Here is a 72,089-nt window from a genome sequence, read left to right as displayed (position 1 = left end):
GGCCTTTTGGCAATATGTTTCTACTAGCTCAACAAGACTTTCACTTGGTTGGTTGAATTTCATTTTTAAAGTGTTTGAAGCGAGTTCATATTCAAAACATATTTTTAATTTTTTTTAAGTCTTTCTCCCTAGCACTTATTAGGTACTAGTATACTCGAAACTTTTTTAAGAAAAAAACGTGAATAATAATAATAATAATAATAGAAATAATAATAATAACAATAATAATAATAATAATAATAATAATAATAATAATAATAATAATATCTTCAAGTGTTGTTCCCTAAAACTCGTCAGGAATTAGAGTACAAAGTACCCGAAGAAGTAGTACAAGAAAGAAATCTCAATGTAGTGATAAGACAATTAATTTGAAGTAGATGTTTAGCAATCCCCGGCAGCGGCGCCAAAAATTTGACGAGGCCAAAGTGCATAGGAAAATTCGCTCGTACTCTATCAAATTCTAGTATAGTTAAAGATATCGTCCCATAGAAATTAAAACCACCTGGGCTACAGATGCGTATTGTCTTGGGTACTATTTTTGAGAATCAAAATGATGAAAGGAGAGGTTTTAAAATTATAAATTTCTTAAATTAAAACAGAAAACTTATTAGAAAATTTAAAATGAAAAGAGTTGGGAGTCATTGAATCCACTTAGTACAATTATAATAAAATCACATTCTATTAAATTTAACAAAAGAATAGAAAAATTTATCTGACTTGATTTGTGTTATGAGGAATAAAGACCTCTTGCGATTACCCCTTAAAATCACTAAACTTATTTGAAACAATCCCTCCGCGAGAATTAAAACTGAAAGAAATAAGATAGAGACCCCTCAAATCATTAAACTTATTTGAGTCAATCCCTCCGTGAGAATTAGGACCGAAAGAAATAAGATAACAATTTTAAACCAACAAAGTTATTTGAATTAATCCCTCCGTGAGAATTAGGACTAAAAGAAATAATATTGAGATTTTTTAATCGATAAAGTAGCTTGAATTAATCCCTCCGTGAGAATTAGGACTAAAACTAGCAAGATCAAATATTTGAATATCATGACATGAAAAAATTAAAGTAAAGCTAATATTATAACATCATACCAAGCTTCTTCAGCTATCCCAACAAAAAGAAACTACTCCATTAAGGACTATGTAAGAAAGAAATTAAAAATAAAATGCTACTCTTACAAATAAAAAATAAAAAGAAGAGAAATAGAGAAAAGACTATTTCTTATGTCTTTCTCAAGATTGGATTCTATAATTTCTAAGCAAAGTGATGCCTCTATTTATAGGAAAATGTAGTGTCTCCCCCTATGGATGCATTCCTTGAAGTAGTGCTCACATCCGTGACCTTACTTGATGGGTATGAGTATCAAAGTGGCGGTCACACCTGTGGATTTCAACACTTGACAGGTGTGAGTATGAAAGTGGTGGTCGCACCCGTGGATTATACAACTTCTTTCTTGATGCCAACACTTGACGGGTCTGAATATGAAAGGGGCGGTCACACCCATGGATTTCAACACTTGACGGGTGTGAATATGAAAGTGGCGGTCACACCCGTGGAATTCGCAACTTCTCCCAATGTTGTCTTTATGTAATTTCCACATGTGAAATTTCCCGTTGTGAACATGGACTTGTGGTTGCACCCATGAAATATTTTCCTATATCTTTAGAATTTGCTTATTTTTCATTCTTCCGAGATATTCTCTTTCCTGCAAGATTCTGTCAGAAAATATGGGAGAATAAGATATAATTATTCATGTTTTATTTTAAAACTTATTTTTTTATGTATAAAATTACATGAATAATTTACACCCATCACCAACCCAAAACTGGTACCTCCCGTGTTTAATACTTACTGGCTCTGTAATTCCTTGTAAGTTCTTTCCCAGACCTTTCCCGGGTTCAAACCCATTCCTCATCATAGCTGTAGCAACTATCTTGTAGATCGGCGGCATAGGGATGTCTTCATTATCTCCCTTACAACCTATCATGGCTAGCTCAACAGTATGAAAATCAGCGCCTGCTAGTGATCTCTCTATGACTGGTATAGAGTTTTCTGGATAATTGTAGACACTTCCTTTGCCATGAATTACGACTTCCTGATCATCCCATATGAACTTGAAAGATTGGTGTAACGAAGATGCTACAACTCCAGCGGCGTGCAGCCAAGGTCGGCACAACAATAAGATATAACTTGTTTTGACGTCCATATTGACAAACTCCACTATGGACTCCGCGGGGCCTATTTGTATGTGTAAATCTATTTCCCGAATCGGGTCACTGGTTGCACCGTCATAAGCCTTTACGTTGGTCCGACTGTGGCCGATTTTACCAATATCGTATCTAAGCTGTTTCAGAGTCGTCACAGGGCACACATTCATCCCATCTCCCCCATCAATCAGTACTTGTGGAATAATTTTGTCACGGCATTTGACTGTTATGTGCACGGATTTATTGTAGGACTTCTCTTCCTTTGCTAATTCATCGTCAGAGAATGATATCCTATGGGCCCGCACAACATACCCCACAATTTCAGCTAATGTTTCGCTTATGGTGCCAGCAGGTACTTGTACTTCATCCAAGGCTTTCATCAAGGCCAAAAGATGTTGGGATGAACTGAGCAATAATGACATCACTAATATCCTTTCAAGAGTTTTATGAAGGTTTTCAACAATCGAGTAATCGTTGACCGACATTTACCTCCAGAAATTCTCAGAATCACCCTCAGTTATGGGTTTCTTCTAAGGGTTTTCATGACGAGGTGGTTCGAGCACAGTTCTTCTGGGGTATAACACCTTCCTGACCTGGTCATACCCTGAACCACAACAGCTATTTCTTTTTCTTTGTTGATCATCATTTGGTGCGGCAGTTTGATCACAAAGGGCTCATTCTCAATTGATCCTGATGTTCTGAGTATGATGGGCTCGTTGTGAATTCAAGTGACAGTCGAGGGGTATTTGAGCAGAAAAGGCTCTTTTTCGGCTAAGGCAGATATCTCAGATCCTTTCGTCAAAGATCTATTGCTTCTTCCTGCTCTTGCAGGGACAATGAGGAAATAGTTCTCTCTAACCCTTCAACATCTGGATGAATCATCGCCGGGCTCTCTTCCCATGCATCAGCTCTCTCTATCATGTGAATTTGGTTCTCTCTATGTTTTGGGATCAGATTTTTTCCACATTTGGTGGTGTTGGCTCCATGATGAGCTCGCGATTATCAATCATGTTTTGTAACTTGTGTCTCAGGTTTATGCAATATTCAGTGGCATGGCCAGCTTGGTTGGAGTGATAGGCGCAAGTGAGATCAGGCCTATACCATCGATCAGTGGGGTTAGCAGGTTTTTGTGGGATGACACATATTTGCCCGGTATCCCTTAGTTTGGCAAATAGGCTTGTCCTTGATTCTGGCAGAGGAGTGAATTCTCTCGTAGGTTTCCTTTGAGGAGCCTCATAATTTGCCCGTAGAGGCCGGTTGGAAGGTTTGTTTTTGTGGAGCATGGTTCTTAGGTGCTGGCATTCGATAATTTGGTCATGGAGTTCGGTTGCTTGGTGCTGGTATTTAATAGTTTTGTTATGGAGTTGAGTAGCCAGGTTGTGCGCAGCACACAGTCATTGGGATATATTGTGGTAGGGTGATTGTGTAAGTTGCTGGTGGAGGTGATTGATTGATATCTGGAATCTTGTGGATTATCTCTTTTCCTTGGTTTTTTGGACTAGCAGTTTTAGAAACACAGGCTATGTCTTCTTATTTATTTTTGTCGCTCACGGTGCCCGACGCACCTGTTCTATTTTGCCCACTAACAATCCTGCCAGTTTTAAGGCCGTCTACGATATCTTCCCCCACAGTAACTATAGCTGCGAAGGAACACCCTTTCATGGTTATCATTTTATCAAAGCAATCGGCTTCTTGGTATCGTATGAATGCGGCTACCAGCTTATCTTCAGTCATGGGAGGTTGTACACGTGCCGCTTCATCTCTCCAGCGTCTAGCATATTCTCAGTAAGTTTAAATTGATTTCTGATGAATTTTCTCCAACGAGAAGTAATCAGGTACGTTTTCCACATTGAAGTGGAATCTTTCCATGAACAAACTCGCCATCTCCTCCCATGTTTTCCACCGGCTATAAACTTGAGAGATGAACCATTCCATAGCCATCCCTGATAGACTTCGACTACACAACCGCATAAGCAAGGCTTCATCTTCGCCACTTACGACCAGCTGATCGCAGCAAGCCCTTAGGTAGGCTCTAGGGTTGCCCGACCCATTGAAGTGATAAAATTTGGGAATCTTAAAGCCTTCCGGCAGACCCAAGTCCGGGTGATGCACAGGTCAGAGTACCTCAATCCTTCTTTTTTCTTGGAGCCATGCTCCAGCTCGGCATTCTTCTTGCCCATCTCTTTCTCTATTTTCCAATTCCAGCGAAGAGTCAATATGGGTGACATGCTCTTGAAAGATGACATTTGGTTGTGTGGGATGAATCACTGGAACTCCTGCTGCCCGAGGGGCTTGATAAGAATTTGAATTTATTGCGTGAGCTGGTGTTTGAAAAGCCGGAGTATGGTGGGAGGAACTCACTATATGGGTGGTATTTCGGCGTATGGAATCTGGAAGGGAGCCCTAGTCTTGGTTTAAGGAAAGTGATCAGGAATTGGTAAATCCAAATTTAGGAAAGTGGGTGGCCTCCTAGCCTCAATATTAATGGTATTTTCTATTTCGGCCCTTAGGCGGTCCGCCCCTACTCTAGCCTTAGCCAATTGTCTCATCAGTAGACTAATAACCTCTTCCATAGCAATTCCAGCTATGTCTGCAGTTGGGGTACCTTCTACTAAAGCATTCATGTTTGGTGGTGGAGTTTCAAGCATGTTTTCTTCTGGAGGGTTTAAGGACGCCGCGGCAGCTTTTGATCAAATAACTGGTGTTAACGGATCGACCCCTTTCTATAAGAGAAAAAAAACTCAAAAGCTTTTAAGTTATCATTAGGCTTAAGCACAAAACACAAAATATCACGTTGTTTGCAGTTTATAGCACACAGACTCATATATTTTGTTTCAACTCCTTGATTGATTCACATTCCAGGGTATTTTGGTCTTGTCTGTGGTAAAAGGTTTGTATGGTTGATTTGCTTCTACCGCTCCTGTACTAAGGGGGATTGAAATTTTTATTATAAAAGGACCTAATCTTAAATAGACTGCCTACGTATCCCACCAAAGGAAAATTAGGTTCATCCGTAGTTTAGGCATACAGAGAAAGATTTTTCCTGTGCTACCCGAAACTTAATTTTTTACCCTGACCAGGACTTATATAGGCTTCCCACGTATCCCCAATGGGACCTCAAGTCAGCGTGGTTCCATTTACATAAAAAGGAAAAAGGATACTTTATCTTATTGAAAGCAGTAAAGGGATATTTATGTTTTTTACCCGACCATACTAAGAAAGTATTCATTTCTTCTTCTACCTTCATCTTCTATCCTTGTCTTCCTGCAACAATCCAAACATGGCCTTCATTCACGAGATGTTCTAGTTCGAGCTAGAACTCCACATGCTCTTCAATGTCGTGTCCGGGGCGGCCATGGTGATATGTGCAAATTCATTCTTTCGAGGATCTTGGGTGACCCTGGTAGGTTTTGGGCACTGCCCTTATATTTTTCACGCTGCATAGTAAAGAGTGAATCCTGGCATATGATTCTTCAAATTTGGAAAAATCACTTCTCCAGAACCTGACCTTTGATATCCTTTCTGGGTGATTTCTTCTTTGGTCATTAGTCAGGAAAGAGTGAGGCCCCCACAGTTGACTGATCCTCCCTTGATCGATCCATTGGATAAGATTTCTTTCTAATGCTACGCACTCATTGGCGGTATGGCCTGATTGACCTCGGTGGTAGAGGCATTTTCTGTAACCCATAGAAGGGGAGCGCATGGTGGCAGCAGATTTGGGCTTTGTGCGTACACCCCAATGTTTCCCAAAGTTTTTAAAAGTTGTTGTTTTGAAAGTTCTACTGGCGCACCCCAATTGTGCGATCTTGTGCCTTTAAGAACAATTTTGCAGGAGACAGGAGGCTCCTCGAATTAGGAGTCACGTGGGTTTCTATAAGTCTTCAGGTTGGAGATAAGTATCTCATCTTCCCTATAAGGTATAGGGTCAAGTCTTTCTTATTGGTTGAGCGGGACGTAACTCCCAAGTGGTGCTTCAGGTCCCTTCCCCCATTTCACCTGATTGGCGGGGTGTTGTTTTGTTAGTTCCTCAACATAAGCTAGGAGGGTTTCTGGTTCTTCATTTTCTCACTGGCCGCCTTAGTAGTTTGCACTACTTTTTTCATCCTGGCAGTGGCTAAGGCCATTCCTTCATCCCATTGTCGGTTTTTGTCACTTGCTTCTTCTATGCCCTCGTCATCACTGATTAGGTTGACATAGGGCGAAGTTGCACTCGTTCTGTCTGGAGTCTCCATTTCTTATTAGCTAATCAACCTTTTAAATGTGGATCTAAATTTGTTTTGATGGTTATTTCTTTAATTTTTCTTTGGGTAGTGGCCGGAATGTGGACCAATCAAGAATTTTGACAATGTATATGTTTTTCTCAAAGAAAAGGTATGTCAAATAAGCATTTAGGCCATATATAACTCGTTTTCCTATACTTCGTTGCTCCGAGGTTAATAGCGTATGAAGCAAAATTGTGCCATATGTAAAACAAATGTATTGTTCCCAAAAATAAAATCCTCGTGCTTTTCATTAATGATATTTTCCCAAGTGGGATTAGAAGGCTTTTTAAAGAAAGTGCAGTAATCAAGAAAAGTCCACTTCACGGACAGAAATCTGCTCTCTATTATCTCGCGCCTTCTTGGCCCTCCGAAGGGCAGTCTGAATGGCTACATGTGCCGGCATCAATGCTGTCCCGATCCATTGACCCTTCTCATCATCTGGAAATGACGACCCCGTATCCATGGCTTTCTTAACGAAAGTGTCAAGCCGTTCCAAGCATTTCAATGAAGTATCTGCCTCGTTCGTCAAACTCTCTATTATCTTCTGATCATATTCTATATGTGCTTGATGATCCATTTCTCTTCCTTCTAATCGTCGTTTCATTCTCCTAACTTGGATTGCGTTCGCGTCTTCCCTATCCTTGGGAAATTTGTACAGATATGGTCTTGGAGTGGTAGCGTCAGCTAACTTAGCCCTAAGCCCCTCGTAGTAATTTTTATCATGACTTAGGTTGTTTGGATCCTTGTCCAATTCATGTTCTCTTATCACATTCTTCCAATCTTTTTGAGCAACTTTTATACCTTGGATATGACCGTCCTCATAATCTCATGCAAATTCTCCCATATCACCCACACTTGGAATGACCTGTCTCATGCCAAACTATCTGAATACTCTCAATGGTGCGTAAGGTCTGATTCCCCTAATGCCCATAAGTGGTAGATATGGACGCCTACGACTTTTAATACAAACAGTCTTGGAATGAAAATCAAGAATCCTCCATCTGATGTGTTCTTCTCTCAATCTAGTAAAGACGTGAGCCCATCCGTTTTTTTCTTGAACCCCGCAAGGCATAGCAGTGTGTCCCAAATCATCATCTCTTAGGGCCAGATCTCGGCGAGTAGGTAAGCGATTCCTATCCAAATGTTTAAGTATCCACCATTGGACTAGGAGGTTGCACCCTTGGAAATAGTAGTAATGGTCACGACATTTTCCCAAAGCGGGTGATGTCAAAACATTTGGTAACCCCATTCGTTGTGACTTCCCTAAGAACAGCATGGGCCACAAAGACAACCGGGTGTTAATAGCTACAGAGGTATTTTGTGGAAATACCATGGTCCCTAATGGGCAAGTGATAAATGCTAGTGTTTGGTTGGGTTCCCAGGATTGAGGTATTGAAAACTCAAGGATATAGTCCTTGTACCCCTGTTTGGATGAATGCCTCCCATATAACTCTCTGAAGGCTATAGTGGGTCCCTGCACCCAATCGGCTTTGTTGACAGCAAACATGTCTTTGATTTCTTTTGGGGTTGGTTTGTGAAGGATAAGGATATTTTGTGTCGGTTTCTTTTATGGATCTGTTTGCACTTCCTGGACTCTCCAGAACATCTCTAATCTCTTCTAAAGTGGGAGTCATCTCTATTTCTCCAAATCTGAATACCATTCTGTCATTGCCCCAATACTCGGTAATGATCTCTAGCAGACCCGGATCCCCAATCATATTCATTAATGAAGGCAGATGCCCTACACAACTCTTAATTTCTTTCTTCTGATCATTAGTCAAACCCTTCAACCATATCACTAAACCTAGTGGTGGCTCCACAACCATGCCAAACTACACATCGTGAGACATCTACAAGATAAAACACTGTTAGTTCCCTGCCCCCAGGAACAACGATTCATTTCACATTTGGCATAATAATGCTTCCAAATAGTAAATAGTGGGATGCAGTGCCTTCCGGTTATACACGGTCGAACACAGTAAGGTGTCTTTCCTGTCCGATTTAGGTAGTCTGAGATACCCAAACCGGTCCATGGTTAGTATGCGCTATATCAGTAAGGATTTGGCTTCGCTCTACACTAATTATTCTAGAGTGGTTTTCAAACGAATGACACAGGTTACCCAAACGGACAAGCTGGGGGTGGGTTCTCTAAGGCTGTGGGATAACCGCATACCCACTCGACCTTAGAGACCTCCAAAGAATATATTAAAGGTTTTTTAGTGAAGGTATGACCGCAACTCATCCCGCGTCGTTTTCCTGTGGAACAAAATGTAAAATAAATGCTAGGAGTAGCGGAGTATACATGCATGAATGACAGTTATATTTTGCAAAAATTTAAGCACATAAATAATTTATATCATGTAAGGCAAACAATATTGGAACCCTTATGATTAGAACCTTAGAGTGTTCCCAGAAGAGTCGCCATCTATTGCGGGCGTTGGGAATTTCTAAGTTTAACCGGCTCGCACATACCTCATAAAAGGAGGGAGGTGTCTCGGGGAAGTACACTTGTGAATCCTGCCGGGAAAGTCGGAAAAACTCGCCAACCACTTAATGGTGCTCTAAAGGATAAGTTTTAGAGTCGCCACCTAATTTTTAGGAAATCAGAAAAATCAGTTCGAAAAGGGTTCATTTAAAATTATTTAAAAGAAATCTACCAAAGTCTGGCTAAGGGTTCTAATGATCCCCCGGGGAAGGTGTTAGGCACCCCGGTATTAAAGATCCGCTTAGTTGCGGTTTACCTACGGGTTCTAATTGTTTACCTTATGATTATAAATTATTTTGGACAAAAATTGCTTAAGTCTAGACTTCCGCACTAAAAGGGTGTCATTTACATGCAAGAAATTCATTTTTTAAGAAATCATCGAAATATAATTCTGCTCAAAACTGAGCGTGGGTGTCGGACTTGAACACCTAAGCTAGTACCCGAAGGCTCTTAGCCTAGGTAGGACTCCACGTAAGTCCACCCAAAAAGATTTTTGAAAAAAAGTATTTTAAGTTTTGAAAATAGCTTTATGAAAACTAGTTTTAACATACTATCATACTATATATACCGTAATTTATTATACTATGTTATTTATTTTTAATCTATCAATCATATTTTTTATTTAGCCAAATTTTAATCCATTTTTATGCATATTTACTCAAGTTTCGAACGTCCAAAATCAGTGCATAAGTTTTAAAACGGTCCTAGGTTGTTCAGTCCCCCAAAGTTTCAATAGTGTCAATTCAGTCTAGTAATTTTCCCATGTCCAGCGTTCCATGTCCAAAATAGTCTCTCGATCCGTTTTTTTTTTTTATTTCTACAGAAGTTTGAATTTAGTAAAAGGAATCAGTTTTAGCGACTCTAAATTGTATGACAATCATATAAGGGTTCCAACATATTGAATTTAAAGGCACAAATACGAATTTAAATTGCATAAAGTAAAGAGTATGCTCCATTTTTGCTCTGAATTTGTCAATTCGATCTAGATACGTTAGTGGGCCCCGTGGGAGCACACCAACGTGTTTGGGTGGAGAAGGATACAAACAGATATACACAATAATAGTATATTACTCAACATAGCTAAGAGCTAAATAAATTACAAAGCCAAAAGATTAACTACATTGACTTTGGTCAAGCCCATATTTATTAATGACCAAAAACTATAAACATCATCATAAAAGAAAGGCCCAACACTGAGCCCAAAGGCTAAGTGCAGGAACACGTAAGGAGGCATAAAGGACAAAAAGAAATGGAGCCCAAGTTTCAAAAGTGCGGATAACATGCCCAACAACAAACCCAATCTATTTTCTTCTCAAATTTTTCTAAGTGTCAAGCTACGGTATACCTAGTATACCACTGATATACTTAATATGATAGAGGACAAAAAAAATGAAAGGCATGCCCTCTATACATCTCAATATACACTATATATAGCCAACACATCTAAATCCTCCAATACCAACTCAGATCACATAGGGGATTTCAATTCTACCCATCAAATCGCATAATTCCCAAACTTAGGCATTTAGCTACTAATTAAGGCTTAAACAAACAACTAAAGCTACCTATAACAAGCATTTTCAAGACTCAAAACATGAATGTCACAAAATAATTCAACTAGCATAGAAAGAAAACCAAGTAGTTTCAAACCAAACAAGTTATACAGGATCCAAGTTTAAAGCAATCTTTAATCAAGGACAATGACATAGAGGTAAATTATCACCTGGGATTATGACTAGCAAAGGGAAGATTCAGGCAAAAGTAAGGCAAACAGGTTTGGCCTCAGTATACCTTTTGAGTTTTTTTCAAATTTTTCCAAGTTACACTCAACAGGTTTTGAAGGTTCACTTAGGCAGTTAACAAGTTAAACTAGTGGTAGGAACCATTTCAATTCCATTCTTGTAAAAAACAAGGCGTCACAGAAGCAAGATAATGGTCTAAAGCTGCTTTCTAGGTCAATTTTAACTCAACAAGTCCAAGTATCAAGCAACATAGGTCACAGGTCTACAAATGTTCCCCAGGTTCTCAAACTCTAATTTATGTTCAATCATTGGTCATAAAAGTATCAACTAAGCACAAGCATTATCTTAGCATATGAACAGTCTCATAGAAGACATTGACAGGACCTGCTAGCTTAAACTTAGTCTTATTCTCAAAACTTAAACAAATAGGTTCAATACATTTATAGGATCAAACAGGGTCCATTAGAACATAAAGGGTAATCAAGGCATAATCTACAAGAAGATAGGAGGGAGCATGGTAACTATCCTAGGTGTAAACATGAGTTAAATATGGCCATAACAAGTCATAAATGATATGACAACTAATATGGAAGCAATTACAGATCCCAAAAAGGGCCTAAACAATGAATAGGTACATCACACTTTCCTAAGCTCAACACTTCTCATCAGGCATGTCTTGGCTCGAATAAAACAAGCAGGGGTGGTAATCATATAAGCAAACAGTGCATAGACAGTCTATAGTAAGCACACAACTAAGGATAATACACATAAATGGTCAAGAGCCCATATGAAAAACAGCGAAAGTACATGCTACCCTTTTTTAGTTTAATCTTAGTTTGTCAAAGCATTGAATAGCTCAGGCGGTAAGCAGGGGACAAAGAAAACAAGTTTCAAAAACCAGACACCTAGAATGAAAGGGAAAGAAAGTCTTGAGCTATAATTATATTTAGTTTTAGACTCCATGTAATTAGTCAATTAGATGATAATGTTAGGCAAAGAGGATCAAGAAAACAGGAGCAATACCACTGTGAATGCAAATCACAAACCTCTTAACAAATTGTTTTCAGGAAAAAGCAGGATCAACAATGTTCAGACTTCTGGGTTCCCTAAAAAACCTAACAAGGCAAGTCACAAGTCTTTAAGGCCCTTATTGTAAAAAAGTATCCAACTTATCAGTCTCATAATTCAACTAGGCAAGTTCAAAAAAAGCAATTTTTAGATTTCAAATAACTAACAGGATTTAAAAATGTAATTCACTATACAAGAGAAACAAGTAGTAACCACAATATAATAACTCCTCTCCTAGATCTTTTAAAGTCTCGGAGTAAAGAGCAAGGATGTCAAAATCCCCTTTAAAAATTCTCAGGACTACCAAAGTTCACATACCAACATCCAAAGTCCAAGCAAACAGTTTTTAGGAAAAGAAAAAAAGTCTTCAACATACCAGTGTTTTTTTTAAGTTTGAAAACCATTTTTTATGTTCATATGACAAATATTGAAAACAACAACATCAGATTATGAAGATGGATTCAAAATAAACTTCACAAGAAGGGGTTTGGATCACTTTTGTTATATACCATATTTTCATACATTGGGACGTTTTAAACTAAACGCGACAAGTTAAAGACAAGATTATTTAAGGTACAAAGTAGAGACTTTAACCTCTGGTTTCGTTTCAAGTCTCAAGTTACCTATAAATTTCGTTTGGTATAGAAGCATTAATGGATAATTGGGATTAAATTAACCATGATTAGATTATTAAGTGGGATTGGAAAACTAAATCAGTCCATTAAAAATAGCCATAGTTGGTCGTGTAGTTTAGTGGGATGGTCAAAGATAATTGACCCAAAATTTTAGTGGGACACATGTCCAAATCTTGTAATGCATATATATAACACAAATGCTGATTCACTATCAACTAACTACATCATTTTCATCTTTACAAAGTCAAGAACACATAGTGATAGAGAGGGAAGCTCTCGGCTACAAGCTGGCCGAGAGTGAGGTGTTCCAAGTTGATCCAAAAAAATCAGTTTTCAAGCAATTCAACTCCCTTATAGGTGCATAATAATGTGTAGCATTCATTGGGGTAGCAAGAACAAGTGTTAAAATTCAAGAAGTGAAAGTGAAGGGCTAGCCGATTGAAGTGTTTAGTTACAAGGTAAGAATGATCATTTTTCTTGTGTTGTATGATGATTTGAATGTATAATTCGTGCATGTTGTTGTTGTTTTGTTGTTGTGGTTGAAGTTGAGGTGAGCCGTGAGCTTGGGTGAATCCATGTTGGTCTCATTTTGCATGTATTGTTGATTGGTTGAACGTGTGTCAACATATGTAAATGAACAAAGATTGTAGAAGTATGTTTATGATGTTGCATGTTGGTATTGGACTGTTTTTCTTGAAGTTGAAGTGGGCCGTGTGTTGTAGACTTAAATGGAATCATGCTTAATCTTCTTGTACATGTATTGGGAATGAATTGAATGTGCTGTAGTGTGGATAAATGGATGAAAATCATGAAGTTGTTGTAGTTGTGTTGAAGCCGTGTAGGGGGCTGTTTTAGAGAAAATTATGGATTGTTTTGTGTCATGTTTTGATTGTTGTAGTTATGGACATTGTGGTGTATTGTATGCATTATGAATATGTGAATTGAGGTGTTAAAGAAATGAATCATGTTGAAGGGGGGAAAACAGTCCAAACCGTGGATTGTTTTAATGTTAGGAGTGAATTAGTGTATGTTGAATGTTGGTTATTTTTATGAACGTATAGTGAAAGTGAAGTTTAATGATTCAAGTTGAAATTGAAATGGTTTGTGAGCTGTTGTAAGAGTTAATATGATGCTAAAACAGTTCCAATAATCGTATAAGTAATGTTGTAAACGTGTTGTTGTCGTTGTAGTTGAAGTTGTAAAATTGCGAAGCGAAAATGGTAATGTTGTGTGTGCTGTTTGGCCATGGATAAGGGCCTATTTTAAATGATGTACGGACTGTCCAAAGTTCCCTTAAGTCATGTTTAAACAAGTTCGGATTGATACATGAAAGAATGACTAACAATATTAGCTTGTTGTACTAGTTGGTTTGAATGCTAACGAAACGTCGTCTAAATGTTGGAAACGGATTGTTAATGTTAAAATACATATTGAAGTCCCTCGTAGACTAATTGTAGCTCTTGATATCTTGATATAGGATAAGTACTATTGGGCAGCAAGTACAAGTTATAATACGACTAAACGCTAAAGGTATGTAAAGCCTATTCCATCTTTCTTTTGGCATGTCCTAGACGTAAGTAAGAAATGATATGAACCTTGGGGTAAATTCTACTCTCTAGTTCCAAGCATGACTTATGATTCTATTCATTCCGTAATGTTATGGTCACGTGCCTACTATATGATTGACTAATGAATGATGTATAGAAGTTCCTACTCTTAAAGAATTGCATAATTAGAGGGATACTTGACTATCAAAAGTTACACCATGTCAAATTGATACATGTACATGAAATCTGAAACGTTCCTTGCTATAACTTGTAATGAGATTTAAAAAGAACTGAATATGATTATTATCCTGACACTTTAGAGCTGGTTAGTTACTTATCTATTGAGTCTCAAAAGATGAATTGCATATATGTGGTTGCTTATTATTCTGCTCGTGCTTACCGCTATATCCTTCACTGAGTCCCGGGCCAGGACACGTTTTCGTGCGCATATTTACTATATTACACACCGAGCCCCTCACTAGAGGGTCGGGACACGTTATATATATGTGATGATATGATGATATGATGATATGATGATATGGAGATGGCGGCCAGGAGGGCATATATTCCTTATTACCGAGTCCCTCACTAGAGGGCCGGGACACGTATATGTTTATGTTATGATGCTATGATTATAATTACCGAGTCCCTCACTAAAGGGCCGGGACACGTTATATATTTTATATACAGAATGTTTATTCAGCCTTGGTTACAAAACTCTATATTGATATTGATATGAGAACGATACAGATGAAATATGTTCAAAGGCAAGTTTTATGAAATTCTGTTTGTTGCATTGGGTCCTACACACCTTGCCTCAGTATGAGTCTATTACTATATTTCATGCTTTACATGCTCAGCACATATTCCGTACTGACCCCCTTTTCCTCGGGGGGCTACGTTCATGCCCACAGGTACAGACGCTCGTTTCGGAGATCCGCCAGCCTAGGATATCTATTCAGCTACTTTGGAGTGCTCCTTTGTTCCGGAGCCTAGCTTGTGGTATAACTTCCTTTTGTTGTATATATATGTGTTTATTCGGGGTACGGAGGAGCCCTGTCCCGTCATATGATACTGTCATTACTCTTAGAGGTCTGTGGACACATGTGTGGGTCTGTATATAGTTGTTGTTGGGTTGTATGAATATGACTTATGTTTGGGGCGTACCCATTCGTAATGGCAGCCTTATCGGCTTGCATATATATATATATATATATATATATATATATATATATATATATATATATATATATATATATGTTTGGGATGTTGCGTGTAGTGGCAGCCTTGTCGGCTTGCGTAGATATATATATGTTGTTGTTGAAGATCGTAACTCCTCAGGAGACAGGTGCCTACGACATACAGAATTGTGACAGCTTTAGAATAATGTCCTGTTTTTTTTATACAAATAAGTTCATAATATGCTGGTTATAAAAGATTATAGTTAACAGGTGATATGAGTGTCCAATTCGGACACTAGTCACGGCCTACGGGGTTGGGTCGTCACAACTTTGTAGTTCAAAAATGGACAAGGTAGCACAGAATCACACAGGACATTACCTCCAGGTTTTAGGATCATTTTCAAGTTTACAACAACCTCTAAACGGCACTTCAAGATCAAACACACGTCAAGTTCCCAACCTTGGTTTCAAAGCCAACAAGAGGCTTACAGAAATACACAAACAGACCCAGGCATATACTACCTGCATTTTTAAAATTATTTTAATCCAGTTGCTCCCTAAAGACTCTTAAATTTTCTCAAAACATCTTATGCCATTTTTTAAGCCTAACTTCAGCCATCAACAACAAGCAAAGAGAATTAGTCCAGTTTAGTTCCAACAAAGTTTTTAGACCAGGGTGATTATTCTTCACCTACCAAGAACTTTGAACAAAAGCTAAAAGACCAACGAAACAGCAGCAGAATCTAGGAAAAACAACACTCCAAAACCTTCAACACAACACAGAACCTCTCAAGTCATACGTCATATTCATACCTTAAATTTCAATATAACAGTAATCACAAACTAAAACAGGCCCTTCCTCACAACTTTTGACCCTTTAAAATATCAAACTTCTTTTAGTCAACACTAGAAACTATCAATCATAATAGCATTATAACATGGGTAGCTTACGTAATAGCTCACAACCATGTTGTAATCTATGGAATAAATAATGTGACATACGACATACCCTTCCCTATATTATTTAATCATTTAAGGTGACAACATCATATAATCAGCACTGGAATTCTCTGAATCCCCCTAATATCAACACCATCACATCATAATCAACTTTAATATTTATGAAAAACAGTAATCAAAACAGACTGAACACAACCATAAATACTCGTCAAATACATGTAAGTAAGGTAGAATAGGATATAAATAGGATAAAATAGAGATACTATCTTTTTAGAGGGCAATTAAAGATCAAAATGGGGATTGGAATCAAAACTTCAAACATCAACAGTTAAAACCTTGATGACAAGCCGCTCTCTTTTCAAAAATTCATGTATTCTCCATATATAAAAGATAGTAGTACATATTACGGTTTTTGATGAGAAGTATATATAGTATATCAATGTTATACTTATGTATATGTATTGTATTTTTGTAGGGTAGGATACTTAGTATTGTTTTCAACTTAGGAATTTTCGGAAAAGAAAAGAAGGATCCTCTCCAGCAGCCATATAACCTGCTATTTATAGTAAGCCCCCAGGGTTTAGGGGCAAAATGGGGGTATAAAATCCTTTTCCACAGATTCCATCTCAAATTCGAAACCTTAAAAGTTCAAACAATTCGAATTTTTCCAAAGGACAACAGAATTCTTCAACAAATTACCACAATTAGTACCATGACCAATCGGAAATGGTACACATCACACAATACAACAAAATACAGCTAATTGTACTCAAAATATTTAAGCAAAAATCTGGTAAAATTCAATATCAACAGAGTAGTACACATAGTCATCAAATAGGACAAATAACAACAAATTTTAACAATAAAATCGTACAAAGGTAGGATAGAAACCCTTAAACTGTACCCAAATCGGAAAGTTCCCCCATTTGTGTTTGCTTCTATGTGATAGAGTGCACAAGATGGCTAAGGACTCGATGTCCCGCCCATGGCAACTCTATCACAGCAAAACCCGGGTAGCATCCCCAAAAAATTAGGCAATCAAGCAAGTAATGTAATATTCAAAGGAAAATAAACATGTAAATCACGAGTACTCTTGAGTTAGGACAAAACGCCTCAAACATTCGGCGAGAATGGCCATGGAATCATCTATGGAGGCGGAACCCTAGAGGTTCCTTTACATCGTCTGAAAAGGAGACGTGGGATCGGGCTTGGCTGAAAATAAGAAATGGTTGGTGAAAGTTTGTATTTTACAAACTTTCATTCCCCCCCCCCCCCCCCTTTAAACAAATCCCCCTCAAACATTTAAAAGTTAAATTTTAAAACTCCCCCCCCCCCCCCCCACCCTTTAATTTAGATAAATTAATAACCAAATAATACAAACAACGTATAACCAACTAAATAGTTATTTTAGGATAATTAAAAATTTAAAAACTCGTGAATTTAGAAATTAGCTTTAAAACGAGTCTAATATTGATATAGTTCCGGAGAACATTTAAAAGTGTGAAAATGAGATCAAAATGAGCAGTAATTCATACGTTATCTTAATTAACAATTTTTTCGAGCTTGACGGAGCAGGATGCGTATCTTCTTTTTAAACCAAATTTGTAAAAGTAAATAAGTCGTAATTTCTTGTAATTGTTACTTTTATTGAAATAATAATTAAACGTCAATTTTTGCAATATTGCGGGATTTTAAAATTTTAAAATTTTTAAGGGCATCCTTACTTCCTCTTGGACTCGGGAAATATGAAAATTAAAATATACGTTCTACGCGGTGAAAATTAGGTGTCAACACCAAGAAGGTTCCATAAGGATTGGAGATCAAACGAATCGAAAAGATAGCATTTTCGCGAAACCGGGAGAAAGTGGGCAGTGTGCGGTCGCACACTCAATGTGCTGACCCGCACACTGGGCGCCAACTTGCCAAAATGGCTGGCCTTTCTGCCCAAGATACTCCCCAAGCCAAGAGTGGAGTGTGCGTCCGCACACTCAGTGTGCTAGGCCGCAAACTCTTCGCCAAGTGCGTTGGGGGTGTGATTTGGCCACCTTTTTAAAACCCAAACGACTCCAAATTCATTTCAAACCTTCCACACTTATTTCCCTACCATTCTAGAGACTTCTTGAGAACTTTTGAAGGTTTCCTAACCTTCCTCACCTTTATATCGTGTTCATGTTGATATCTATACCGAACACAAGAACCTCCAATACATCCTTGAGCAAAAAGACTTAAACTTACATCAAAGGTGATGGCTAGAGTTGCTAAAGAATTATGAAGTTGATATTCTATACCATCCTGGGAAGGCCAACGTAGTAGCCGACGCACTTAGTCAGAAGTCTATGGGTAGCCTATCCTAATTGCAGCCGGAGAAGAGGGAGCTAGCCCGTGATGTTTGTCAGTTACCCAGTTTGGGAGTCCGGTTGATAGACTCAGGTGATACAAGAGTTACAGTTCAGGATACAGTGATGTCATCTTTGGTAGTGGAGATAAAGAAGCATCAGTACGAGGATCTTGTTTTAGTTCATTACCGAGATACAGCTCCTCAGAAAGAAAAGACATTCTTCATTATTACAGGAGATGTAGTACTCAGATATCGAGGTAGATTGTGTGTTCCTAGTGTTGCAGGACTCCGTCAGTATGTTATGGGGGAAACCCATTATTGTCGCTATTGTATCCATCCGAGCACAACAAAGATGTATCATAATCTCAAGGAAGTGTATTGGCGGGATGGTATGAAGAAAGATATAGCGGAGTTTGTCACTTAATGTCCAAATTGTCAGCAAGTTAAGATAGAGCATCAGAAGCCCGGAGGTTTATTACAGGCTATGGAGATTCTGACATGGAAATGGGAGGTAATTAATATGGATTTCATCACAGGTTTTCCCAGTACGCAATGGAAGTATGATTCAATATGGGTCATAGTTAATAGGCTTACAAAGTCCGCTCATTTCTTACATGTCAGAACTACTTATGCAGCGGAAGATTATGTGAAACTTTATCTTAAGGAGATTGTACGACTTCGCGGTGTTCCTACAACCATTATTTTAGATAGAGGAGCATAGTTCATAGCTAACTTCTGGAAATCTTTTCAGAAAGGATTGGAGACTCAGGTGAGTCTTAGTACTGCATTTCACCTGCAGGCAGATGGATAAGCGGAGTATACTATACAGACACTTGAGGATATGTTGAGAGCTTGTGTACTTGATATTCAAGGCAGTTGGGATGATCATTTACCTCTTATCATGTTTTTCTACAATAATAGTTATCATTCCAATATCCAGAGGGCTCCTTATGAGGCTTTGTATGGAAGGAGATGCAGATTCCCTATAGGGTAGTTTGATATTGGAGAAAACCAGTTTGTTGCACCCAATTTAATTCAGCAAGCAGTTGATAAGGTGAAAATGATTCAGGAAAGATTGCTAGCAGCACAGAGTCGAAAGAAATCCTGTGCGAATAATCGACGACGCAAGTTAGAGTTTGAGGTAGGCGATTGGGTTTTCCTAAAAGTTTCTCCTATGAAAGGAGTAATGAGATTTGGAAAGAAAGGAAAATTGAGCCCTCGATACATAGGACCATATAGAATTGAGCCCTCGATAGATAGGACCATATATAATTATTCATAAGGTGGGCAAGGTTTCATATGAGTTGGAGCTAGCTTCTTAATTGAAGTATGTACATCGGTATTTCATGTGTCCATGCTCCGTAAGTGTATGGGAGATCCTTCGAGAGTCGTACTAGTAGATGATATCCAGGTGACCGAGCAGTTATCCTATGAGAAAGTCCCTACAGCCATATTGGATAGACAAGTTCGTCGATTGCGGACTAAGGATGTAGCTTTTGTTTAAGTGCTTTGGAGGAACAATAATGTTGAAGAGATGACATGCGAAGCTAAAGAGGAGATGAAGACAAAGGACCCGTAGTTGTTTCCATCATTCCAGGAGACTCATTGTGAAGCATCATCATCCCCAGGTATTGTTTTATTTATAGTTGTTGTGATTGGTCGTGTGAGGCCATAGTATTGATTTATGGTTGTTGTGATTGGTCGTGTGAGGCCATGGTGTTGTATATTTTAGTATGTGGACCTATGAGGCATTATTTTGGGTTTCTGTATATAGGATGGATTGGTACATTTACGGGGGAAACTCTGACGAAATGTTTATAGAATCCTTGAGATTTTAACATTCGGGGACGAATGTTCTTAAGGGGGGGGGGGGGGGGGGGGAGAATGTTACGGCTTGGAATTTCATGTCACTCACATTATGAACATTCCAATGTAAATCTAAATAGGACATGAAGACCTTGTAAGGTTAATAATGATGCTTGATGATTCTAATTAAGATTCCAAAGGCATTTGAGGCAAAAGAAGTAAGTTTGTCGGAGAAATTTTGGGTTGAGCCATATTTTGGGAAATATCGTATCGTTTGAGCTATGATTTACCTAGAAGAACCTTGAGAGAGACATATAAGGCCCATTATATGGTTTATGAAGTTTTATACAAGTGCCAAGAAGGTTCCATAAGGATTGGAGATCAAACGAATCGAAAAGATCTCATTTTCGCGAAATCGGGAAAAAGTGGGCAGTGTGCAGTCGCACACTCAATGCGCTGACCCGCACACTGGGTGCCAACTTACCAAAATGGCTGGAATTTCCCACCAAGATATTACCTAAGCCAAGGGTGGAGTGTGCGGCCGCACATTCAGTGTGCTACGCCGCATACTATGCGTCGGGGTGTGATTTGGCCACCTTTTTAAAACCCAAACGACACCCCAAATTCATTTCCACCCTTCAACGATTATTTCCCTACCTTTCTAGAGTTTTTTGAGATATTTTGAAGGTTCCCTAACCCTCTTCACCTTTCCATATCATCAAGAGAGAAGATCAACATCAAGAGCTTAAGGTGATCAAAGGGAGGTGATTGTTCTTGTTTTTTTTCAAAGTGGTGGTGAACTTGAGCTTGGAGGAAGTTAAGTGAAGTGAATTTCTTTGATTATAAGGTATTTTATTAATCTTGTCCTTATGGTTTAGTTGATATAAAGGTTTAATACACCTTAGAAAGGAAAAAAAATGAAAGTGGAGAAGCCATGGATGGTGTAATGAAGAAGATGACTATGAGTGAACTTATAAAAAGGGATTTTGGTTAGACTTGGGATTTAATTGAATATAACTTCTTGATTGGGATATTATGGATGTTGTTATTGTTGTTTTATAGTTTTTTTTTTCATATGGAGGAAGTTGATAAAATAGGGAAAGTGCTACCCAAATTTCGTTAACTCGTTAATTATGCTAGTTTGAGCTTAAGAGTGTCTCTTCAAGATTTAACCTTAGTGTAATTCCTCTTGAAGATATAATCTGTGAACTTGGACGGAGAACGTTAAGTGATTAAGAAGATGATAAGGTATGTTAAGGCTATTTCTTTTTCATTTTGGCTATTCCTATACCCCGTATGACTGTTCTTTCTGTTCATGTTTCTTGAGATTACTTATGTTGATGATGTTAGCTCTAAGGTTGTCCAACGGAGGTAAAATGACCTTATGTCACTCCGAGAGTCTATGTATACATTTTAGTTATGCATTGCATTCATATACATATGCACATCGACCCATGACCCTAAAGCGTTATATACGCGTATATTATTTGTGCATGGGGTATGGGGAAATGGATAGTAGTTATATGCGTATTACCACCTGATCAGCTGGTGCACTATTATATATGGATCGGGTCGTACGTTCCTCGGCACTATTATATATGGATCGGGCCGTATGTTCCTCGGCACTATTATATGGAATATGGATTGGGCTGAACGTTCCTCAGCACTATGACCTATATTTATATGCATGAGCGTGATTATCGTTGAGAGCATGCATACTATGCGCCCATAGAGGCATTGTCAATTATACAACTTTATGCACATAATTACAAATACTGGTTCATACAAATCTATGTGGACAGTTAGTGACATTTTAGTTCCTGATTACATTCATGATTCTTATGCTTATGCTTATGTTACCCTTATGCCTTACATACTCAGTACATTATCCGTACTGACTCCCCTATTGCTCGGGGACCTACGTTCTTGCTCGCAGGTGCAGGTAGACCGACAGGTCGTCTAGTTCAATAGGACCTCTATATCCAGTAGTGGTCAGCGCACTCCATTTGATCCGGAGCTGCAGCCTATTTTGGTATGTCATTCTTTTGAGATGTATACGCACATGGGTATGACAGGGCCCTGTCCCGTCATTTCTACCGCTTGACACTCCCGTAGAGGTCTATAGACAGTTGTATGTATATGTTAGATGATGTAACCTTGTCAGCTCCTATTCTTTTATGTACAGTATATGTAGCGGCCTAGTTGACCCGCACTGTTCTTTCAACATGTATGTATATATACACAGGTTGTACAGAGTTCATATGTCACCCCTTTCATGAGGCACTATGAGATCAGTTTGAGTTGCTTATGGGCTCTTGATGTTCATTATTGTCCAGATACAAGTACAGGGGTGTTTGGTCACTAGAGGTTAGACGCTCATCACGGCTCATCGGTTTGGGTCGTGATAGTTATAACCCGTACTTCGGGGTCAAACTAAGAGTGCTTAATATACTAAGGAGGTCATGTTTTAAGGTACTTGAATCATATAACATTCGTATCTTAATTTTTGAAGTCAAGTAAGTTGTAAAATAAAAGTTGGCGAAAAGTATCGCTTACATTCATAAATTTTGCTGAAATTTAGGTCTAATGTCACAGAGTTGTTCTCCAAATATACTTGGAGTTACGGGGTTATCAACCTATTAAATTGAAGGTCTACAAGTCCAGGTTCCATCGCATTAAACCATTCATCCATATGACATCGGAACAGAGAGATATTTGCGTTTTTGCGAAACTGCGCAGTCATCCTCGCAAGAACCCACTTGAGGCGGTGGAAACATTTTGATATATATAAAATGGCTACAACTCATTTTAATTTGTATTTTTCACTCCTTCCAGAGCCAAAACACCCCCAAAACCGTTCTCTTCATAATCCTAAGGTTTCGTCGAAAACAATCAAGTGGAAACAACCAAATCTTCTATCAAGAAAGTTGGAAACTACAACAGTAGCAACCCTATTATATTGTATAGTGATTGAGGGTGAAGTTGAACCAATTCAGCCATGGTTCTTAGGTTGTATGCACTGCTTAAGGAATGCGTAACACCTCTTTGGTCATGTGTTAACTTAATTTGATGTTGGTAAAGTTGTTTGAGGCAAAACACCGCAAGGCTACATCAAAATAAGTTACGTTAAGCCACTGTTTTGTAGGGTTTTTTTTGAATGTTTAAATATGACTTCTAATGGTTATAAGTTGTGGATTATAACCTGAATATATTGTCACTACGGTTATTGGTATTATTCATGTGTTAGTTGGAAAAAATGGAGAACAAAATATATGAAATATACGAATAGAAAGTTAAGGATGAGCGTACGAGTATGGATTGTTTTGGAATACATTTAAAGATATTTTGAGCAAAATATGATATGGTAAATATATGCATATTGTTATGAAGGGTGTGGACTGAAATATGAAAGGAGAGTTGGGTTTGAATGACGCTTTGTTATTCGTTAAACGAGCTTGCCGCTCCATATGATTCTTAAAGTAATTGAAGAGGTTTATATTGGACTATGTTGTAGTTGTTGCTATTGTTGATTGTTGTTGTTGTTGGGATGTTGACTAACCTTGGTGTCCTTTGGGATGTAGTATAAACAGGGGAGGTGCTGCTCGATTTTTCATAGGTTATAAGATTAGCAAAGTATGATAGTTGCGACATCGTTTGTTGATGACAACATCACTTATCTTATTGTAGACGCGAGGATATTCTGCAGGCGTAATTATAGACTAAGGAGGACATCATATAGGCATGTTAAGGCTATCCTTTTTTTCATATTGGCATGACCCTTATGATATGAACGAACGAACAAATGAATGAGCTTCCATATTACTCCACTCTTAGAAGCAATAGGAGTACTCTAGTCTTTGATGTTCCTGTAACCCTTTTTATGATTATTCCTTCTGTCCATGGGTCTTGAGATTACGTATATTGATGATATTAGTTCAAAAGATGTCTATCGGAGGTAGTACGACATTATGTCACTCCGAGAGCTCCATTTATTCAATTTACTTATGCATTGCATTCATTTATACATATGCACATTGACCCATGACTAGAAGGCGTTATATACGCGTATATTATATGTATGTGGGGTATGGGGAAAGGGATAGGTGTTATATACGCATTACCACATGATCAATTGGTACACAATGATTATAATGCTGATGATGCCCACAGAGGGGCCAATATGATATATGGATCGGACTGCGCGTTCCGCAGTATTAACATTATGGATCGGGCTGTATGTTCCACAGCACTAATAGTTATACTATGACCCATGTATATGATTTTTGTAAGAAAGCATGCATGTCCTATGGCCTCATAGGAACTTCCAGTTATACAGAGTTATACAGACATTTTTGGATATCCAATAACACAGATACATTGCGATATGCAGATTAACTCATATACCTTAGATGTTTTTCATGATTCTTACGTATATGCTATTTTCATGCCTTACAGACTCGGTACGTTATTCGTACTGACTCCTTATTGCTTGGGGGGAGGGGGCTGCGTTTCTTGCCCGCAGGTTCTGAGATATAGGTTGGTGATCTATCTATTAGGATGTCAGCTCAGCGGATAGGTTTGATGCACTCCATTCGTTTCGGAGATGCCAGGAGTCAACATGGTCGTATGTATATATATATATATATATATCTATATATGCACATGTGTATGGGTATGGCGGGTCCCTGTCCCGGCCACGTTGTGTTGTGTTTTCCAGTAGAGGCTTGTAGACAGTTATGTATTGTCAGATGATTTCCAGTATAGTTAGATGATGTACAGTCAGATCAGTCTTTCAAAATAGATTGATACATGCATGCTCCTTGTGAGTTTATTGAGAGTCGTATGATGGACCTATCGGCTCACCTATGTTTATGTTGATACTACAGATATATGTCAGGTGGTGCTTGACTAGTATAGTCAGGTGCCTGTCGTGGCCCTCCAGTTTGGGTCGTGACAAAAGTGGTATCAGAGCAGTTCGTCCTAGGGTTGTCTACAAGCCGTGTCTAGTAGAGTTTTGTTTAGAGGTGTGTTGCGTGCCACATTTATAAACAGGAGGCTGTAGGATATTTAGGATGGTCCCCTTATTTTCTTACTCTAGATTGTGCTATAGAGCCAAGTCATTGTATATGAAATTCCTAATTCTAACCTTGATCGTTTTGTAGTTGATGGATGACTTCTATAAGGAAGAATGTTAATGGTTCAAGGAATATGAGGGTGAGTTATTCTATTGAGACAGATCCCTTTGAAGACATGCCCTCTGTTGTGATAGACCCATCTAAAAATTTGCCTTCTATTGAGACAGACCCGTTAGAGATTCAACAAGAATTTGCAGGGTAGGTAAGGAACAAGCAGATCATGGGAGCTGACTTCAGGACTCCGCACTATGATAGACTATTCGATGAGGTAGTCCCTTCTGTGAGGCCAAAGAGTTTGCAGATGGGAAATTCGAGTAGACCAAGCATGATGAGGTCTGTGGAACTTGGTTCAAATGAAAATGGTGGCCAATCTGGAAGGATAAGTAGTTAGTACATTTGTAGAAAATACAGGTGTCACTGAGCATCTTTTAGAAGGACAAGGGGAGGGAAATCTTCCCCAACTACCTTTGGATCGATTCGTGCCAGACCAAGGTTTCGGAGTAGGATCACAGTAAGAACTTGAATTATCGGAATACTAAGATTAAAATGATGAATAAAAGAAGGTAAGGTTTTTTAATTTAATGGATGTTAGAGTGTTATAGGTAAATTTTTGAAACGTCGATGTTAGTAGAATCAGTTGAAGGAAATAAGGAAATTTGATTAACAAAAAGTTTAGAAGGGAAATTTGAAATTTGGAAAAAAAAAAAAGGGGTGATCAGATATGATATGTGATATGAGTTTTATTACCTTGTAACTTGTTATGCTGATACCCCTATGTTGCTAAGTTGTATGTCATATGTTCATTTATATATTTAGCCCTGGAAGGCATTGGATGTATTTTCTAGACTGTGTGCAGGTTTGGATAGTAATGATTATAGAGGAAACTCTGCCAAAATTTCTCGAAACTTAAGGATAACTACTGGGTGTGTGTTTACACTACAGGTGAGATTGTTATGACAAATAAATGGAGCAAGTAGTTAGAGGTGAAACGGGAACCATTTTTGGTATAGACTTTACCAAATGACCTTAGGTCGGGAGAGCGAATAGTAAGGTAGTGTGACAAGTAAAGGAGAATAGGAGATAAGGGCACAAAGAGGAAGTAATATGTTTCTTCTGACCAGAAAGTTGAGAAAGAGGTGAATGCTTATACAATGAGGAAGTCAAAGAGACCAGTCGCTCCGAATATATCAAGAAGTTTACTAATCCTTATGTACTTTCCTAAGACTAAGATATGAGACGAACATATATATATATATAGTACGGATACAGGTTGGCAAGTCAGAGCTTGGCCCATGATTGTGGATAAAAGCATATCTGTTTGTACAGACCAGCCCTACGGACCCTTAGCAATGCCACAGGGCAATAGATTGAGAAAAGGGTTTCATGGAATTTAGAATTTACTAAGGATGGTTACATGACAACGGGTAATTACTATCGATAGGAAAGGAAGGATAAGTAAGGAAAGAAAGAGACAGAATAATATGATAGTTGGAAGCATGATAAGAAGAAACAACAAGGTAAATGGGATGACGAAAAGAGAGTATCAAATATACGAACCGTATGTGACTAAAAGAAAGGAAACATGTTATGAACAGAGGAAGAGAGGTTTGAGGAAATAGGTGAATAACAAAATATCTACCCGTTATGACGACTTCGATAAGTAGAGTATGAAGGAAATGCAACCCTTATGAGTACTTCGGTGTTAAGTAAGAATTTTAGTGGGTACTTTAAGACAATTGAGATTCTGAAGGAAACACAAAGATATGTGATAAGTGATCATTTCAATCGAGACAAGAGACGATAAAATTATTAAGTACCTCATTTCTTCATATATATGCTAAGGAAAACTCTAAACCTATTCTAAGTTCCCCCAATGATTCCGCCGAACTTCTAAGAGATCCCCAAAAGGACTACACTTCGCCACATCAATGGTACACCGGAATAGCGAAGAAATATACGTCAACAGTATTATGAGTTGATTGAGGGAAATTGCAAAATGACCCAACCCTGAGTTTTAAAATAATTTGTTGCCAAAGGTAAGTTTAAGGTATTCATGATTATGCCTAAGGTCATCTTACTGTGGATTGTGTTATTTAAGTAAAAGAAGACAAAGGAAAACATGGAAATGAACGAGATATTGTTCTAGTGTTCGTTGGACCCTTTTAAGTATTTATTGAGGCAGTTATAAATGGAAATCATAGTTAAGGATGCAAGTAAGATGTTCCTAATGTTGTGATGCCTTGCGAGTAGATCACTAAAGGGAAAAAAATGAGTAGATACCCGAATACGAGTACGGTAGCTAAGACGGCATGGTTACGGATTATGTTGGGAAGGAATTTTGGGATAAATATGGGCTGTTTCGGATAAAATGACTTATGCGAGAAATGATTTATATATTTCAAGCCCTCGAGATCTGAAATCGTAGCGAGAAATATTATGACAAGAGGAATCTACTATATTGTTTAGTAATCGTTATAGTGCAGATGATAATGCAGAGATTAACCCCCAACATCATAAACAACATTCACGTATTGAGATATGATAATGAAATGTCAGAATGTGCAAATTGGAGGACGAAAGAAGGACGTGAAAATCCCTAAATGGCAACAAGGTAGAACCAGTTATAAGACATAGTTAAGGGATAGATATGAGGTATTAATATCGGCGTAAGAAAAGATATTGTGCAGAGAGTTATTTATACAGTGAATGTTGATCTGATATGGTAAGAAGGTATATCTATAAGTGCTTCCTAACTATACGACAAGAGACTCGCGTGAATAATTTAGTAAATGAATGGAAGGATGATGACTACATAAGAAAGGATAAACGGTGAAGAACGTCCATAATAACCCAGCGTGGAAAATGATCGACACGTTACTATATCAAGCAGAGTAAGGGTAAGCAAATAGCTACCGATTCATCCTTTATGTTATTGAGTAAATACTCAAAGGACATCAAGAAGAGACTAGTAGAAAAAAAATTAATGAATTAAGATTACGATGAATCCCAGTAGGCGACAAATCGCAGACCCATGTTTTAAAATATTACGAGCTATAAACGATGCTTTATGAGGGGGAACATGTTACCAAGCATGACTTATGAGAACTTTTGGATAATTTGATTTGGGCGAGTTACGAAGAGACAAACATTGAATAACCAGTTCAGAAGGATCGTAAGTCATGTGGACATGAATATGACCTATGCGAAGTCAAAAGAGAATGAGAAGTATCCAAAACTAAGTAAAGGTTTAGGCTGGACAAGAAAGTAAAGACAGCAACGTCGAATCGTTAGTAAGAAAGACAAAATTTTAGAGTATATTGTCATATAGAGAAGTCGACATAATTGATCATAAATAAGGAACGAAGGACGAAGTGAACAATTTCAAAAGGACTGCAGGCCGCAGGAAGATGACCGAGTTCGATGCTGGAATTAGAAGCAAGAGGAACTATAAGGACTAAGGATGTGATGTTGAATAATGAAGTATCAGATAGTAGGTTGAACTAAGGTGGGAAACATTCGGTTACGACTTGCATATGAAAATGACACCTCCCAAATGAAGCGTTAGTAACATCCAAGAAAGGTTATCAATTTTAAATAGTGAGCTGGTAAGCGAATAGCTTCAAGGAAGGTGCAAGTTCTGTGGGAAATGTTATATAAAGAAATAAAGTACAGGGAAATTCCAACATAGTGATCTATGAAGGAAGCGAAATGAAATAAGCTAATAGAGGAAATGAAAGGAAATGACCAAGTTAACAGCAAGGGCTATAGTAAGAAATGAGAGAAGAATTACAAGACGAATGCGACGAAGGAAAATGGAGGAGCTACTGCTAAAATCTACTGGAAATCGCGATAAATAAAGATTGAGACACACAACATCCAAACCTCCTAAGTATAAAAAGTCTAAGATGTGAAGATCAATGCTGCAAGTTAAGAGATATTTTATAAATTTATGCACATATGGAATAACATTGATTTTCAAGACAATAATTACACTAAGTTAACAATCTAAGACGAATGTTCCAAAGGGCAGAAGGATGTTACACCCCGTACTTTTATACGTTGAGTTTCGTCATGAGTTAATCGACGTAGATTGAGAAAGCAAAATTTTCGTCGAGGTCATAAGAGATTCGAAATATCATCCTATGTATATCGTAGTTTATAATCATGTTTGGTAAGTATTGAGAAGGTTGGACACCAAATGAATTGGAAAGAATAAGTTTTGTCGAAAGTCGGCAAGTTTGAGAATGTTATAACCTGTACTTCGGGGTCAAACTAAGAGTGCTTAATATACTAAGGAGTTCTTGTTTTAAGGTACTTGAATCATATAACATTCGTATCTTAAGTTTTGAAGTCAAGAAAGTTGTAAAATAAAAGTTGGCGAAAAGTATCGCTTACGTTCATAAATTTTGCTGAAATTTGGGTCTAATGTCACAGAGCTTTTCTCCCAATATACTTGGATTTACGGGGTGATCCACCTATCAAATTGAATTTCTATGAGTCTAGTTTCGAACGCATTAAACCGTTCATCCATAAAACATTAGAACAGGGAGAGATTCATATTTTTGCGAGACTGCACAGGAATTCTCGCTAGGACCCACTTGAGGTGGTGGAAACATTTTGATATATATGAAAGGCCTACAGTTCATTCTAATTCATATTTCTCACTCCTTACAGACCCCAAACACCCCCAAAACCCGTCTCTTCATAATCCTAAGGTTCCAACGCAAAAATCAAGTGTAAACAACCAAATCTTCCTTCAAGAAAGTTGGAAACTACAAGAATAGCAAGCCTATGATATTTTATAATGATTAAGGGTGAATTTGAACTGATTCAGTCATGGTTCTTGGGTTGCATGCACTTGTTAACGTATGCAAAACACCCTTTTGGTCGCGCGTTAGCTTAATTTGATGTTGGTAAAGTTGTTTGAGGCCAAACACCACAAGTCCACAACAAAATAAGTTAAGTTAAGCCATTGTTTTGTAGGGGCTGTTTTGAATGGTTAAGTATGACTTCTAATTGTTTTAAGTTGTGAATGATAGCCTGAATATATTGCCACTACGGTTATTGGGATTATTCATTTGTTAGTTGGAAAACATAGATAAGAAAATATATGAAATCTACGAATAGAAAGTAAAGGATTAAGCGCAGGAGTATGGATTAGTTTGGAATACATTTAAGGATATTTTGAGCTAAATATGATAGAGTAAATATATGCATATTGTTATAAAGGGAGAGTTGGACTGACTTAAAGGAGGGTTGGGTCTGAATGACGCTTTGTTATTCATTAAATGAGCTTACCGCTCAATACGATTCTTAAAGTAATTGAAGAGGTTTATATTGGATTATATTGTAGTTGTTGCTACATTTGATTGTTGTTGTTGTTGGGATGTTGATGACCCTTGGTGTCCTTTAAGATGTAGTATAAACAGGAGAGGTGCTTCCCGATTTTTCATAGGTTATAAGATTAGCAAAGTATGATAGTTGAGACACTGTTTGTTGATGATGATATCATTTATCTTGTTGTAGACACGAGGAGATTCTGCGAGCTTAATTATAGACTAAGGAGGAGGTCATACAGGTATGTTAAGGCTATCTTTTCTTTCATTTTGGCATGACCCTTATGATATGAACGAACGAATGAATGAACGAGCTTCCATATTACTCTATTCTTAGAAGCAACAGGAATACTATAGCCTTTGATGTTCCTGTACCCCTTTTTATGATGATCCCTTCTGTCCATGTGTCTTGAGATTACGTATATTAATGATATTAGCTCAAAAGATGTCTATCAGAGGTGGTACGACTTTATGTCACTCCGAGAGTTCTATTTATTCATTTTACTTATGCATTGCATTCATTTATATATATGCACATTGACCCATGACCAGAAGGTGTTATATACGTGTATATTATATGTATGTGGGGTATGGGGAAAGGGATAGGCGTTATATACACTTTACCACCTGATCAGTTGGTACACGATGATGATAATGATGATGATGCCCATAGAGGGGCCGATATGATATATGGATCGGACTGCACGTTCCGCAGCACTAACATTATGGATCGTGTTGTACATTCCATAGCACTAACACTTATACTATGACTCATGTATATGATTTTTGAAAGAAAGCATGCATGTCCTACGCCCTTAGAGGCGCTTCCAGATATACAGAGTTATATAGACATTACTAGATATACAGTCACACAGATACATTCAGATATACAGATTAACTCGTATATCTCAGATGCTTTTCATGATTCTTACGTATATGCTATTTTCATGCCTTACATACTCGGTACTTTATTCGTAGTAACTCCCCTATTGCTTAGGGGGCTGCGTTTCATGCCAGCAGATTCTGAGATATAGGTTGGTGATCCATCTATTAGGATGTCAGCTCAGCGGATGAGGTTGATGCACTGCATTTGTTTCGTAGATGGCAGGAGTTAACATGGTTGTGTGTGTGTATATATATGTATATATATACGTATGTGTGCACATGTGTATGGGTATGGCGGGGCCCAGTCCCAGCCACGTTGTGTTGTGTTTTCCAGTTGAAACTTGTAGATAGCTATGTACAGTCAGATGGATCTTTCAAAACAGATTGATACATGCATGTTCTTTGTGAGTTTATTGAGTGTCATATGATAGCCCTGTTGGCTCACCTATGTTGATGTTGATATTATAGATGTATGTCAGGTGGTGCTTGACTAGTATGGTCAGGTGACCGTCATGGCCCTCCAGTTTAGGTCGTGGCAGTAACTTCAAGTATGAGTTCACTACTTGAAAATAGCTTGCTAGTCATAGTTTGGGTTGCAAGGCTGAGGTAGGAATTAAGTTGCAGAGTTTGTATCTTAATTTGCAGTTGGTTCAATGTTGTAGTGGAGTTTGGGAAAAATCCTACAGGTCTCTAGGTCATGGTTTTTATCACCCTTGTGAGTCGGGTGGTTTGCACGTAAAAATACTGTGCCGTTTAACTTATTTTTTTTTCGTAAACACGTTCATATAACAGGTTAGGTAATGTATTCTGTCCATTGGAAACAAGTAGGTCATCATTGGGAAAGACCCTAGGTTATGAACTGCTAACAAATAGTATCAGAGCAGGTTCTTCTCAAAGGCTTATCACTTTAGAGAAGATCATGATAAACACTGCACCACATATTAGGTAAAGTCAAGGGTAATCAACCTTGTTTGATAGTAAATATTATGCACGGTGGAAACCTAGAAGGGAAGACCATCTACAAGCTGAATATTACGAACCATGGGAGAGAATAATTTATGGACCCAAGCATCCCACTAAGAAGGCATGGCCTATAAGGCGTTGAGAGGTATATGGACCTCACGAGTCCCCTATGGGTCATGACTATAAGGCATGGCCTACAACATGTGTTTACCAGGTATAAGATTGTCCAGTGCATTGCATTCATTTGATCCATTGCACTGTTACATGATTACATAATTACTCATGAAATTTGGTGAAGCATGACAAAAGGGTAAAGATTGAGAATTGTGGGCTTTATTGTTCCTTAAGTCTATTTTCAATCTTTGTATACTTTATGCGTGATTCCTTCGTTGTTGGCCTATGCTGCCTACAGAGTACTAGCGGTTTGTACTTATACTACACTTGCTACACTTTTTGGGTGCAGATATAGACTCGTGCTCCAGTTTCGAGGATGGTGGTTGATCTCGACGTAATCCTACTCCAGATTTTAGGGTGAGCTACAGTTGGACGCGTAGCCCTAGATCTTTCTATTTATGTTATACTATCTATCTTTATTTCGAGACACCTTTCCATTTATGTATTATTTAAGACTTGTAAAATTTAGTTAGAATCTCTTGTATGAGTCAGACAGGTGTTGGTACTTGTAAGACTAAGATATTCTTTTGCATTTTCACATATCTAAATTAATACTGTTAGATAATGTTTCATGTGTATTTAACTTTTCTGCTTTATTCTATAAATTACTTGACTATTTTGGGATTGTTTGCTTACCGTGGGATAGTCTAGATTCCATCACAACCCGTGAATTTAGTCGTGACAAATATGGGTGTCTACGAACTCGTATGCTAATGTAGAATCTGTAATTGAATAAATTGTGATCATTTCGAGGCTCTTCGAAAGGGCAAGGCTTTTTTGTGAACATCGAACTTATAAAAAGGGGGTAATGGGGAATAAAATGGATTCCCATACTTGTGAGATGGTGAGCACTTGTATTTTGTATCGATGCCATGTTATGGAAATTTGTGAAGTATCAAGTCATGTAGTCTGGCATGAATGCCATACCTTGGGTATTAGCTGATATCTTAGATTTCTTTACATGAATTTTGATTGACACATGAGATTTCTTCGTTGATGCTTCTATGCTTTATACCTATCTTACTTGTGTTTTCATCACTCCTTATGTAACGACCCGTTATGTCCTTTTGATGTTTTTTGCTATTTTGCCTATTTTACCCCAGTGGACCTTCACCCTAGATCCTCTAGAGTGTTTTGGCTTGTGGGGATGGGTGTCGCGACTCCCTTGGCGTTCGGATGTATTTTGAGTGAGAAAATGGAATTTTTGAGAATTCTTAATTATTGGGTTGACTAAAGTCAACATCGGGGGTAGATGAGACCTTTTGGGGATTTTGTCCATTCCATTAGGTCTGTAATGTAGATTATAACTTGGTAGAGTAGTTGGTAATATTGTCGAGGGGCTCAGGCATATTTCGGTCTTTTGATTGGAAAGTTGATTTTTCGGCGTTTGGGATTCACCGAGTCAAGATGACCGCTTTTGGAAACTTCAAGGATACGGATGAGTTCGTAGCATGATTCTAGAGTGGTTTGCATACACGGTGTGTATCTGGGAGGTTCCGGATGAGTCTCGGGATTTCGGGGTGAATGGGTGAGAACACTAGATTTTTATGGGGTCTGATGCGTCGCATCTCCGACACTTGTTCTGCAGATGTGTGCTCGCTTCTGTGGCGTTTGGTCTGCATCTACGGACCTAAGGGATTTAATGAGGTTCCGCATATGCGAGAGAAAGGGCGCAGGTGCGGGGCCGCATCTGCGAGATCACTGGCAGAAATTAGATAATTATTCCTAACTTCGAACCTTAGGCTTTTCATTCACATATTTGAAGTTGGGAGCTTAGCTAAGGGCGATTTTCGAGGGTTTAGCAAGGATTATCAAGTGGGCAAGTTTCTAACCTTCACCTTATGCTTATATCAATGATTATTAAGGAATCTAAGGGTATAAATCATGACCTAAGATAGAATTGGGGGTTCATGAACTGTCACGCCCAAAACCCACCCTAGACGTGACCGACATCCGACGTCATGAAAAAACATCGGAAGAACCTAAAAGATGAAATAACAACACTTGAACCCGCCAGGTTCAATATTCACCTCCAACAGTTTATAAGATAAATACAATCACATCATGATATATGAATTAAATTAGCGGAAGTCTTTAATATGATGAAACTTAATCAAAATGTAACATATGCCTAAGATTTAAACTACTTGACAACTACCCATAAGAATGTAAACTATGGAGCTTCTAAGATAAGGAATGATTGTCTAACACATCGGGACACAACCCGCTAAAAAGCTAAAATAATGAATAAATATAATGAGGGTGTCCCACGAATGAACATGTGGGCTCACCAAGTCAGCAACAACAACAAGTCCTTCCTAAGCGCCTGAAGTATCAAGGACCTGCTCTTCTCCATTACCTAACATGCCATCAAAAACAACAATGGTATTCCTGAGTACTTCGTACTCAATGAGTGCCTAGTGGACAACAAGTAATACGAAAACAGAGCACAATAATACTTAAAGAAATCAGTTCTGAAAACAATGTGAAATCAATGTAAAAACAGTTATTCAACTTGTGTATCTCGGTAAGCATTATCAAAACCGATTAAGAAGCCTTTTTTCAAGTTACAACTTTCTAATACGCCTTTTAAATTGATCATGACTGTCAACAACAATTCTATGAAAGAACAATAATATCACACATGCCAATACAGGCACAAGAATCAATCACATCGAAGGGATGACCGTACAGGTTACTTACTCACAGCACACCACACCGGAATATGTAATTCACGGTGGCTATCCTTTCTCCCGAATAGCTAGGCATAAACTGTACTCTGGGTAGCGAACCCGGTAGTGGCCACTCTCCCTCCCGAATGGCTAGGCAATTACCACACTAGGATCCATAGTGACTGCCGTCCTCCCGACTAGCTAGGCCAAAGACAACAATAAAGTTCATAGCATAAAAGCCGATTAACAATTTGTCTCAAGGTAGTCACATCATCAATTAGCTTTAAAGTTCATTATGCGATATATGGTAAAGATAACTCATTTCAAAGAATATCTTGAAAACATTTATACTCCCTTAAACAAGATTTCAATATCACAATTCAACATGAAAATATTACTATCAATTCTTAGTCATTGTTATTGATCATCTCTTATAGAGGAAAAACGTGTATAAAATTATAGGTGTACTTAGAGAATGATACAAACTAAGTTTAATATGGGCTTGTACCCTCATGCACATTTACCATAATTAAAGCAAGAAATAGAGTTTCAGTTCCTAAGAAGTTCACCTTTTTATTCAATGAATAACCTTTTAAAAGAGACATACTTTCAAAACCAGTTTTCAAAAGAGAGACATACCTTAATTACGTTATACAAAGTTTAACAGATTACTTTCCTAGAGGAGAATCACCCAAACCCTAGCTTGAATTCTGTTGAAATAGATTATCTTGCTACTCCCTTGAAATAGGAGGTTTTGAGAAGTAATTTTCATACCTAGGGTTTTTGAACAGGTGAAGGGTGATAAAATTAACTGAACCCATGTTTATATAGTTTCTGATGGATGCGAGAAAAGTACATCTAAGAAGGACGGGATGTACTTTTAAGTACGGGCCATTCTTTCAGGTCGTACTTCCAAGAACTTTATAGAGGCAATTGTTGAGACATGGGGAAAGGACAACAGAAAGGACGTCCCGTTCTTTGAAGTAGGGGCCGCACTTTCCCTAAAATTTCCAGAATTTTCAGATTTGCAAAGCCAAAGAATACCCACAGAAGTGGGGGCCGCACTTTTCCTAAAATTTCCAGAACGTTCAGATTTGCAAAGCCAAAGAATACCCACAGAGTACGGGCCGTACATCGAAGCACGGGCCGTACATTGAAGCACGGGCCATACTTTCATCGTAGAATTCATCAATTACTGTTGAAAATGGGATTTTCATTCCAACACTCCCTGTTTTGGTTTCTACGTCCCGAATTGTGAACATAACCTAACTTATAAGGTTCAAAAAGACTTATAAAATGCTTTCACATTCCATATGGATTTATGGGATGTTACATGTACCCTAAGCTAAAAAATAAGAATTTTCTTCAATTGATCATGAAATTGATATGGGATTGGGTTGATTTTTGGTATCTAGGCTCTGTAGATCATGGTAGACCAATTTTGGTTAAATTTTCTAATTTACCCTTTTGACTCGGAATCCAATTTTGGGTTCCATTTTGGGTCCGGATTATATCTATGTCAATATGGGTACCGATAGACTTGTGTTCAAATGTGCAGTCCATATTTGACCAGATTGGGGCCATTCAGTGGTCGTATGAAAAGTCTAGCAGAATTTGTGATTCAAACACCTAACTTCAGGCAGGTTGAGACTTTGTACTTTATATAGAGTGTCGTGACTGGTCTAAATGAACCTAATTAAGAGGGATAATGGGGTTACTAAGGGGATCCCGATACTAGAGAGGTGACGAACATTTGTATGGAGTACCTGTGCCATGATATGGGTAATTGTGTACTTAAATTGCATAGTTGGTCTAAATGCCATTCTTTGGGCATTAGCTTGTAGATGTTACTATCCTATGGATATGTGATTTGGTTCTGAAGTCGGTACCTTCTGGAGCATTAGGTCGGTTAACAGTATGGAAGCCTTTACAACACTCATTCAAATGCAAAATAAGTATCACTTTAGTTTTGTGGGATTATTGGAGCCTTTTCAGGTAGCAGAAAAAATTGAAGACTATAGGAGGAGAATAGGAATGCAGCATGCTTTGGTGAACTGCTTTTGTAGATGGCCTTTTTGAGGTTAATGTGTTGATGGATCATGTTCAGCAGCTCAACCTCAATTTAAGAGTTGTGGGTACAAATGAGGTAATGGTGATCACCTTGGTGTATGCAAAATGTACTCAAAGAGAGAGAACGAAATTGTGGGAAAATCTGGCTAATAATATTCAACATCCTTGGTTGGTAGGTGGGGATTTCAACTCTATTGTGGCTGATTCTGAGAAATATGGGGGTCTGCTACTTACTTTAAATGAAATTCAAGACTTCAGGGCTTGTATTCAGAACTGTAATATTGAGGACTTGGGTTTTAAAGGCAGCAATTATACATGGTGGAATGGACATAGTGGAGAGGATTTTATTTTTAAGAGACTTGATAGATGCTTGGGTAACAAAGTTTGCTAGATAAGTTTCCTGGCACTGAAGTGACTGATCTGATAAGAATAGGGTCTAATCATGCTCCATTGTTAATATCTTACTCAGGAGATAATGAACCAATTCAGAAACCTTTTAGAATTTTGAATCTTTGGGTGAAGCATGAATCCTTTTTAGATAAAGTAAAGGGATTTTTGTCTGTGGATTTTGTGGCAAACCCTTTTACTCTTTTTCATCACAAATTGAAAACGGTAAAGGCATGTTTGACTCAGTGGAGTAAAGAGACTTATGGGAATATATATAAAGATATTGAGACTCTAGAAGATATTATTAAAGTACATGAACAACAGTTTGAAATGCAACCAACTTCAATTAACAGGGGGAGTTTTCACAGAGTTCAGGCAAAGTTAACAAAAATTTTGCACTTAGAGGAGGAATTGTGGAAGCAAAAAGCTGGGACGCAGTGGTTCCAAGATGGGGATAGGAATACTAAATTCTTTCATGCTTATGTAAAAGGAAGAAGAAAGAGGCTGCAAGTGAATAGGACTCAAGATCAACAAGGAAACTGGCTGGACGAAAAAGAGGAGATAGTAGAGAACGCTTTAAGATTCTAGAGAGATCAATTTACTAAAGAGGAAGATCCTTCTGATTTTGAAATTTTAGATCACCTTTCTAGGATCATTGATGAGGATATAAAAACAGAAACGGTGGGCATGCCTATTGAGGAAGAAGTTAAGAAAGTGTTTTTTAGCCTAAATGAGGAGAGTGCAGGTGGTCCAGAGTTTTACAGGTTTGTTCTATCAGACTTGTTAAGAAATAATCAAGGAAGATATTGTGCAGATGGAGATTGCTTACTTTTGTGGTGCAGAGCTACTAAGATTCATTAGACATACTAATTTGGTACTCTTGCCTAAAAAGGATGTTATATCAACATTTTCAGACATGAGACCAATTAGTTTGAGCAACTTTTTGAACAAAATTTTCTCAAGACTACTTCATGAAAGGTTAGTGGAGAAACTGGATGATATTGTCTCACTGAATCAGGCTAGTGTTGTTAAAGGAAGGAGTATTGTTGAAAATAGTTTGCTTACTCAGGAGATTGTGGCAGATATTAGATTAAGGACCAAGCATGAAAATGTGGTGATGATGTTGGACATGGCTAAGGCATATGACAGGGTATCTTGGCTATTCCTAACAACATTTCTAAGGAAATTAGGATTTTATGAGAGATTGATAGATATGGTATTCAGAGGAGGTAAATAGGGAGATCCTTTATCTCCAACATTTTTTATACTTACCTCTAAAGTGCTTACAAGGAACTTAAATGCTTTACACCATATTTCAAAATTTAAGGGATTTGGGATGCCTAAAAGGGGTCCAAAGATCAATCATTTGGCATAAGTAGATGACATCATTATTTTCTCATCAGCTGGTGTGTTATCAATAGAGTTGATCATGGTAATTTTCAAGAAGTATGAGAAGGTGTCTGGGCAGAAGATTAACATGGCAAAGAGTTCTTTGTATATGCATCAGAATGTGCCTGCTGATATAAGTATTACTGTTGAAATTGCTACAGTAATTGAAATGAAGGATTTTCCTTTCATGTATCTTGGCTTTCCAATTTTTCATAGTAGGAGAAGAAAGGATTTCTTTAATGTAATCATGATCAAGATCATGAACAGATTACAAGGTTGGAAGGGTAAATTGCTATCCTTTGGGGGGGGGGGGGGAGCTATTTTGATCAAGCATGTACTGCAGAGCATGCCCATACATCTGTTGTCAGCAGTCAACCCACCAGACTGTGTGATTAATCAAATGCATGGGATCTTTGCTCAATTTTTTTGGAGTAATACAACTGGAGGAAAGAGTATACACTAGGTAGCTTGGAACAAGATGTGTCTACCTATCAAGGAAGGAGGTTTGGGCTTCAGATCACTACATGATGTGTCCATGGCTTTATATTGTAAGGTTTGGTGGAATTTTAGAACAAAACCTTCCTTATGGCATGCTTTTATAAGTAATAAATACTGAAAGAGGGAGAATATAGTAGTTGTACAGTGGAGATATGGCACACAAACATGGAAAACAATGTTAGAGGCTAGGTGTCACGACTCGATTAAGGGGCCGCGACGAGCACCCGGTGCTATTTCACCCGGGCACCCCTTGACATATTTTCACATAACACCTAGGTGAGCCACATAGTATAACATACATTTCTATCCATCGATCATACTAGACCATTCGGAAAACAACCCCTTTATATCATCATAGGCATCTATGCCACATCAATGTACGTGGGCCGACGAGGCCAACAAAATGGTATAAAAAATATAGGCCGACAAGGCCGAGCACATCTAACCGCATACACATGTCTACGAGCCTCTAAGAAGAGTATAACATATCACATAAGCGGGACAGGACCCCGCTATGCCCATAATTATGTACACAAAAGAATAAGTACCCAAAAGCTATGGCTCCGAAGGAAATGGATCTTTGCTGTGTAGTCTCTGAGAATGTAGCTATGGGTCAAGCCTGTCTCCCACAAACAAAAGGACGTCAGTACGAAGAATGTACTGAGTATGTAAAGCATAGTCAATATCAACATAGAAGCATAGATAGCAATATAAGAAATAACATAGGATGGGAGATGGCAATATCATCATCATATGCACTTACTTGCCTTTCATAGGAACTTTCCCTTGCTAATACGTATTTGTGTACATACATCACTATCCGTATTCCACCATAATACCCGTACCATATTTGTGCTCGTATTCGTATACATGCCCTTATTCACATTCATATACATAGTCATATCATATTCGTATTCATATCATATACTTAATCATGTCATAGACATAGCATACCCGACCACGTAGGATCGGTGTTTCATACATATCCTTATGTAACATACCCGACCACGTAGGATCGGTGTTTCACGTACCCGATCATATATAGGCTCGGTGATCATACATACCTGGCCAACCAAGGCTCAGTGTTACACGTACCTGGCCCTACCAACGCTCAGTGTTACACGTACCTGGCCCTACCAACGCTCAGTGTTACACGTACCTGGCCCTACCAAGGCTCAGTGTTGTCCATATCCAACTACAGTGGTGTGCGCGCGTTACGTAAATATACATACATATACATCTATACATATACTACCCGGCCATATAAGCTCGGTGTTCCATAATAGTCATACATATACACAATAGCTCATAAGCATCTTTACTTTTAACCCCATTATCATAATCGTCATCATTCATTTCATCCACCTTAGTAGGCCTACTCGTCATGCGAGGAACTTAGTACAATCGTAGCGTATCAAGGATCATGAGCTTACAAGCTCTGAAGATCAAATCATTTGAAAGACAACATACTCGTATAGAGGATTTATATGTTTGGCCAAAGAACCATGCCTTATGAAAGAAGGGTTAGCCTTACATACCTTTCCGTTCGACTATTTATCGCTTGTACGTTCCCCTTCAACGATCGCGTTTCTACCTTCATTAAAGTCATACTATTATTAGAATCGATAGCTAGCATCTATGACTAACACTAGAGAAAATCAGATAGCATCTCCTCCATAACGTATCTCAACTCCCAAACGTCAATAATAAATTCACGATGCCATAACAATAGCCATTACTCATTCACATTATCCATATTTCTAGACTTACATTCAATTCATCCATAACCATAGCCATAACACACACGACTTCCATTTACATACATTGTTCATCTCATGTTCTCAACATCATTTATATCGTATTTACATCACAATACATCAAGACCCATAGCTCAATTCATACTATTTCTCAAAATGACACTATTCCATATTCATGACTCATTTTTCTATACTCTTCTACAATCCAAGTGTTTCAACTATTAACTACCTTGAACAACATATAAATATCATGAATCTTACCTTAAATGTTGTAGGAACAAGCTTTAGTTGATAATACTCCACTTTGACCAAAACGCTAGTTTATCTCCATTTGGATTTCCTTACCTTGGATGATCTTGATGGTTTTCTTACACTTGATTCCCTTGATTTATGTTGTTGATCACCAAATATCCTTGAATTCTTGTGGAATATATGTAGAGAAATGTTCTAGAGAGAAGGGGTGTGATGTAGAAGTGAAATGAAATAAGTCTTGGTCCCCTTATTTAATGACTTAAAAATCTTATTTGACGTGCACAGTGGTCGTAAAATTGGTTTACGGTCCGTATTTCAGTTTACGGACCGTCCTTCGTGGTCGTATTTAATCATATCAGAACCAGAAACTCAAACTGGGATGTGGTGATTTACGGACGCAGTTTAAGGGCCCGTAAACCACTTTACGGTCCGTATTTTGGGTCATTTTTAACCATTTGCTCATTTGGCAGAAAGTTGAAGTTTTGGAAGCCAAAATATGACATGGCAGTTTACGGACCGTATACCACTTTACGGTCCGTATTTCACTTTACGACCAACTGGCCAGAATTCAAACTTGCAATTTTTCACATTTCCAAAACCTATAATTATTCATTACGGAGCATAACCTCTCTCTTATTGCGTTTGCCTTTGGAATCTCATTCAGGGTTGTAAAATGTTATTTCTTACTCGTGGAAACATCGTACACTCGTACTCATCACTAGTTCATTCACTTGCGTACCAACGGAAGATTTTTCCGAGGTGTAACATTCTTCCCCCCCTTAAGAATATTCGTCCTTGAATGTTAAAGTCTCCGGGGATTCTATAAAAATTTCGCCAGAGTTTCCCCTATAATATAGCACTACTATCCTATCACAACAACCCATAATATCGATGCCTCATAGGGCCACAACACAATAGCATACAAGTTTTTCCACGCACGACCCAAAAAGCATAAAAAGGAAACATACATACCTTAAAATCTTGACGTCTGATCTTGGACTTCTTCCAAGGGCTGAAATAAATGAGGGTATTTGGATCGCGTACTTTCTTCCGCTTCCCATGTCATTTATTCTCGTTTACTGCTTCTCCATAAAACCTTAACTAACGCCACTTCTTTGTTTCTAAGCCTCCGTACTTGCCTATCTATTATGGCAATGGGTATCTCTTCATAAGATAACTTTTCTGTCACATGTACATCACTTGTTGGCGCGATCTTAGTAGGATCTCCTACATACTTCCGAAGCATCGAGACATGGAAAACCGGATGGACTAACTTCAAATCCGGAGGTAGATCTAATTCATAAACTACCTTGCCCACTTTTCGTACAATCTCATAAGGCCCAATGTATCGGGGACTAAGCTTCCCCTTTTTGCCAAACCTCATCACACCCTTCATAGGCGACACTTTCAAGAATACCCAGTCTTTCACTTTGAACTCCAAGTCTCTTTGACGATTATCCGCATAGGACTTTTGGCGACTTTGGGCTGCTAACAACCGATCTTGTATGAGCTTAAATTTCTCTACAGCTTGCTGGACCAAATATGGCCCTATCAATTTAGCCTCTCCTGTTTCAAACCACCCGATTGGGGATCTACACTTTCGCCCATATAAAGCTTCATACGGTGCCATTTTAATGCTAGAATGATAACTGTTATTGTAAGCAAATTCAATGAGTGGCAAATGATCATCCCAATTTCCTCCAAAATCTAGCATACATGCTCGTAACATATCTTCAAGAGTCTGAATAGTACGTTCAGCTTGTCCATCGGTCTGTGGATGAAATGCCGTGCTAAGGCTCACTTGGGTCCCTAAACCCTCTTGGAACAATGTCCAGAAATTACCTGTAAACTGAGTCCCTCTATCGGAGATAATAGATACTGGAACACCATGGAGTCTCACTATCTCCTTAACAAATAGCTTTGCATAATCTTCTGCCACATACGTCGTTCTGACGGGTAAGAAATGAGCTGACTTTGTGAGTCTATCCACAATCACCCATATGGAATCATACATACGTCGAGAACGGGGTAAGCCTGAAATGAAGTCCATGTTAATCACTTCCCATTTCCAAGTTGGGATTTTTATAAATTGCAACAATCCACCCGGCTTTTGGTGCTCGATTTTCACTTGCTGGCAATTTGGACATTGAGCTACAAATTCCGCTATATCTTCATTCCATTCCACCAATATATAGACTTAAGGTCATGATACATTTTTGTCGCTCCGGGGTGGATAGAGTAGTGGGAACAATGGGCTTCCCTCATTATTTGGTGGCGTAAGTCTGCCACATCGGGAACACATAACCTGCCTCGATAGCGGAGAACTCTGTCTCCTGAAATATCAAATGATGACTCCTCTTTCTGGGGGAGTGTATCTCTGTACTGCATTAGCATGGAATCTTCGTATTGTCGCTCTTTCACATCTGCTACTAACGACGAGACTGCTGAATTCTTAATAGTAGCTCCCCTGCTACCTGAGTCCACCACTCGAACTCCTAGGCTAGCTAACTGCTGGAGCTCACGGGTCATTCCCCTCTTCTCCGGTCATACATCACATAAACTTCCCATCGATCTGCGGCTAAGAGCATCAGCTACAACATTTGCCTTTCCAGGGTGATACCAAATATCGATATCATAATCCTTTAGCAGTTCCAACCATCGTCTTTGCCGCAAATTCAACTCTTTCTGCTTGAAGATGTACTGGAGACTCTTATGATCTGTGTAGATATCCACATGGACACCATATAAATAATGTCTCCATATCTTTAATGCATGAACCACCACAGCCAATTCTAAATCATGGGTCGGATAATTCTGCTCATGTTTCCGCAATTTCCTTGAAGAATACGCAACCACTTTACCATGTTGCATCAATACACAGCCTAGCCCAACACCTGAACCATCACAATAAACATCATATCCTTCGAATCCCTCTAGGAGTGTCAAGACTGGGGCAGAAGTCAATCTATCCTTCAACTCTTGGAAACTACGTTCGCAAGCATCTGTCCATTGAAACTTAGCTGATTTCTGGGTCAACTTTGTGAGAGGTGCAGAAATAGAAGAAAAGCCTTCAACAAACCTCCTATAATAACCTGCTAAGCCCAGAAAGCTACGAACCTCCGTAGGAGTTGTGGGCCTTGGCCAAGTCTTCACGGCCTCAATCTTTCGAATATCCACTCGAATACCATCGGCTGCAACAATATGCCCCAGAACTGCAACTGAGCTCAACCAAAACTCGCATTTGGAAAACTTTGCAAACAACTCTCGAGTTCGAAGAACTCCAATGAAAGTACGTAAATGATCCGCATGTTCTGCCTCAGATCTAGAATACACCAAGATATCATCAATAAATATGATCACGAATAAATCCAAGAAGGGCCTAAACACATTGTTCATCAAGTCCATAAATACTGCCGGTGCTTTAGTTAGCCCAAATGACATCACCCGGAACTCAAAATGACTATATCTGGTTCTGAAGGCTGTCTTAGGGTTATCTTTATTCCTAACTCTCACTTGATGATACCCAGACCTCAAATCAATCTTTGAAAACCATTTGGCGCCTTGCAATTGATCAAGTAAATCATCAATCCTCGGAAGAGGATATTTATTCTTAATCATGACCTTATTCAATTGCCGATAATCAATGCACATTCTCAAGGAGCCGTCTTTCTTTCGAACGAACAATACGGGCACTCCACACGGGGATGAACTAGGCCTAATAAAGCCTTTATCAAGCAAATCTTTCAATTGCTCCTTCAACTCCTTCAATTCTGCAGGTCCCATTCTATAAGGAGGAATGGATATAGGCTTAGTGTCTGGCAACACATCAATAGCAAAGTCAATCTCCCGCTCGGGAGGAAGGCCTGGAAGCTCTTCCGAGAACACATCCGAAAATTCATTTACTATGGGAACTGACTAAAGGGTTGGCGATTCAGCTTCCGTATATTGAACTCGCACTAGGTGATAAAAACATCCCTTTGTGACCATCTTCCTTGCCTTTAGATTGGAAATAAACCTACCTTTTGGTGAAGCCGTATTCCCTTTCCATTCTAAAACTGGTTCTCCCGGAAACTGGAAACGAACCATCTTCATTCTACAATCAACATTGGCATAACAAGAAGCCAACCAATCCATGCCCATAATGACATCAAAATATACCATCTTTAGTTGATGCAAGTCAACTATAGTACGGCGGTCACATATCACAACTAGATAATCTCTATATACTCGGCTAGCTATTGCCGATTCACCCACGGGTGTAGACACCTCAAAAGGTTTGATCGACTCCGGCTTGATTTTAAATCGATCCGCAATATATGGAGTAACATAGGACAATGTGGAGCTCGGGTCAAATCAAGCATATACATCATGAGAGAATACTGATAATATACCTGTGACCATTCATGAGAAGACTAAAGATCATGGCGTCCAGCCAAAGCATAAATACGGTGTTGAGGACCGCTAGAAGTGGGAGCTCTCCCTCTTCCTCTACCATGACCAACTAACGCATGTGAACCTGGCCCCATAGGGCGCATAGAAGATAAAGATCCGGCTACTGACCCTGTGGGCTGGGTCCTACCCCTACCATGAACCGAGGGGCAATCACGCAGGATATGGCCTGGCCGACCACATAAATAGCAACCATCTGAACTCGATCGACATTGACCCCAATGCAACATCCCACACTGGGAACATCGCGGCACGGGCGGCCTTGCCTGACCCGAATTACCTCTAAACTGGGACCCTGAAGAACTCGGACTCGGCCCCGCACGAGCAGATATATCAAATCTCTAGCCTGAAAACCGTGCAGGTGCACTGGTTATAGAGTAGCCTGAATGCCCGGAAGACTGCTGCCTGTGCCCGCCTCTAATCTCACTCATCGGACCCGAAGATCTGGCCCTCTTGCTACGACCCCTATCTTGCTTACATCCCCTTCTTTGCTATTGCAGGCTTTCTTTATAGTTTTGAGCATGGGCCTGAATGCGAGCAATATCCATACCGTCCTGAAGGGACGCAGTCAAGCATCTATCCATCAAGTGTGGCCCTAGGCTTTTTACAAACCGATGCACTCGGTCGCCCATATCCGCTACCATGGCCGAAGCATACCTAGCCAAGGAATTGAAGTGGAGACTGTACTCTAGAGCACTCATGCAACCTTGCCTCAAATTTAAGAACTTATCGGCTCTAGCTCGCCGAACTTCTGGAGGCATGTAATGTCGGAGAAAAGCATCAACAAACTCTTGCCATACCGGGAGAGGTGCATTGGCTCCCCGTGAATCCATCCAGACTGTATACCATTGGATCGAGACATCTCTCAATCTATATGACGCTAACTCCACCGATTCGGTGTCCGAAGCATGTATCAATCGAAGCGTCCTCAACATACCATCAATGAAATCCTGAGGGTCCTCTTCCGACTTTGACCCAAAGAATTCCGGAGGGTTTAAAGTTGTCACGACCCAACCCCGTGGGCCGTGACCGGTGCCCTAGGTGGGCACCTATACGTACCCGATACCCAGATTAGCAAATTAACAGAATAATAATATAATAACATTAGTGAATACTACAGAAATTAACAGAAAGGTAGGCTTGGCACACATAGGCCGAGAAGGCCGTCATAGAACAAAATACCCCAAACGTATGTACAGAACCCACACAGATATATCCACAGACCTCTACAGAACATAACACAGTCATAAGACGGGACAGGGCCCCGTCATACCCAGAATACTGTACACATCCAGATAGTGGTGTCAGACTGTACCAAAATATGGGCTCTGAAGAAGAGAGCGCCCCAAAATAGCAGTAATAGGATCCTAGACGTGTGGATCGGCAAACCTGTCGTCTGTACCTGCGCGGCATAAAAACGCAGCCCCCGAAGAAAGGGGGTCAGTACGAAATATGTACTGAATATGTAAAGCAGAATTACAGAAGCATAAACCATAACAGATTCAGAAAACTGAGTAGAAAATCCTGAGTGTCATATGCATATTTTCAAAACAGACAGAGTATGTACAAAATCATATGTCATATCATATCCGGCCCCAGCCATGGGGCTCGGCAGACAGAACGTGGTCACCCTCCCGACATCGGTGCCACAACAGATAGGAATCAGAAAAAGGGGGCGTGGCCCCGTATCATAAAATGTCATATCAGAATGGCCATAACAGATCAGATCAGAACCGGCGGACATGGCACATCATACTCCACAGACCCATGTACGCGTATACCTGCCCCCTCACCTCGGGGCGCGGCGAACAATGCAGAAGATTACGCTTGACAACATATCCTGGCCCGGGCTCAGTGTGGGAAACGTTGGGACATCCACGAATAGAGTAGTGAGAAACTAATGCAATTTTTAAAACGTCATAATTATCTTCAAAGACTCGACGAAGCGTATCGAAGACGAATAAATCAAATGGAATAAAACGGGATCAGAATAACACATTTCGTATGTCAAAATAAATTACGGAAGTATAGCTTTCCCGAAGTCATACCGGGTATCAAAATAATTCATTAGGCTTGATAGAATATTTAAACCACATTCTTTAGATAATTTAAAGGTAGTCAACACATTTTCTTTCAAAAATTTGCTTAAAAAGGAAGCCTTGACTCATAAGGGTAAAATCGTAATTAGCGGGCCCGCCTCGGGACAAACAAGGCGGCGGGCTCAAATAGTGTTCTTTAACCATATGGAGTCACCTAAAAAGGTTCTACGGACATTCGGCGACGTTTCGAGTAGTTTGAAGCAAAGGTGCCTTATTTCAAGCAAAGGGCACCAAAGATGTTCAATTCCATTGAAGGAAAAACGGAAAATTTTCTTTGCGGATTCCGAGGGCCACGAGGTCCTTCGAGGCCCGGATCCGACCCTAACTCACTAAAGGCATGCCAAGGGAAGTAATAGGGTTGCTTTACATTCCTTTCACGCTCCTAACGCCTTCCAAAAGTCGCTTCCCGTTTCGTCGAAAAACTGCAAATGGTCAAGTTTACCATTTGTAAGCCATAATTACCAAAGTCTCAATTTAATGCAAATTTGGCTACCGAAATTTCGGCAGCACTTCCCCTATACATATAGCACCCCGAGAATTCAACTCGGCTATAATTCATCAACAACAACCCAAACAACAACATTAATGCCAACAATGAACATTAAAGGCACAATTATCCTTCAACTAGCAATTTTTCTCACAAGTTAACTTAATTATCAATCCAACCCAAATTTTCGAATTAACATTATAATCTCACATCCATTATCATTTAAGATCATCACCACATAACTTTAGAGGCAAATCATACCATTTCTCTTAGGATATACACTTGATATACAAGATATACACTTTTCCGCCAAAAGTATAACTTATGCAAAACATCAAATCTTTGGCATATGATTTCATAACAAGTTTCCAACTTCCAAATACCTCAATGAACATCATAATTCACAACCAAACACTTCATTTCCTTAACGTCGGAAAATCATACTAAAACGACATAAGTTCCTACCTTCCAATTCAATACAAACTTATATCATACTAACGTCGTTCACATTACAAACATCACAATACCAACACTCTAAAACATTAAACAAACTTAATCCATTTTATTCTCAAACCACATACACCACACGGCCAAGTGCTATTGTTAGCCATTCAATCAAATTTATTCCACTTTCATTCTCAACATGAATTCCATCACATTCATAACTAGAATACAACATAATTTCAACACATTTGTGGCTATACATCATATATATACATACGGCTACACACTCACACACACACCCACTTTGCAAACTTCCATTTCTTCATACAATAAGCACATTTCCACATACTACAACACAAATAAGGCTCAACAACACAATAACAAGGTAGAAATTCTTACCTTTTCTTCAAGTCTCCTTCACTTGAATATATGATCACCTTGGAGATTCTAGTGCTCCCCACTCCAATCCAACTATACCAAGATGCAAAGGAACCTTGAATTAGTAGGAATTTAACAAGAAATGAATTTTTGAAGCAAGATTTTGGATGGCTAAATTTGGAGGGCAAACCCGAAACCCTCCTCTCTCTCTCTTATTTTTTTTGCTCTTACTTGTTCTTGCTTCTAATGGATTAATATGAAGACTTGGTCTTCTCTTATAATTAGTGGTCACATGTCTTGCACATGACCACATTAATTGGGCTTGGGCCAAGGCCTACCATGGCCGGCCACTTCAATGGATTGGGCTCCAATTCACTTAAAATTTTTTGAGCCCAATAACTTATGGATCACATTTTGTAATTCCCGAAACTAATTTCCAAAATTCCAAAATTACCCTTAGCCTTGTCCCACACTTTCATGATTCTATTCTTTCATGCATAACTCCTATGTTCAACGGAACATCAAATTTGACCTCATATCTCAAAAATCCAACATAATTCAAGTCTTTCCAAACGTGTGAAAACACGGGATATAACATCCTCCCCCCCCTTTAGAACATTCGTCCTCGAATGTAAAATTAATCTTATAGGGTTTGAGAACACTTTGGGGGAGTTCATGCTTACAGACAACATATAATTTCATACGATTTATTTTGAAATGAAATTGAGCAGGGATTTGAGGTTACCTGTGGCCATAGGGAACAGATGAGGGTATTTCTTCTTCATTTCTTCTTCCGACTCCCAGGTCATCTCCTCCCGGTTATCATTCCGCCACAGTACCTTAACGGAGGCCACATCTTTATTTCGGAGCCTCCTTACCTGGCGATCCAAAATAGATACGGGCTGCTCCTCGTACGATAACTGCTCCGTCACCTGAATATCATCGGCAGGGAATACTCTGGAAGGGTCTCCGATGCATTTACGAAGCATAGAGACGTGGAACACCGGATGCACCGCTTCCAAATCAGATGGAAGATCTAACTCATAGGCGACATTCCCAGCTTTCCGAACAATCTGATAAGGCCCAATATAACGCGGACTGAGCTTACCCTTCCTGCCGAACCGTATCACGCCTTTCATAGGCGATACCTTCAGAAATACCCAATCGCCTACCTGAAACTCTAACGGTCGACGCCTTCTATCCGCGTATGACTTCTGTCGACTCTGGGCTGCCAACAGTCGCTCTCGAATAAGTTTCACCTTATCCACAGCCTGCTGGACCATATCTGGGCCGATTAACTCTGTCTCGCCAATATCAAACCAGCCAACCGGCGATCTGCACTTCCTGCCATATAAAGCCTCGTACGGAGCCATTTGGATGTTGGAATGGTAACTATTATTATATGCAAACTCGATCAACGGCAAGTGATCATCCCAGCTGCCTCTGAAATCAATAACGCAGGCCCGCAACATATCCTCCAGCGTCTGTATAGTGCGCTCGGCCTGACCGTCGCTCTGAGGATGAAACGCTGTGCTCAAGCTCACCTGAGTCCCTAGACCCTCTTGAAAAGATCTCCAGAAATGCGCCGTAAACTGGGCGCCTCTGTCAGAGATAATAGATAGAGGAACTCCGTGAAGCTTCACAATCTCCTTAATATAGAGCCTGGCATAATCCTCGGCGGAATAAGTAGTCCTGACGGGAAGAAAATGGGCTGATTTCGTCAGCCTATCCACGACGACCCAAATGGAGTCATACTTCCGTGGAGTGCGAGGCAAACCCGTAATGAAGTCCATATTAATAGCCTCCCAGTTCCATGTCGGAATCTCCATCTCCTGTAGCAGTCCTCCCGGCTTCTGGTGCTCAATCTTGACCTGCTGACAATTAGGACACTGAGCGACGAACTCTGCAATGTCCCGCTTCATACCGTCCCACCAGTAAAAACATCGAAGGTCATGATACATCTTCGTAGACACCGGATGGACTGAATAGCGAGCATAATGTGCCTCGCTCATAACCTGCTGCCGAAGGCCTGCAATGTCAGGTACACACAACCTGCCCCTGTATAATAAAGTGTCGTCCGGCGAAAACTCGAACGGGGTCCTCTCCTTATCATAAGTTGTGTCCCTGTACCGAGCTAAGACAGGATCCTCGAACTGATGCCGCCTAATATCGTCCCTGATGGAGGACTCCGAAACCCCTCGAACAGAAATCCGGGTGTCTCCAGAATCGGCCAGACGAATCCCAAGACTGGCCAACTGCTGAATATCACGGGCTATCTCTCTCCTGTCTGGCTGTAAGTCTGCCAAACTGCCCATGGACTTCCGACTGAGCGCATCCGCAACAACATTAGCCTTACCCGGATGATACAAAATATCCACGTCATAATCCTTCAGAAGCTCCAACCACCTCCGCTGCCGCAAATTAAGCTCTCTCTGTCTGAAAATATACTGGAGACTCTTATGGTCAGTATAAATATCCACATGAACGCCATATAAGTAGTGTCTCCATATCTTCAGAGCATGAATCACCGCTGCGAGCTCCAGATCGTGAGTAGGATAATTCTTCTCATGCTTCTTGAGCTGCCGGGAAGCATACGCTATAACTCTGCCGTGCTGCATCAATACACAGCCTAACCCGATGCCAGAAGCGTCACAATAGATGACATACCCATCCGGTCCCTCGGGAAGAGTCAGAACTGGGGCTGTAGTCAGCTTCTCCTTCAGCGACTGGAAGCTTCGTTCACAAGCATCAGACCACTGGAACTTAGCTCCCTTCTGAGTCAGCCTTGTCAAAGGCGCTGAAATCGAAGCAAACTTCTCCACGAATCTCCTGTAATAACCTGCCAAGCCTAAGAAACTGCGTACCTCTGTAGGCGTCGTGGGTCTGGGCCAATTATTCACAGCCTCGATCTTCTGTGTGTCCACCCGGACACCATCAGCTGCAATAACATGGCCCAAGAAAGCCACTGAAGATAGCCAGAATTCACACTTAGAAAATTTCGCATACAGCTTCTGATGTCGGAGTACCCCTAATACCGATCTGAGATGATCCGCGTGCTCCGCCTCAGACCGAGAATAAACCAGGATATCGTCAATAAATACAATCACAAACATGTCCAAAAACGGCCTGAATACCCGGTTCATCAAATCCATAAATACCGCGGGGTCATTAGTAAGCCCAAAAGACATGACCCTGAACTCATAATGCCCGTATCGGGTCCGGAAGGCTGTCTTAGGAATATCAGCCTCGCGAACTCGTACCTGGTGATAACCGGACCGAAGATCTATCTTCGAGAAGCACTTAGCACCCTGCAGCTGATCAAACAAATCATCAATCCTGGGGAGGGGGTATTTATTCTTTATAGTTACCTTATTCAGCTGCCGATAGTCAATACACATACGCAGCGACCCGTCTTTCTTACGCACAAATAATACCGGAGCTCCCCAAGGCGAAGTACTGGGCCTGATGAAGCCCTTATCTAGCAAATCCTTCAACTGCTCTTTCAACTCCTTCAGTTCTGCCGGCGCCATCCTATACGGAGGAATAGAGATAGGCTGAGTACCTGGGAGTAAATCAATAGAGAAATCTATCTCCCGCTCTGGCGGAAGACCTGGAAGCTCGTCGGGAAAAACATCTGGAAACTCATTAACCACGGGGACTGACTGAAGTGTCGGCGTCTCTGCTGTCAAGTCTTGTACCCGTACCAGATGATAAATATAGCCCTTTCTGATCATTTTCTTTGCCTTAAGGTATGAAATAAACTTACCTTTCGGCGATGCTGTACTACCAGCCCACACTACAACTGGCTCCCCGGGAAACTGGAAACGGACTACCTTATTCTGGCAGTCCACATGAGCATAACATGAAGCTAGCCAATCCATACCCATAATAACGTCGAATTCAATCATATCTAGCTCCACCAAATCTGCCTTAGTGTCACGGTCACATACAACTACAGAACAATTTTTATACACCTGATTCGCTACAATATAGTCTCCGATCGGTGTGGCCACCTCGAATGGCTCTATAGGCTCAGACATAATACCAATTTTACCAGCAACAAGGGGCGAAATATATGATAAAGTCGAACCTGGATCAATTAATGCATACACATATCGAGAGAAGACCGATAAAGTACCTGTAACGACATTAGGAGATGCCTCCTGATCCTGACGACTGGCCAAAGCATAGATGCGGTTCGAAGGACCGCCAATACCAGAAGCTGCACCACGGCCTCTGCCGCGACCTGCTGGTGCCGGAGTACCCTGCCCCGTAGGGCGCATAGCCACTGATGAAGATGAAGACCCAGCGGCTGATCCGGTAGGCTGCGCTGCACCACCCGCACTGCCCTTATACGGGCAATCTCTCACCGAATGACCCTGACGGCCACAAGAAAAGCATGCCCCGGTGGCTCTGTAGCACTCGCCCGGGTGATATCTACCACAGAAAGAACACTGAACTCTGGGTGGCCTCATCTGACCAGAACCCCTATCTGTCTGCGAGCCTGATGCCCTGGAGCTCTGGCCTGCTCCTGAATACCCTGGGCCATCAAATCTGCGACCTGTAGGCTGGGGAGGTGCGCTCTGTGCCGGCTGAGATGAAAATCTGCTAGGCTGCTGCGGCTGCTGGGGCTGCCTGCTCCGAAAATCTCCAGAATACCCCGATGATCTGGCCCTCTTGGGCGGTCTCCGGTCCTGGCCCCTATCGGCCTGCTGTCCCCCTCGGCCCCTATCCTCCATGCCCTGGGCGTGCGCCTGAATACGGGCAATATCCATATCGGGCTGAGCTGCCAATACCAAACAACTATCAATAAAATAGCGATCGAGCCCCATAATATATCTGTGTATCCTGTCCGCCATCGTAGCCACCACAGTAGGCGCATATCGGGCCAAGGAATCAAACTCCAAACTGTAGTCCCGGATACTGCGGCCCTTCTGTCTCAATAACAAAAATCTGTCAGCCCTGGCTCGTCGTAACTCTGGGGGCAGAAAATGTCCAAGAAAGGCCTGAGAAAAGTCACTCCAAACTGCTGGGGAAGCGTCGTCCCCTCGGGATAGCTTCCACGACTCATACCAGTTCGCTGCCACGTCATATAACCGGTACGAAGCCAATGCGACTGACTCTGTCTCGGAAGCATTAATCAGCTCTAGAGTGCGCCGCATCTTCCTGATAAACTCCTCGGGATCCTCGTCGGGCTTAGTCCCGTAGAACTCTGGAGGACCACAAGTCAAGAACTCCCGGGCCCTCGAACTGTCACGTCTATACATCCGGTCGCCTCCCAGTCCGTGGCCCTGGGCCTGTCCTGCCACCAATCTGGTCAATAACTGAATCGCCTCCCTCATGGACTGATCCTCAGTGCCTGGCCGTGGAGCTGGAGGCTCAGGTACTGGAACTGCAGGAGCTGGCGGAGGAGCCGTCCCCCGATCTGCAGCTACGGCTGCCCCAATCTCCTCTACTAGCGGCGGTGTAGACGAACCCTCTGTCTGGGGTAAAGTCTCCGGAGCAATATATGTCTGGGCCCTGGTAGTCCTCTGGACCCGGCTCGTCTCTCCTACGGCCACTGACTTGCCCTTTTGGGCCGCTGTTGCCTTTTTCGGAGGCATATCTGCAAATGTAACCATCCGTTAGGGAGGAGTCATCTTTATAACACAGCTCTAACGCACGATCTAAGACAGAAAGAAGGGTAGTATCCTAATGCCCTGTAGCTTCCCGTTTATAGGCGTGGTGCACAACGCACCGATAAACAAGACTCTACTAGACACGGTCTGTGGACATTCCGAGGACGAACCGCTCTGATACCACTTTTGTCACGACCCAACCCCGTGGGCCGTGACCGGTGCCCTAGGTGGGCACCTATACGTACCCGATACCCAGATTAGCAAATTAACAGAATAATAATATAATAACATTAGTGAATACTACAGAAATTAACAGAAAGGTAGGCTTGGCACACATAGGCCGAGAAGGCCGTCATAGAACAAAATACCCCAAACGTATGTACAGAACCCACACAGATATATCCACAGACCTCTACAGAACATAACACAGTCATAAGACGGGACAGGGCCCCGTCATACCCAGAATACTGTACACATCCAGATAGTGGTGTCAGACTGTACCAAAATATGGGCTCTGAAGAAGAGAGCGCCCCAAAATAGCAGTAATAGGATCCTAGACGTGTGGATCGGCAAACCTGTCGTCTGTACCTGCGCGGCATAAAAACGCAGCCCCCGAAGAAAGGGGGTCAGTACGAAATATGTACTGAATATGTAAAGCAGAATTACAGAAGCATAAACCATAACAGATTCAGAAAACTGAGTAGAAAATCCTGAGTGTCATATGCATATTTTCAAAACAGACAGAGTATGTACAAAATCATATGTCATATCATATCCGGCCCCAGCCATGGGGCTCGGCAGACAGAACGTGGTCACCCTCCCGACATCGGTGCCACAACAGATAGGAATCAGAAAAAGGGGGCGTGGCCCCGTATCATAAAATGTCATATCAGAATGGCCATAACAGATCAGATCAGAACCGGCGGACATGGCACATCATACTCCACATACCCATGTACGCGTATACCTGCCCCCTCACCTCGGGGCGCGGCGAACAATGCAGAAGATTACGCTTGACAACATATCCTGGCCCGGGCTCAGTGTGGGAAACGTTGGGACATCCACGAATAGAGTAGTGAGAAACTAATGCAATTTTTAAAACGTCATAATTATCTTCAAAGAATCGACGAAGCGTATCGAAGACGAATAAATCAAATGGAATAAAACGGGATCAGAATAACACATTTCGTATGTCAAAATAAATTACGGAAGTATAGCTTTCCCGAAGTCATACCGGGTATCAAAATAATTCATTAGGCTTGATAGAATATTTAAACCACATTCTTTAGATAATTTAAAGGTAGTCAACACATTTTCTTTCAAAAATTTGCTTAAAAAGGAAGCCTTGACTCATAAGGGTAAAATCGTAATTAGCGGGCCCGCCTCGGGACAAACAAGGCGGCGGGCTCAAATAGTGTTCTTTAACCATATGGAGTCACCTAAAAAGGTTCTACGGACATTCGGCGACGTTTCGAGTAGTTTGAAGCAAAGGTGCCTTATTTCAAGCAAAGGGCACCAAAGATGTTCAATTCCATTGAAGGAAAAACGGAAAATTTCCTTTGCGGATTCCGAGGGCCACGAGGTCCTTCGAGGCCCGGATCCGACCCTAACTCACTAAAGGCATGCCAAGGGAAGTAATAGGGTTGCTTTACATACCTTTCACGCTCCTAACGCCTTCCAAAAGTCGCTTCCCGTTTCGTCGAAAAACTGCAAATGGTCAAGTTTACCATTTGTAAGCCATAATTACCAAAGTCTCAATTTAATGCAAATTTGGCTACCGAAATTTCGGCAGCACTTCCCCTATACATATAGCACCCCGAGAATTCAACTCGGCTATAATTCATCAACAACAACCCAAACAACAACATTAATGCCAACAATGAACATTAAAGGCACAATTATCCTTCAACTAGCAATTTTTCTCACAAGTTAACTTAATTATCAATCCAACCCAAATTTTCGAATTAACATTATAATCTCACATCCATTATCATTTAAGATCATCACCACATAACTTTAGAGGCATATCATACCATTTCTCTTAGGATATACACTTGATATACAAGATATACACTTTTCCGCCAAAAGTATAACTTATGCAAAACATCAAATCTTTGGCATATGATTTCATAACAAGTTTCCAACTTCCAAATACCTCAATGAACATCATAATTCACAACCAAACACTTCATTTCCTTAACGTCGGAAAATCATACTAAAACGACATAAGTTCCTACCTTCCAATTCAATACAAACTTATATCATACTAACGTCGTTCACATTACAAACATCACAATACCAACACTCTAAAACATTAAATAAACTTAATCCATTTTATTCTCAAACCACATACACCACACGGCCAAGTGCTATTGTTAGCCATTCAATCAAATTTATTCCACTTTCATTCTCAACATGAATTCCATCACATTCATAACAAGAATACAACATAATTTCAACACATTTGTGGCTATACATCATATATATACATACGGCTACACACTCACACACACACCCACTTTGCAAACTTCCATTTCTTCATACAATAAGCACATTTCCACGTACTACAACACAAATAAGGCTCAACAACACAATAACAAGGTAGAAATTCTTACCTTTTCTTCAAGTCTCCTTCACTTGAATATATGATCACCTTGGAGATTCTAGTGCTCCCCACTCCAATCCAACTATACCAAGATGCAAAGGAACCTTGAATTAGTAGGAATTTAACAAGAAATGAATTTTTGAAGCAAGATTTTGGATGGCTAAATTTGGAGGGCAAACCCGAAACCCTCCTCTCTCTCTCTTATTTTTTTTGCTCTTACTTGTTCTTGCTTCTAATGGATTAATATGAAGACTTGGTCTTCTCTTATAATTAGTGGTCACATGTCTTGCACATGACCACATTAATTGGGCTTGGGCCAAGGCCTACCATGGCCGGCCACTTCAATGGATTGGGCTCCAATTCACTTAAAATATTTTGAGCCCAATAACTTATGGATCACATTTTGTAATTCCCGAAACTAATTTCCAAAATTCCAAAATTACCCTTAGCCTTGTCCCACACTTTCATGATTCTATTCTTTCATGCATAACTCCTATGTTCAACGGAACATCAAATTTGACCTCATATCTCAAAAATCCAACATAATTCAATTCTTTCCAAACGTGTGAAAACACGGGATATAACAAAAGTAATGAAATCACGGGCCCTAGCACTAACAGCCCTACCACATTGCCCTGAACTTTGCCTCTGAGTCTGGGCCGCAACCAATTGAATCAGCAAATTAATGGCCTCTTTCACATCTTGGCCCGAAGCATCCGGTGGAGGAGCTGGAGGTGCTGGAGCTAGGGCGGAGGCTCCCTCACGCTCCTCTAATATAGACACTGAATGGGAGGACTGGGATTGAGCCGCACTCTAGGACTCACCTTCCTCTACTACCGGTGGTGGTGCTTTTTCAGCCCGCTTTTCTGCCACCGTCTTGCCCTTTTGGGCAGCTGTAGCTTTTCTCTTTCTAGGCATTTGTGAAATACACAACACACGATTAAGGAACAATAATTTCTTATATCATAGCTCTATCGCATGATTCTTATGAAGAAAGAAGGTCATTCATTCCTAAAATGTCCGCAGCTTCTTGTTTATAAGTGTGGTGCGCAACACACCCATAACCAAGACTCTACTAGACATGGCTCGTAGACACACCCTAGGACTGAACTGCTCTGACACCACTTTTGTCACGACCCAATTAGGGGGCCGCGACGAGCACCCGGTGCTATTCCACCCGGGCACCCCTTGACATATTTTCATATAACACCTAGGTGAGCCACATAGTAAAACATACATTTCTATCCATCGATCATACTAGACCGTTCGGACAACAACCCCTTTATATCATCATAGGCATCTATGCCACATCAATGTACATGGGCTGACGAGGCCAACAAAATGGTATACAAAATATAGGCCGACAAGGCTGAGCACATCTAACCGCATACACATGTCTACGAGCCTCTAAGAAGAGTATAACATATCACATAAGCGGGACAGGACCCCGCTATGCCCATAATTATGTACACAAAAGAATAAGTACCCAAAAGCAATGGCTCCGAAGGAAATGGAGCTTTGCTGTGTAGTCTCTGAGAATGTAGCTATGGGTCGAGCCTGTCTCCCTGTACACCTGCGGGCATGACGCATCGTCCACAAACAAAAGGACGTCAGTACGAAGAATGTACTGACTATGTAAAGCATAGTCAATATCAACATAGAATCATAGATAGCAACATAAGAAATAACATAGGATAGGAGATGGCAATATCATCGTCATATGCACTTACTTGCCTTTCATAGGAACTTTCCCTAGCTAATACGTATTTGTGTACATACATCACTATCCGTATTCCACCATAATACCCGTATCATATTTGTGCTCGTATTCGTATACATGCCCTTATTCACATTCATATACATAGTCATATCATATTCGTATTCATATCATATACATAATCATGTCATACACATAGCATACCCGACCACGTAGGATCGGTGTTTCACGTACTCGATCATATATAGGCTCGATGATCATACATACCTGGCCAACCAAGGCTCAGTGTTACACGTACCTAGCCCTACCAAGGCTCAGTGTTACACGTACCTGGCCCTACCAAGGCTCAGTGTTACACGTACCTAGCCCTACCAAGGTTCAGTGTTGTCCCTATCCAACTGCAGTGGTGTGCGCGCGTTACGTAAATATACATATATATACATCTATACATATACTACCCGGCCATATAAGCTCGGCGTTCCATAATTGTCATACATATACACAGTAGCTCATAAGTATCTTTACTTTTAACCCCATTATCATAATCATCATCATTCATTTCATCCACCTTAATAGGCCTACTCGTCATATGAGGAACTTAGTACAATCGTAGCGTATCAAGGATCATGAGCTTACAAGCTCGGAAGATCAAATCATTTGAAAGACAACATACTTGTATAGAGGATTTAGATGTTTGGCCAAAGAACCATGCCTGATGAAAGAAGGGTTAGCCTTACATACCTTTCCGTTCGACTATTTATCGCTTGTACGTTCCCCTTCAACGATCACGTTTCTACTTTCATTAAAGTCATACTATCATTAGAATCGATAGCTAGCATCTATGACTAACACTAGAGAAAATCGGATAGCATCTCCTCCATAATGTATCTCAACTCGCAAACGTCAATAATAAATTCACGATGCCATAACAATAGTCATTACTCATTCACATTATCCATATTTCTAGACTTACATTCAATTCATCCATAACCATGGCCATAACACACACGACGTCCATTTACATACATTATTCACCTCATGTTCTCAACATCATTTATATCGTATTTACATCACAATACATCAAGACCCATAGCTCAATTCATACTATTTCTCAAAATGACACTATTCCATATTCATTACTCATTTTTCTATACTCTTCTACAATCCAAGTATTTCAACTCTTAACTACCTTGAACAATATAGAAATATCATGAATCTTACCTTAAATGTTGTAGGAGAAAGCTTCAGTTGATAATACTCCACTTTGAGCAAAACCCTAGTTTATCGCCATTTGGATTTCTTGACCTTGGATGATCTAGATGGTTTTCTTACACTTGATTCCCTTGATTTATGTTGTTGATCACCAAATATCCTTGAATTCTTGTGGAATATATGTAGAGAGATGTTCTAGAGAGAAGGGGTGTGATGTAGAAGTGAAATGAAATAAGCCTTGGTCCCCTTATTTAATGACTTAAAAATCTGATTTGAAGTGCACAGTGGTCGTAAACTTGGTTTACGGCCCATATTCCAGTTTATGGACCGTCCTTCGTGGTCGTATTTAATCATATCAGAACCAGAAACTCAAACTGAGATGTGGTGATTTACGGATGCAGTTTACGGGCCGTAAACCACTTTACGGTCTATATTTTGGGTCGTTTTTAACCATTTGCTCATTTGGCAGAAAGTTGATGTTTTGGAAACCAAAATACGACATGGCAGTTTACGGACCGTATACCACTTTACGGTCCGTATTTCACTTTACGAACAACTGTCCAGAATGCAAACTTGCAATTTTTCACATTTCCAAAACCTATAATTATTCATTACGGAGCATAACCTCTCTCTTGTTGCGATTGCCTTCAGAATCTCACTTAGGGTCGTCAAATGTTATTTCTTACTCGTGGAAACATCGTACACTCGTACTCATCACTAGTTGATTCACTTGCGTACCAACGGAAGATTTTTCCGAGGTGTAACACTAGGGACTTGATAAAACACCAAATTTGGTGGCAAACCAAAGTTGGTAATTCAGAGTTTTGGTTTGACAATTTGACAGGAATGGGAGCACTGTACTATGCAGTACCAGGAAAAGCATTTGACGAAAATTTGCAGAATGTTCATGAAGTGGTTAATGGAGCGGAATGAGATGTTATGAAACTAACAACTATATTACATGAGGACATTGTCCTGCACGTAACTAATACTTTTGCACCACCAAGAGCAGACAAAGGTTTGGACAGGTCATGGTGGTTATTGAATAATAAAGTTGAGTTTTCTGTTAAATCGGCATGGGAGTATGTGAGACTTAGATGCAGGCAGGACAGATATACAAACACATGTGGATAAAAGGGTTGCCTTTCAAGATATCATTTTTCCCATGGAGATGCTAGAAATTCAGAGTGCCAACTGAGGATGTGCTTAAAGGAATGAATTATCATATAGTGTCTAGATGCTGGTGTTGTTCTCCTCCAAAAGAAGAAACAATACATCATCTATTCGATAATTCATATGTGGCAAATAGTATGGTATGCACCAGTAAGAGAAAGGCTCAGAGGAATTTTCAAGGCAGCACCAGCAACTATTATATGGCAAAATTGGAAGAGGAGAAATAGTATAAAGCATGGAGGAAACAAATCACTGGAAAGGCAATTTTTCAGGTTTACAACACAATTCATAGATTGGTACAGGTTAGGAATCCTTCATTTAGAAATATACCAAACTAATGGGAAGACTCAATCAAATTGATGGAGGAGGAAAGAGCTAAGTTGAAAATTACTAAGGTGATGTGGAATTTTCAACTAAGAAACTCATTCTATGCAATACCGATGGGGCTTCAAGAGGCAATCGTGGCAGAAGCTCCTATGGTTTTTATTTGAGGAATGGATAGGGGAACTTAATATATGCTCAAGCAGAGGATATGGGTATCACAACTAACACAGATGCTGAGGTGATGGCTATTCTAGAAGCTTTGAGATACTGCAGGATTAGAGGAATGGATAACATTTTCATACAGACTGACTGTGACATGGTGTACAAAATATTGGAAGAGGGTTGGAAATCACCTTGGGGAATAACTATATGGATTGAGGAGATCAAGGATTTTAGAAATAACATGAATGTGTCCTATAGCCATAGCTTAAGAGAAGGTAACAAGTTGGCTGATGCTTTAGCTAATCAGGCCCTTGATGATGGTCTGAGAAGCTATAAATATAAAGTTTGCAGATATTAAGGAGGGTGGGAAGTGTGGAAATCTAGAAAAAGGAGGACACATTATCATATTCAAATCCAAGAGGAGGAGAACATGGTGGCTTTTGCCAACCTATTTTCTTTTTTGCAGGTTCTTTTTATATGTAATAATTGTTTGAAGCACGAGCAGGTTTTGAAGACATTAAAAAACAACAATTTTGACAGACATAGGCAAGGCATAACACACAAGGGAATAGTTTTTAGCAGGCCATAACATGGAAGAGTGTTACAGAAGGAAACATCAAAGCATCAATGTGCAGATTGGATAAATGTCTTATCAAAAGGACTCACATCAAATTTATGCATTTGGAAACTAAGCAGTACACAAAAGCACAGGTGGAAAGGGAAACCTATTCATATGAAATGTTGGTACAATGTTTGTTCTTTGTTTAATAAAATAAATGAGGGGAATGGCTTGTTTGTGGTATTAGCACCAAATGGTGCTTATAAAAATGGTCAAACACCAAGTTTATGCAGATTAAAACAAAGCAACACATATGTCACCAATAACCAATAGGGTCAACGGAAATAGTATGGTTGTTCTAGGCAACAAAATCAAAGATTACATTCTAACATGGGTCTAAAGTTACAAGGAAGAGATCAACATACTTGTTCGAGAAGATCTACCAAGAAGAGGGTCCTCAAAAAAGGATAGAAGGGTACAAAATCAAAGTTTGAATCAGCTAGGAACATCAACAATAAGAAATCCCCTGAAAGGAAATAGATTAGATATGAAACAACTACACAATACCATCAACAACAAGAATTAGTTGGATACTTAGCTGAACGAGAGGTTGATGATGGAATTGCACAAATTGAGTAGAAATCAAGAGATGCTCGACGATTTTAGGTGTCAATCAGAGTTGTTTTCATCATCTAGACACCAAAATCGTAGAAAATGCATCAGAGAAGAAGAAGATAGCAACAAAGATTTTAGGGCAACAAGAACAAAATACGGCTACTTTTCTAACTTGGGAATTGTAGCATTTTGTCTTAATTTGCTTTTTGTCCTTTTTTCTTTTATTTTGTTGGGCTGGACCTGAGTTTGGGCCAGTTTTGTTGAACAATTTTTCTTTCTTTAAATAAAAGGCCCGATTGGGAATATTTAAAAAAAAAAAAAGAAACATGTACCTTCTGTCTTTGATTATATGCCTGTCTTATTTGATATGTGTGTGGTACATCACTCATAAATAATCATTAAAAGTGAATAAGTAGCTAAGGTGGGATATTTATGACTTATGCGAATCTAAATGGAACCTTTGTTGCATATTCCTGCTTATTATTGTGTTGCATGTCATATTCATAGTTATTTTGTATCTCATGCTTGTCATTATTGATGACACAATAGTGGGTCTTTGGAAAACTAGTTCTGGATAGAGTGATGATGATTGTTTAGCATATTGGCTAAGAGAGAGATATATGGAGCGTATGGGGCTAAGTTGTGAGATTTAGAGCCTAAAGTGGTTAAGGACCCAATGTGATCTGGGAGATTTAATATTTCGAGTGGTATATGGACCTTGCGAGTCCCCCATGGGTCATGATTCTTTAATGTTCGAATGTGTTTGTACCGGTAGATGGAAAGAAAGGCCTTGCATTGCAGTCATGCTTTAATTGTTGTTGATGATTCATGTTGTTTGAATTGTTCATTATCCTTGTGTGCCAAATACTTGATCTTTCATGTTATTATCATTCCCAGACTAATGGCAGTTAATTGTAGTAGAAGTAATCGAAGACCAGCGCTCGTCTCCGTTCTATCGAGGGTCGATCGATGATGCTGCTAAGTACCCGTTGCTTTTGTACTCACACTACACTTGCTGCACCTTTTTGTGTACATATTCTATTCCTAGTAAGAGTGGATCTCGGGATGCTACAGTCGTTGAGGAGACTATCTAGACCATTCGGGGTAAGCCATCGGTTGATCCATGGCACCAGATCTTCTTTAGGAATCTTTACATTCTATCTTTTGTTTCGAACAACTTATGTATTTCAAAGATGTGTTCCAAGACTTATACTCCATTTAGTTCGTTATTGTACCTGTTGTTGACACCTAATTTTTGACCTCCCATAATTTATCTTAATTAGTCAGAGTCCTTGGAAAATAAATAAAATAAGCTATGCACCTTAAAGGGTTTAAATTATTTTTACAAATTGTTCAGAACAATATTTTGATCCTTTAAATTGGTGAAAGATTTTTCATGACATCACAAAGTTGTTTAGAAATTAACTGGTATTCTTATGACATTTATGAGATACTTATTTTATTTAATCAAAGAAAAAGAAGGCATTTGGTTTAAGAAAATAATAATCATTCATTTAACTGTTAAAATTGTGAAAAATCAAAATTAGCAAATACTATATTCCCTTTAATCCATGGAGTTTGAAATAACCAACTAAATTAAAATCAATTAAGGCCAAAATGTGCAATAATTGAAGTAATTAGTTGGATCAGAATCCATTAGGGCCATATTCGCAATTTTAAGCCCATTAACACAATTGACTAATTTTTTAACTGTTTTAATAGGATAATTATGTCCTAATTTTATCTATAATTAAAATATCATCCTTTTTAATCTTTATTTAATTGTCTTTATCTATATATATATATATATACATATATATATATATACCAGGAATACATATATATATGTATACACGAGGTATACATATACATGTATACACTAGGTATTTCTGAGTCAATTTTTTTTCCTTTTGTTTTTGAGTTTGTGTGGCTGAGTGTGGTCTTGGAAGCACAAAGGACTTTCAGATTCGATTTTTTGATGAAGGGTGCACTTTTAAAATGTAACATTCTATCCTTCACATATTTTGTTACTGTTTAGCAGTTGGTAATATGTGATAGTAGCCTGTTTGGTGATTAGTTAGTTTTTGGATTATTTTAGTTCAACTAAGTGACAGCATGACGCTTGGGTAATGTTTAAGATTCATTAGCTTGTTTGGATGTGGAGATTACTTCCCTTATTTATGTTTAACAGTAGTAAGTAGATGTTGTTATAGACTGAGTGTATGAGTTTTTGTCACGACCCGACTAGGGGCCACGACGGGTACCCGGGGCTAACCACCGAGCACCGCTCGTTCTATTACTCATCATACTCATTTAATGTTCTTTTATCAATTTTATACTCAACTCATAAGAAAATCATCTTTCATTTCAAAACATAATACTTTTATATACATAAGCCTTTAGGCTATCAAAATACATATATATATGTATATATATATAGTAGCAATCTCGTGAGACCATCTAACCCACACTGTCTATCTACGAGCCTCTACTAGAGTACTAGACATAGGGACAGGACAAGACCCCGTCATGCCCAAAAATACATATACATGAATATATACACAAAAGAATCATCATAAGCACCTCCGGAACAATGGAGTGCTCTCAAATCAGTTGACGGCTACTACGAATCTGGATCAAGCTCTCCTCCCTGTCTATCTGTGGGCATGAACACAGCATCCAAAGAAAGCGAACGTCAGTACGAACATTGTACTGAGTATGAGAGGCATAAATAAAGAAATAAGACAATGATATAAAGGAAATATCAGTATGGAACATCTATATCTGACTGTCAAATATAAAGGAAATAATGCATGTTGGCTTACTCAAAATCATCATCATGTCATGTATGTATAAATGTATAAGCTGCCCGTCCATATAGGTATGGTGTGATAATATATAAGCTGCCCGTCCATATCAGATCGGTGTGATAATCATAACAATAGCCTGCGTCCAGGCCTCCCGCGTTCGGGGTATCATCTCATGCCGCTCACTAATAGTGTCTGCCCATGCCATCTGGCCATAGTGTATACGCTGCCCACCTTAGCGGTGACTGCCCGGCCAAATAGGCGCGGTGTTATAACATCATCATCACATGCTCTATATAATATGCTCATCATAGTATGCTTACCATAGTACATGCATAGGGCTCAAGAACAACTATACCTTATCAGGGTGACGTAAGGTCGTGATCCCCTGATTTCATTATGGAACATTCATTGACTCCTGCCCCACCTTGAAGGAATTATCATATAAGGTGAGTGTAAGCAATAAACGACATCATTTACGTTATAGGATCATCATATCATGCATTTTAGAATCTCTATACTTTAACTCATCATCATCGTTATAAAACTCATAACATGTCTCTTATCTTATATAGCTATTCATAGACATAAGCTTTTGGATTTCCGGAATATAGGAACTCATGAAGAGGAAAGAAAGTCATGCTATAGGATTCATGCCACTAGAAAGAAAGGACTAGCCTCACATACCTTTCTCGTTTAATTAGTCAATCATTCACTTGTTCTCATTCAATGTCACGTTTCTACCTTTAAGAGAGAATTCGCATTAACGTTAGTAAATCGACTACAAGAACTCGTTACTATTTCTAAGGAAAATTGGGCAGCATTTCCTTTGTTTATACTACTTTTCCCATGTTCTACTTCAACTCCCAAACATTCATATCAACATTCACAATATGGCAACCAACAATCATCATTTGTATACATTTACCACAATTCAACATTTCTCTTCAATTTCTCCACAATTATGGTTATAGCTCATTATCGCGTTTTTTCATACATAATACTTATTTCATGGTCTAAATGTCATTTATAACATATTCATAATCATAACACACCAACATTCATGATTCCATCCAACTACCATTCAACCATGACACTATTCACTCATTTATGACCCATTTTCTATGTCTTTCTACAATTCAAGTGTCTTGACCTTCCAATACCTTAAACAACATGATATGGTCATGAAAATTACCTTATATGATGGATGAACAAGTATTGAGTCGAATTACCCCTCTAGCACCAAAACCAAACTTCACTTCTCTTGATTTTTCTTGAGGTAGATGAACTTTAGCTAGGTTTCATACACTTTGTTTCATGGATTTGGTGTTATTGATCATGGATTTCCTTTTAATTCTTGTGGATGAATTATGGAGAATATTGTAGAGGTTTCTTGACTTGTAGAGAGTGGAAGTGAAATGAAAAAGGTCCCTTATATTAATTAACAAAAGCTGGCCGGATCAACTTATACGGACCAACACACGGTCCGTATATTTTTCACTGACCGTATGTTGGACCGTATGTTTGGTCCAGTGAGTTGTGTTATGCTGGGCTGAATCCACGGTTGCACATACGGTCTGTGGATTTTATACGGCCAGTATGTCTGGCCGTATAATGCCATGCTTTCCGGAACTTGTTTTCGTCGACTCGTTTGATCTCCGATCCTTATGGGACATTCTTAACACTTGTTTAACACTTCGACACCAATCTAAGGGACGTCATTACTTGTCTCTAAGACATCATTATTCCCTCATTAACTCGTCACTCGTAATTCTCTTCCCGACACATAACATGTCCTTTACTTTCTTTGCCAAACTTCTTCCTTTTAGTCGAATGTCTTCGAATCTCGATTGAGATAATCAAATGTTGTTTCTTACTTATCAAATCATCATATACGTCATGCCCTTCATTAGCTTATTCACTGTAAGCCAACGGGGAATTTTCCAAGGTGTAACATTCTCCCCCCCTTTTTGAACATTCGTCCTCGAATGTTAGACACTCGGGATTCTACGAAAATTTCGCCAGTGTTTCCCCTGTAATGTGGCACTAACATCCTATCACAACAACCCATAATATCATTGCCTCACAGGGCCACAACATATTAGCAATATATCTATGGCCACACACGACCAAAAGCATGAAAAGTAAGCGTACATACCTTATATCGTTGGCGTTTCATCTTGAATCTCCCCTGGGGGTTGAAATAAATGCGGGTACGTGGATTTCATCTTCTCTTCTGCCTCCCAAGTCATTTCTTCCCGATTGTTGTTTCACCACAAGACTTTGACTGAAGCTACTTCTTTATTTCGAAGTCTTCGCACTTGCCTGTCTAGAATAGCAATAGACACTTCTTCATAGGTTAGCTTTTCTGTCACTTGCACATCATCTATCGGGACAATCTTTGTGGGATCTCCAATACACCTGCGGAGCATCGACACATGGAAGACTGGATGGACTGATTCAAGCTCCGAGGGTAAGTCCAATTCATAGGCTACATGACCCACCTTGTGGATAATTTGATAGGGTCCAATGTATCTAGGACTTAACTTTCCTTTCTTGCCAAATCTCATCACCCCTTTCTTGGGCGATACTTTAAAAAATACCCAATCACCAACTTGAAATTCCAAGTCTCGTCGACGATTGTTCGCATAAGACTTTTGGCAACTTTGGGCTGTCAACAATCAATCTCGGATCACCTTAACTTTTTCTGCCGCTTGTTGAATCAATTCAGGGCCTATTAGCTGTACTTCTACTAATTCGAACCATCCGATTGGGGATCTACATTTCCTCCCATACAAATCCTCGTACGGAGCCATTTAAATACTGGAATGGTAGCTATTTTTGTATGCGAATTCGATTAGCGGCAAATGATCATCCCAACTACCACCGAAATCCAGCACACATGCTCGTAGCATATCTTCCAAGGTCTGAATAGTACACTCGGCTTGTCCATCGGTGTGCGGATGAAATACCGTACTAAGCTTCACTTGGGTGCCTAGACCTTCTTGAAAGGACTTCCAGAACTTGGCTGTAAACTGTGCTTCTCTATCTGTGATAATGGACAGTGAAACACCATGAAGTCGCACAATTTCCTTGAGATACAATCTCGCATAATCTTCTGCTGAGTATGTGGTCCTAATCGGAAGAAAATGGGCTGCTTTCGTCAATCTATCCACGATCACCCATATAGAATCATACTTGCCGCGGGAACGAGGTAACCCCACAATAAAATCCATGTTGATTACTTCCCATTTCCAAGTAGGGATCTACATTTCTTGCAATAAGCCTCCTGGCTTTTGATGTTCAATCTTTACCTGTTGGCAATTTGGACACTGTGCTACAAATTCCGCTATGTCTCTCTTCATGCCATCCCACTAATATATTAACTTGAGATCATGGTACATTTTTGTGGCACCCGGGTGAATAGAATACTGAGAACAATGTGCTTCTCCTAGAATTCGTCGGCGCAATTCTGCCACATTCGGCACACATAACCTGCTTCGGTATCTAAGAATTCCGTCCCTAGAAATATGAAATGGAGACTTCTCTTTTCCATGAAATGTGTATCTGTAATGGCATAATTGAGGATCTTCGTATTGACGCTCTTTCACTTCTATATCTAAAGATGAAACTGTAGGATTATTAATGCCAATCCCTGAACTACCCGAATCAATTACGCACACTCCAAGATTAGCTAGTTGGTGGAGCTCATGAACCATCTCTTTCTTTTCCGGAGGGTCTTCACATAAACTGCCCATTGATCGGCGGCTAAGCGCATCAGCTACTAAATTTGCTTTTCCGGGATGGTATAAAATGTTCACATCATAATTTTTTAACAATTCTAACCACCGCCTCTGCCGCAGATTTAACTCCTTCTGTTTGAAAATATACTGAAGACTCTTGTGATCTGTATAGATATCAACATGCACACCATACAAGTAATGTCTCCACATTTTCAATGCATGAATAACCGCAGCCAATTCGAGATCATGAGTTGGATAGTTCTTTTCATGTTTCCGCAGCTGTTTCGAAGCATATGCAATGACTTTAACGTGCTGCATTAATACTGATCCTAACCCAACGCCAGAAGCATCACAGTACATGACATAACCATCCGACCCTTCTGGAAGTGTCAAGACTGGAGCTGAGGTTAATCTATCTTTCAACTCTTGGAAGTTGAGCTCACAAGCATTGTTCCATTGAAATTTAGCCAACTTCTGGGTTAGCTTCGTCAATGGAGCTAAAATAGATGAGAAGCCCTCTACGAATCTTCTATAATAACCTGCCAATCCCAGAAAACTACGGACTTCTGTAGGCGTCGTAGGCCTTGGCCAAGTCTTCACAGCTTCAATTTTCTGAGTGTCGACTCGAATGCCATCATCTTAAATAACATGGCCCAGAAATGTTACAGAATTTAGCCAAAACTCGCACTTTGAAAATTTTGCATATAATTCCCGGACTCGAAGGATGCCAAGAACAATTCGCAAATGATCTGCATGTTCTGTGTCATGACTCAACCCCGTGGGCCATGACTAGTGCCCGACCTGGACACTCGTATACATACCTGTTGGATATAGTCGAACTGAATCTAAGAACAATATAGAAACTTGCAAAAGAACTCAAAGGTTCATAACGTCGTCATGTATATATATATATATATATATATATATATATATATATATATATATATATATATATATATATCCAGATAAATTGTCTCCTGAGGAGTCACACTAATCAAGTCATAAAATGATACGCAAGCCGACAAGGCTGCCACTACAGACGGACATCATATCATAGCACATCGTATAGACACAGCTGAACAGAACTTATACATAACCCACACATATGTCTACAGACCTCTAAGAGTATCAACAGTGAAATATGACGGGACAGGGCCCTGTCGTACCCTCGGATAAGCATATATATATATATATATATCATAAGATCTGTACCAAAATTCTAAACTCCGGAACAACGGAGCTCTCCAAGATAGCTGAGTAGGAGTCCTAAGCTAAAGGGTCACCAAACCGACTATCTGTACCTGCGGGCATGAAACGCAGCCCCCCGAAGAAAGGGGGTCAGTACGGAATATGTACTGAGTATATAAAGCATGAAATACAGTAAGGAGAATCATACTGAAATAGAGATTACCAGAAACAAGTATGACTTTTAAAACATCAATACACTTGCCTCATGTAATGAAAATCATGCATATCAATATCATATGTCATATCCGACCCATTATGGGACTCGGTGAATAAGGTCGCCACATACCATCCTTGGCGCCATAAACACATCATAATGCCATACACACATCATAACTCCATAAACACATCATAACGCCATGAACACATCATAACTCCATAAACACATCATAACTCCATCATATATATATATATTTATCGTATCTCGGCCCTCTAGTGAGGGGCTCGGTGAACAATGCAGGGAAACTGTGCACGAAAACGTATCCTGGCCCGGGACTCAGTGAAAGACATATTGAGGCAAGCACGAGTAGAGTAGTGAGCAACCATATGCAAATTAAAACATTATCAAAGACTCAATGGAATAATCAAAACGAATTATCATTTGAAAATCAAGACAATAGTCATATCAAATATTTTTCGAATGTCACAGTGGATTATATCAAAATAGAATTCCTGGAATCATATACACGTACCAAG

At 39.7% G+C, this 72,089-nt stretch overlaps 2 protein-coding genes and 1 long non-coding RNA gene across 3 annotated transcripts; 2 read left to right on the top strand and 1 right to left on the bottom strand.

The window, feature by feature from the left end:
- Nucleotides 1-25,593: 25,593 nt before the first annotated feature.
- Nucleotides 25,594-38,448, top strand: LOC132607911 (uncharacterized). The gene is made up of 3 exons (XM_060321991.1): nucleotides 25,594-25,756; nucleotides 37,470-37,847; nucleotides 37,943-38,448. Exons 1-3 carry the CDS (start codon nucleotides 25,594-25,596, stop codon nucleotides 38,446-38,448), a joined length of 1,047 nt encoding a protein of 348 aa, XP_060177974.1.
- Nucleotides 38,449-55,539: 17,091 nt separating this feature from the next.
- On the bottom strand, nucleotides 55,540-57,979 carry LOC132605117 (uncharacterized). Its single transcript, XR_009569040.1, has 3 exons — nucleotides 57,847-57,979; nucleotides 56,888-56,938; nucleotides 55,540-55,819 (listed from the first exon to the last, which is right to left on the bottom strand). It is a non-coding gene; the product is annotated as an uncharacterized LOC132605117 (long non-coding RNA).
- A 3,632-nt stretch (nucleotides 57,980-61,611) lies between these two features.
- LOC132607910 (uncharacterized) lies at nucleotides 61,612-62,782 on the top strand. Its single transcript, XM_060321990.1, has 2 exons — nucleotides 61,612-61,680; nucleotides 62,441-62,782. The coding sequence occupies exons 1-2, from the start codon at nucleotides 61,612-61,614 to the stop codon at nucleotides 62,780-62,782; spliced, it is 411 nt and encodes a 136-aa protein (XP_060177973.1).
- The last annotated feature ends 9,307 nt before the right edge of the window (nucleotides 62,783-72,089 follow it).

This window comes from Lycium barbarum, chromosome 8 (genome assembly GCF_019175385.1).
Source record: "Lycium barbarum isolate Lr01 chromosome 8, ASM1917538v2, whole genome shotgun sequence".
In the NCBI taxonomy this organism is placed as follows: Eukaryota; Viridiplantae; Streptophyta; class Magnoliopsida; order Solanales; family Solanaceae; genus Lycium; species Lycium barbarum.
This window is presented reverse-complemented; position numbering and strand designations above follow the sequence as displayed.

Bases quoted from the DNA above. Each gene is read 5' to 3' on its own strand.
- LOC132607911 (XM_060321991.1), top strand. From the start codon at position 25,594: ATGGGAGCTGACTTCAGGACTCCGCACTATGATAGACTATTCGATGAG. The intron at 25,757-37,469 runs GTAGTTAGTACA...CTGCTTTTGTAG, and splicing joins TGGCCAATCTGGAAGGATAA to ATGGCCTTTTTGAGGTTAAT. The intron at 37,848-37,942 runs GTAACAAAGTTT...TATCTTACTCAG, and splicing joins GAGACTTGATAGATGCTTGG to GAGATAATGAACCAATTCAG.
- LOC132607910 (XM_060321990.1), top strand. From the start codon at position 61,612: ATGGGAGCACTGTACTATGCAGTACCAGGAAAAGCATTTGACGAAAAT. The intron at 61,681-62,440 runs GTTAATGGAGCG...AGGAATGGATAG, and splicing joins TGCAGAATGTTCATGAAGTG to GGGAACTTAATATATGCTCA.